We start from the raw sequence: 72089 nt of genomic DNA on the forward strand, positions 1-72089 counted from the left end.
TCTCATTTAATTAATCTCTTTTAGCCACAAAATTAATTCTTAACTAATTATTGACTAATATTAATTAAGCAATATGATTTCTCTTTTAATATATTATTCACATAATATATTAATAAATCATAATTAATCCTCTTTCTCCTTAATTCATCCTGTTATGGTGAAGGAAACCTAAAAGGACCATGCTCATAATCGGGTCAAGTACATACCAAAATAGTTATGGGCTTAGACACCTAATCCAACAGTCTCCCATTTGGATAAGTCTAATAACTATTTTCAAGTACGACTTCAGAACCGGATCAGCAATCGTAGCTTTCAAAAGCCACTATCAACTCTGATCTTATCAGAAGCGCGACCTTTAGATAAGGGATCATATATTCCTCCATTCTAGATATCGTATGAATTGAGACATGGATTTTAATCATACTCTCTGTTCATGTGTTGTTTCCCGATTTCCGATTTATGACATCTGACAACAGACTACAATTCAACGCATCAACTTAGTCAAGGCTTGGCCAAGCGCTTTGGGTGTCACCACTAAATCATCGAGGGGCTCACATATATCACTTTTATCTCACTTTGGGTAAAAGGAATGGATAAACTTCGACTCAAAAGCTCTCTTGTATCTACTCATCATATCAGACACAACAATATGGTTTATAACACCAAGTTACTGGTGCGTTTACATATTATCAATGTGCAACCGACTTGTAAATTACAACTCACATGTCTCAGTTTCAATAATATAAGATATTATCGTCTCACTAATCACTCATGATAAAATCCATGAAGTGATTCAAGTGAGCGTGGGTTTAATCAAATGCTCAAATCTTAAATCATAAGCACTTATGAACGTTGTAGCAAACTTTTCCTATGTCTAATACACTTTAGAAAGTCTACAAACCAATTCACGACAATCTAGCTTCAATACCTACATCAAAAGTATTTATCGACTGTGGATGGTTTGAATAATCTTATTATTCGGGAAGTCAAAACATGCAAAGTGAAACACAAGAATAATCAAATCCAATATGGCCTCAAAGTTGTGAGTATAAATAAAACACCTTTTATTTAGTCACCATATTAATTACACATTATTCATTGTATAATGTTTCGGATAATCAACTTATTACTTTAATTATAACAACATTTATCCCATGCTCCAAGCATGCACACTATGTTAACCTATGGTCCTTACTTTGTGAAATAGATCAATTGAACACATTTCCAATGATACTCATTTCACAACTCCTCTTCCTTGTCATAAGTGTAATAATACCCAATTCTTGCCACTATTAGAATATTTTAGATTCTAACATTTTATGCAACGATCCTTTCGTAATGTCACAACATCAAACTGTAACACCCGTCAAAATTAGGTCAATAACAATCACATGTGATTATGCCAATCATGTAATGTGATTTTGTTAAACTAGTAATGTGATAAACTTACTATGTAATTCATGTTAAAGTATGAACTTTCATGATACAACTCAAAGTATACGTTCATACGATTACAAAAATATAGAGAGCATCTAAATCTGACTTCGCGTGAAGAAGTTATGATAAATTCTAACACTATAATGCCTTATAACAAGAGTTCGTATGCAAAAGTTATAGCCTTCCGAATTACCTACGCGTGCATATAAAGAACGTTAAAAACGGAGTTCGTATGCAAAAGTTATAGCCTTCCGAAGATTTAGCTTTCAGAAACCCTAAGCTAACTAAACTCACGACGTGAGATTTATGACACTCACGACGTGAGGAGTCAAACCGCCATATTTCGGATCTAGAAGGTGTGATGAGGCTGCGCGGGGATAAGATCCAAACTCACGACGTGAACAAGGCATTTTTCACGTCGTGAGGAGTCATTTTGCCACCTTCGGAAGCTAGAAGACGGATGGCAAGTCTACGAAGAGATAACCTCGAAACTCATGACGTGAACCATGAGTTTGTCATGTTGTGAGGGTCCAAAATCCTTCCTATAAATAGCAAGTCCGGCCTCCTCTCTCCTTACACCATTTCTTTTCTCTCTCACTCGCTTGCTGAAGCCGTTTCGCTTCCCGAGCCCCGACGACCTCGTACCGCTGACCGTTTCTGATTAGATTACATAAAATCACGCTATTAAGGTAAGTTTCACGGCCCCACTTTCTAATATTTCGGGGGAAAACGCATGCTAAATATTGTATATATGTTATTATTATGTCTATATGATAGTATATTAGTATCAACATAGATAGTTATAATAACCGGGATATAGTTATTTCGTATCTGAAAACATACAACTATCGTAACGTTGTTAATATGACGTTAATGTAGATCTTGAGTTATACTCGGGATTCTATATATATTTTGTGTGCGATATAGTTCCGAAGTTATATTCGAAAGTTCTATATGTTAAGTTATAAAGTAGATATGTTATATGTTGTTATTGTTAGTTTTATGTCAAGATAAAACTAGATATGTTAGTTTTATGTCAAGACAAAACTAGATATGTTATATGTTGTTATTGTTAGTTTTATGTCAAGATAAAACTAGATATGTTATATGTTGTTATTGTTAGTTTTATGTCAAGATAAAACTAGAAGCGCTATATATTGTTATTACTGGTTTTACTTCAAGATATAGCGGTTATACTGCCTAAATATTATGAAGTTAGAAGTAATGTTTAAAAGCGTAGTCTAGTAACTTAAGGTTTTAGACATGAAGATGCTTTTGTTGTTAGAACTATAGGAAGCCGTCAAAGTCTACATGAGCTACCTCATTCATCAAACTAAGATTGGGGATCTTAGTGGAAGTCCTCTAACCTGTAACCATTAATCCCGTGTGAGCGAGGAAGTCATGTACGAATAAGATATGGGTTGACGACCCCACTCGTGGTTGTTAATTACAACCCAAGACAAGCGAGTGATGATTCGTTCCTTTTATTTTTATTCCGGCGTCGATGAAGCGCGCCGTGTTGTTCTCATGGTAAATCATGAGTGTATTCTTCTAATGGTAAATCATGAGTGTATTGTTTTGTCAGAGGTTTTGTTGTCAAGCAGCGGTTACAGACTCATGGTAGCAAATTGTTAGAAGCATTATACTTTGTTGTTATACAAGTATTAATGTTAAGTATAAGTTTCCCCCTACTTATACCCTAGGTACTACTTGTGTATTAAGTAGATAATTATACCTAACACACATACTCGTATAGAATTGAAATAGATTTATACGTAGCAACTTTCGTTTGTATGATATTACAAACACTTATATTCATAGTATATGAGACTTATAGGCAAACTACTTATTTGGTAAGTAAACTTTTATACCTAGGATATATATACTAAACGTTGGAGAGTCAAAATGATACTTTCAAAACTATACTTTTGAACATTGAAAATGTATTATTTTATATGGAGTCAAAACCTGTGAACTCACCAAATTTGTGTTGACGTATTTTTAAATTGCATGTGTTTTCAGGAAGTTGATAACTATAATACGATAAATGACGTTACACTGCCCGGTGTTTTCGCCGACGGTCGGGGTGTGACAGATTGGTATCAAAACTATTAACTATAGTGAATTAGTACTTTCTTAGGAAAGCACGCCTATAGTTTAGGGCTTACTCTGTTAGGTTTAGGTATATCCCTTAACCTACAAATAAAAAGTATTAGTAATTATACTATTGAAGGACTACTTACGGGAGTGGTGACAAGGATAGACATGTCGATTTGGGTTGCTGGATTTCAGAACGGCTATATGCTAAAATGATCCTGCCCACCGACTGTCCTGACTGGCCGGTGCCTTATCAGCTAGACCTGAAGTAACAAACAATAATTAATAATACCCATTAACATAACAAAGACAAAGATATAGAGTTATGTATGAACTCAGTCCCGCGATGAGAACACATGTATAACCCAAAAATGTAGAAAACCCAAACCCTCGATAACTATACAACACAATGTTTTAGGTCAAACTACTTAGTTGAGTTTTATTGTACATGGGACGAACCACGACTAAACGTAGACTGATCACCTATGTTTAATTATGGTCAGACTGATGCACAACTAAACTTGGATACGGTGGTTGATAGACTAAAACACTTTAAGATTTTAGAAGATTAAAGATAGATCTCAGATCAGGATACCATCAATTCGGAGTACCAGAAGATGATGTTCCGAAGACAACATTTAGGAGTCGGTATGGTCAATCTAAGTTCCTAGTTAAACTTTTGGATTGACCGCCGCTCATGGACCTCATGGATAGTGTTTTCAAACCGTACTTGGATAAATTTGTGATAGTATTTATCGATGATATATTGATATATTCACAAACCAAGGAAGAATACGGTCAACACTTGTAAATAATCTTGGAACTACTAATAAAAGAAAAGGTGTACGCCAAATTCTCCGAATGTGAATTTTGGATTAGAGAAGTACAAATTTTTAGAACATGTAGTTAGTAACAAAGGGATTCATGTCCAACCCTCAAAGATTGAAGCAATTAAGAATTAGGAAGCACCAAAGACGCCAACAGAAGTGCGCCAATTCTTAGGACTTGCTGGCTATTACCGTAGATTCATAGAGAATTTCTGCAAAATAGCCAAGCCGCTTACAACACTAACCCAGAAGGATACAAAGTTCAACTGGGAAGACAAACAAGAAGCTGCTTTTCAGAAACTGAAGCAAATGTTGTGTAGTGCACCAATCCTATCCCTTCCAGATGGGACAAAAGATTTCGTCGTATACTGCGACACATCAAATCAAGGATTGAGATGTGTGTTGATGCAAAGAGGAAGAGTTATCGCCTATGCATCACGACAACTTAAGGTTCATGAAAATAATTACACTACCCATGGTCTTGAATTGGGAGCTGTAGTTTTTGCACTAAAAATTTGGAGACATTACTTACATGGTACTAAGTGTACTATTTTTACCGACGACAAGAGTATCCAGCACATCTTCAACCAAAAAGATCTTAATATGACACAACGAAGATGGGTCGAATTGTTGAATGATTACAAATGTGAGATTCGTTATCATCCCAGAAAGGAAAACGTGGTAGCAGATGCCTTGAGCCAGAAAGAATATATTAAAATCAGACGGGTACGAGCATTAACTATAACTATCCATTCTAACTTTACCACACAAATTAGAAAAGCTCAACTTGAGGCTCTAAAAGAAGAAAATATCAAGAACGAAGCTTTGCGCGGAATGGAAAAGCAACTTATACAAAAAGATGACGGAACGCGATACCTTATGAACCGAATTTGGACGCCTAAGTTCGGTGGAGTTAGGGACTTGGTCTTAGAAGAAGCCCACAAGTCCAGATATTCCGTGCATCCAGGATCTGACAAAATGTACTTAGATTTAAAAGTACATTATTGGTGGCCAAACGTGAAGGCAGAAATTGCTACTTATGTGAGCAAATGTTTAAATTGTTCTAGAGTAAAGGCAGAACATCAAAGGCCTTCAGGTTTACTTCAACAACCGGAAATACCTGAATGGAAATGTGAGCAGATATCAATGGACTTCATCACTAAGTTACCTAAAATTCCTAGTGGGTTCGACACTATTTGGGTAATAGTCGATAGATTGACTAAGTCCGCCCATTTCTTACCAATTAAGGAGAACGACAAGATGGAAAAGCTAACTAGAAATTATCTTAAGGAAATTGGCAGATTGCATGGAGTTCCAAATTCTATTATTTCTGACCGAGATAGTAGATTCACTTCACGATTTTGGCAATCTCTACAAAAATCCTTAGGAACACATCTAGACATGAGTACAGATTATCATCCACAGACTGATGGTCAGAGTGAGAGAACCATTCAGACTTTAGAAGATATGCTCCGAGCCTGTGTGATAGACTTTGGAAATGTGTGGGATACTAATTTACCGTTAATTGAGTTTTCCTACAACAATAGTCATCACACAAGTATCAAGACTGCACCATTTGTGGCTCTTTATGGATGAAAATGTCGTTCCCTAGTGTGTTGGGCAGAAGTTGGAGACACACAATTGGCCAGAGAACATATAGGTGATACCTTATGTGCCGAGCCAGAAATAATCCACGAGACAAACTCAAAAGATCGTGCAAATTAAGGATCGATTCAAGGCAGCACGTGATCATCAGAAGAGCTATGCTGACGTAAGACGTAAGCCTTTAGAATTCCAAGTTTGAGATAAAGTAATGTTGAAGGTCTCTCCTTGGAAAGCCATAAATCGATTCAGGAAACGAAGCAAACTAAACCCAAGGTATATAGGGCCTTTTTCTGACAAGAACGGGTTCCGTCGCATACCAACTCAAGTTGCCTCAAGAACTAAGTAATGTGCACGATGTTTTTCCCGTATCAAATCTCAAAAGATGTCTTTCGGATGACACTCTTGTTGTACCTCTCAACGAGATACAAGTCAATACCAAACTCAACTTTATCGAAGAACCTGTTGAGATCATGGATCGAGAAGCCAAACGATTAAAACAAAGTCGTATTCCCATAGTGAAAGTTCGATGGAACTCTTTACGAGGACCTGAACATACTTGGGAATGTGAATATCATATGAAACAAAAATACCCCCAACTATTTAACAAAACCCCGTCCACAAGATAAATTTCGGGACGAAATTATTCTAACGGGGGGAGAATGTAACACCCGTCAAAATTAGGTAAATAACAATCACATGTGATTATGCCAATCATGTAATGTGATTTTGTTAAACTAGTAATGTGATAAACTTACTATGTAATTCATGTAAAAGTATGAACTTTCATGATACAACTCAAAGTATACGTTCATACGATTACAAAAATATAGAGAGCATCTAAATCTGACTTCGCGTGAAGAAGTTATGATAAATTCTAACACTATAATGCCTTATAACAAGAGGAATTTCAAATAGACTTAGAAATAGAGATTGGAGTCTAAACGAAAGTCGTAGTACTCGGAATTACCTACGCGTGCATATAAAGAACGTCAAAAACGGAGTTCGTATGCAAAAGTTATGGCCTTCCGAAGATTTAGCTTTTAGAAACCCAAAGCTAACTAAACTCACGACGTGAGATTTATGACACTCACGACGTGAGGAGTTAAACCACCATATTTCGGATCTAGAAGGTGTGACGAGGCTGCGAGGGGATAAGATCCAAACTCACAACGGGAACAAGGCATTTTTCACGTCGTGAGGAGTCATTTTGCCACCTTCGGAAGCTAGAAGACGGATGGCAAGTCTACGAAGAGATAACCTCGAAACTCACGACGTGAACCATGAGTTTCTCACGTCGTGAGGGTCCAAAATCCTTCCTATAAATAGCAAGTTCGGCCTCCTCTCTCCTTACACCATTTCTTTTCTCTCTCTCTCGCTTGCTGAAGCCGTTTCGCTTCCCGAGCCCCGACGACCTCGTACCGCTGACCGTTTCTGATTAGATTAAATCAAATCGCGCTATTAAGGTGAGTTGCACGGCCCCACTTTCTAATATTTCAGGGGAAAAAGCATGCTAAATATTGTATATACGTTATTATTATGTCTATATGATAGTATATTAGTATCAACATAGATAGTTATAATAACCGGGATATAGTTATTTCGTATCTGAAAACATACAACTATCGTAACATTGTTAATATGATCTTCATGTAGATCTTGAGTTATACTCGGGATTCTATATATATTTTGTGTGCGATATAGTTCCAAAGTTATATTCGGAAGTTCTATATGTTAAGTTATAAAGTATGTTGCTATTAATAGTTTTATGTCAAGATAAAACTAGATATGTTATATGTTGTTATTGTTAGTTTTATTTCAAGATAAAACTAGATATGTTAGTTTTATGTCAAGATAAAACTAGATATGTTATATGTTGTTATTGTTAGTTTTATGTCAAGATAAAACTAGATATGTTATATGTTGTTATTGTTAGTTTTATGTCAAGATAAAACTAGAAACGTTATATGTTGTTATTACTGGTTTTACTTCAAGATATAGCGGTTATACTGCCTAAATATTATGAAGTTAGAAGTAATGTTTAAAAGCGTAGTCTAGTAACTTAAGGTTTTAGACATGAAGATGCTTTTGTTGTTAGAACTATAGGAAGCCGTCAAAGTCTACATGAGCTACCTCATTCATCAAACTAAGATTGGGGATCTTAGTGGAAGTCCTCTAACCTGTAACCGTTAATCCCGTGTGAGCGAGGAAGTCATGTATGAATAAGATATGGGTTGACGACCCCACTCGTGGTTGTTAATTACAACCCAAGACAAGCGAGTGATGATTCGTTCCTTTTATTTTTATTCCGGCGTCGATGAAGCGCGCCGTGTTGTTCTCATGGTAAATCATGAGTGTATTGTTCTCATGGTAAATCATGAGTGTATTGTTTTGTCAGAGGTTTTGTTGTCAAGCAGCGGTTACAGACTCATGGTAGCAAATTGTTAGAAGCATTATACTTTGTCGTTATACAAGTATTAATGTTAAGTATAAGTTTCCCCCTACTTATACCCTAGGTACTACTTGTGTACTAAGTAGATAATTATACCTAACACACATACTCGTATATAATTGAAATAGATTTATATGTAGCAACTTTCGTTTGTATGATATTACAAACACTTATATTCATATTATATGAGACTTATAGGCAAACTACTTATTTGGTAAGTAAACTTTTATACCTAGGATATATATAGTAAACGTTGGAGAGTCAAAATGATACTTTCAAAACTATACTTTTGAACATGGAAAATGTATTATTTTATATGGAGTCAAAACATGTCAACTCACCAACTTTATGTTGACGTATTTTAAAATTGCATGTATTTTCAGGAAGTTGATACCTATGATACGAGAAATGATGTTACACTGCCTGGTGTTTCCGCCGACGGCCGGGATGTAACAGATTGGTATCAGAGCTATTAACTATAGTGAATTAGTACTTTCCTAGGAAAGCACGCCTATAGTTTAGGGCTTACTCTGTTAGGTTTAGGTATATCCCTTAACCTATAAATAAAAAGTATTAGTAATTATACTATTGAAGGACTACTTACGGGAGCGGTGACAAGGATAAACATGTCGATTTGGGTTGCTGGATTTCAGAACGGCTATATGCTAAAATGATCCTGCCCACCGACTGTCCTGACTGGCAGGTGCGTTATCAGCTAGACCTGAAGTAACAAACAATAATTAATAATACCCATGAACATAACAAACACAAAGATATAGAGTTATGTTTGAACTCAGTCTCGCGATGAGAACACATGTATAACCCAAAAATGTAGAAAACCCAAACCCTCGATAACTATACAACACAATGTTTTAGGTCAAACTACTTAGTCGAGTTTTATTGTACATGGGACGAACCACGACTAAACGTAGACTGATCACCTATGTTTAATTATGGTCAGACTGATGCACAACTAAACTTGGATACGGTGGTTGATAGACTAAAACAATTGAAGATTTTAGAAGACTAAAGATAGATCTCAGATCAGGATACCATCAATTCGGAGTACCAGAAGATGATGTTCCGAAGACAACATTTAGGACTCGGTATGGTCAATCTAAGTTCCTAGTTAAACTTTTGGGTTGACCGCCGCTCATGGACCTCATGAATAGTGTTTTCAAACCGTACTTGGATAAATTTGTGATAGTAGTTATCAATGATATATTGATATATTCACAAACCAAGGAAGAATACGGTCAACACTTGTAAATAATCTTGGAACCACTAATAAAAGAAAAGTTGTACGCCAAATTCTCCGAATGTGAATTTTGGATTAGAGAAGTACAAATTTTTAGAACATGTAGTTAGTAACAAAGGGATTCATGTCCAACCCTCAAAGATTGAAGCAATTAAGAATTGGGAAGCACCAAAGACGCCAACAGAAGTGCACCAATTCTTAGGACTTGCTGGCTATTACCGTATATTCATAGAGAATTTCTCCAAAATAGCCAAGCCGCTTACAACACTAACCCAGAAGGATACAAAGTTCAACTGGAAAGACAAACAAGAAGCTTCTTTTCAGAAACTGAAGCAAATGTTGTGTAGTGCACCAATCCTATCCCTTCCAGATGGGACAAAAGATTTCGTCGTATACTGCGACACATCAAATCAAGGATTGAGATGTGTGTTGATGCAAAGAGGATGATTTTGGAACAAAGTATGATTCACTTTTTGATTTAACCATTTCAATAATTTCCGATTCCTCTTCTTAGCCATACTAGTGTACTAAATTGTCCTTAGAGGATCAATTGTGAACCAAAAGGAGTTGAACATGAGACAACGGAGATGGGTCGAACTGCTGAACGACTATGAGTGCGAAATCAAGTATCATCTGGGCAAAGCGAATGCGGTAGTTGATGCCTTAATTCGAAAGGAATAATCGGGTCATCGAGTAAAGACATTAACAATGACCGTCCATTCCCATCTACCCTCACAAATGAAAGAGGCCCAGCTGGAAGCCATGAAGGCAGAAAACGTCGCCAATGAGGCATTACACGTAATGGAGAAGAATCTGACGGTCAAAGAAGACGGAGCCTATTATCAAATGGACCGAATCTGGACACCGAGGTTCGGTGGATTTCGGGATGTGATAATGAATGAGGCTCACAAAACATGGTACTCTATCCATCCGGGTTCCGACAAGATGTACCTGGATATCAAACAACATTATTGGTGGCCGAATATGAAAGCCGAGATTGCCACTTATGTTGGCAAGTGTCTCACTTGTACCAAAGTTAAAGTGGAGTATCAGAAGCCCTCAGGTCTACTTCAACAACCTGAAATACCCGAGTGGAAATGGGAGAGGATAACAATGGATTTTATAACCAAATTCCCCAAGACGGAAGACGGTCTAGATGCTATCTGGGTAATCATTGATCGATTAACAAAATCCACCCATTTCCTGCCAATAAAGGAGACGTACAAAATGGAAAGGCTAATGCAGATATACCTGAAGGAGGTAGTGAGACTTCATGGAATCCCAATATCTATTATTTCGGATCGAGATAGTAGATTCACCTCTCGTTTTTGGCAGTCACTCCAGAACGCATTGGGAACCCGACTGGATATGAGCACTGCCTACCAACCTTAAACCGACGGCCAAAGTGAATGAACTATTCAAACCCTAGAAGACATGCTCCGAGCATGTGTAATAGATTTTGGCAAATCCTGGGATACCCACCTGCCCCTTGTTGAATTTTCATATAACAACAGCTATCACACGAGCATAGGAGTCGCCCCCTTTGAGGCCTTATATGGTCGGAAGTGCAGAGCGCCCCTCTGTTGGGCTGAAGTGGGAGACACGCAGCTGGTAAAAGGGCAATCGCAGGACAGCACCCTTACGGGACCATAAATCATCCGAGAAACTATAGAGAAGATAATCCAAATCAAAGCTCGACTCTAAGCATCGCGTGATCGACAAAAGAGTTACGCTCACAAACGTCGAAAACCTCTGGAGTTCCAAGTCGGAGATCGAGTGCTATTAAAGGTTTCTCCCTGGAAGGGGTGATCCGTTTTGGGAAACGAGGAAAATTAAACCCACAATACATTGGACCATTCGAGATTCTTGCCCGAATTGGTCCAGTGGCCTATAAGCTGCAGCTACCTTCGGAGCTCAGCAACGTACACCCCGTGTTCCATGTACCAAATTTGAGGATGTGCTTATCAGATTAAACCCATGTTATTCCTCTAGAAGAGATTGAGATAAACGAGAATCTCCTATTCGTTGAAGAACCAGTCGAGATCATGGATAGTGAAGTGAAGCGCTCGAAACACAGTCGCATTCCTATTGTGAAGGCTCGATGGAACGCGAAACGCGGACCGGAATTCACTTGGGAACCCGAAGACCAGATGAAGCAGAAGTACCCCCACCTATTTGCTAACACTTGAGGGCTACTTCAGAACATATTTCTAGACGAAATCCCCTTTAACGGGGGGATGATGTGACAACCTCCAAGCTTCTGGTCAAGTCAAAGTCAAACAAAGTCAACGGGTCAATCTGGTCAACTCAACTAGTGTTTATATGTTAGGGATTACCTTATGTTTACTAATGTATGACTCTAAATCTAAATGCGAAGTATCACTTGAAAGTTCAAATGTTCAAAAATTCTAGATCCTAATCAGGATAAGGGAAGTAACAACTCTATAAAACACTATTACGTGCCCTTCGGGGGTGTATAAAACTCAGAATGGGATGTAACTAAGTCTAAGGTCCTTGCTCTACGAAGAAAAACAATAATAAAGGTCCCCGACAAAGTCTCTCTAAATCTCTCCCACTCCATCCCTCTTTCTCCGAAATCTCTCAAAGTATATGAAATCTCTCCCAAACCTCTCCAAGTATATGAAATCTCTCCCAAATCTCTCCAAGTATATGAAATCTCTCCCAAATCTCTCCAAGTATATGAAATCTCTCCCAAATCTCTTCAAGTATATTAAATCTCTCCCAAATCTCTCCAAGTATATGAAATCTCTTCCAAATCTCTCCAAGTATATGAAATCTCTCCAAATATTTCAAATCTCTCTCAAAATCTCTCTATGTACCTTCCTCAGTCGAAAACAACTCAAAATCGAAAGAGAAAACCCAAAAGGACCCTCTTGGTCCAGAACTCTCTTGGATCGGAACCCTCTTGGTCCGGAACCCTCTTGGGCCGAAACCCCTCCCTACTTCGGACCCTCTGATGGACTAGGGAGAAGCCTCTCATCCGGACAACCCCATTTCGAAGACGCCAAGCTTCTTCGAACATTCTCGCAATTCCGGAAGATCACGCATGTGCCTCGTCTCGGAATCGCTAGCGTACTTCGCACCTCCGACCGAATCAGCTGACTCCGCATCCTGACTCCGGAACCGAGGGAATGCTCCGGATGTGACAACCCGAAATTTGTTTTGTACGAACCGTTTAAAAATAAATCAATTCAGATTTATTTCTGTTCTCGTTAGTATTATTTTGGGTCTAACTGAATATTCTAAGCTCAGTACAATCAAAGTTTGGGTCCAAGAACGAGTTTTTCCAAGTCATATCGTAGCATTCGGGCCGAACACCCCTTCGAGAGGAGTGTACGGCCGCAAAATTGAGTTTACGGCCGTACACCCCCCACCCACCACCTTGGCCGAAAACTCACCCTATATAAGGGATGCTTAGCCTTCATTTCACACTTTACCCACTTCAAATACTTTCTCTCTCTACTCTCTCTCTACATCCATCGAATTTTGCTCAAGGATCCTCAAGAATGTAAGTAATTCTTCAGCTTGATTATGTTTCAATCTCTTATCTAGTGATGAATCCATGTTTCATCACATAAATTTCATCATTTGCTAGATTTTCATCTTTCACCAAGAACACACACTAGTTCTTGGTGGCTAAAAATCTCATTCCAAGCTTCCTAATAGTAAGTACCTACCTCCTATGCTTGATATCTACTACAAACCTTTGATTTTCACCTAGAAATCGACCCAAAAAGCATGAACACGAAGGGTTTACGACCGTAAACCCATGTGTACGGCCGTACACCCCTCGTTGGCCGTAAACCCTAGTATTTGGTCAAATATTGACCTTAAACACCCCTTTTAGCTATGCATGGGACTTAGAACACTTCCAATAGGCTAGAAAGGACGTAGAAACACCACGAATCACACTTTTCATCGAGTGTTTACGGCCGCAAACTCTTTGGCCGTAAACCCATAGGCCGTAAACTCCTGGGCTGTAAACCCATGGACCGCAAACACTTGGGCCACAAACTCTTAGGCCGAAAACCCTATTGGGCGTCAAACCCCTGACCGTACACCCCTTTTACGGCCGCAAACTCCCCATCTTCAAATCACATGTGATTCTATGTGACAACCCGAAAGATATTCCGTTAACATAACCCATGCCGTTAATAAAATTTATTTTATTTTGGGTTTTCCGTTAACTTTCAAATTAAATAATTCATATAGAATTATTATAATTTCATATGTATCAAAACGAAATATTTATTTGAGTGAAAACACTCTAAATAATCTTTTGAAAATTTCTAGACTACGACTAATACGGGTAATGGTCATTTACCCGGGTAAAATATTAAGCTCCGTTTAATGTCCGTATTGGGTGTATTCCCACCGGGTCACTAACTCTAGACACATAAAAGGGTGGAGTGACCACCATTTGAGCTTTTCCCACACTTGAACTTTCTCTCTCTACTCTCTCTCTAGAAATCGAATCCTCTCAAGAAATCTTCACTTTCAAGCTCCAATTTGGTAAGTGATCCTTCCTAACTAGTTGTTTATCCTAACACGCATGCAAATCCATGTCTTAAACCCTCAAATGCATCAAAAACTCGTGTTTACGGTTTGGGGGAGCCTCCCAAAACCGTAAACTCCTTCAATGGGGGGTTTTGAAGCCCCAAAACCCTTCCAAACCTCTTCTAATGCTTAGATCCTTACATGCATGGAGTTAGAACCACAAGATCATGAATTTTTGGCCATGAACATGAGTTTACGGTTCTTAAATGTTCAAAAACCGTAAACACCCTTTCATGGGGTTTTGATGCTCCTTAACACTTCCAATGCATGTCTAATGGCCTTGAAACTTGGTTGGATGATCTTAGAACCCTAAAACATGTCCAAATGAGCATAAACTTGAGTTTACGGTTTGGGAACATCTCCCAAAACCGTAAACACCTTCCAAGGGTGTTTTAATGCTCCAAACACTTTGCATGGCTTGTAATTGAGTCTAGAACTTGCATGAATGGCCTACAAACCACCAAAACACTTGGAAAATGGACAAACATGGACAAGAGTGGGTTTACGGCCATAAACCCATGAGTTTACGACCGTAAACTCCCCAAGGGTGGTCCAAGGACCGTAAACCCTAATTCCTAGGCCATTTCATGTCCCGATCACTTCCTAAGCCATGGAATCAACCTTAGAACCTCCCTATGTGCAAGATGAGACCTTGGATCACTCAAACTACCACACCCATGAGTTTACGACCGTAAACTCATGGGGGATGTGGTCTTTGGACCGTAAACTCCCCTAAGGGTTTACACTTGAAGAGTAAACACCTTATCTAGGCCCTACACTCCTTAGATACAACCCGTGCCATCCCTAACGCTTGAATTGAAGTGTTTTCGTGCATCGGAGTGTATTATCCTGCTATCTTAGTAAATCAAAGTCTAATTAGATACAATTATGTATCTCTTCATGTTACATAGGAACCTCACGCGTGTTCATGCCCTAAACTGATACTTAGCATCTAAATCGGCACATTCTCGTCAGGTGAGTTCATACCCCTACACCATTTTCTGTGTTTTTCATGTTTTCAGGGGGGGGGGATACAAGCAAAAGTACAAGGAAACTTGTACTCAAATCTATTATTTCGTACAACATAACTGCATGTTCAATATGTTTTAAACATTGAAGTCCGCGTAAACCAACCGTGTAACTCTTGGAGTTAGTTTTCAAAACAAATTGTGAAACTCATTATAAAATGTTACATTTTTTACATTTCACAAGGATTTCATGTCATTTCATAAACCGGGATTTTCTATATTATTACTTGTAAATTTCATTATTCTTATGATTGGAGACACGTCCTCGGTAACACTCCACATGGATACGAGAGTGGAGGACTACTCCCGTAACCAGAATCTCTTGGAGGGAGAGCGTGACTTGAGTGTATAGATCTATACGGGGCTGACTACCCCGCACCCTGCTGCTAGCTACAGTTGGATCGTCAGGTCCATGGGTGACAAAAGTCATAAAATGATGATGTACTACTTATTGCCATATCTAGTCTATCGTATGGTTATGGAACTCGCAACTTTGATAATGGAGATTTACTGATAAAGTAATAACGAACCTAGTGAACTAACCTCCTAGTAATAACTGTCTTTGATTACTACTAGTTCACTACTTACTTATTAGTTTTGTGTACGTGTCAAAACTAATATGCTTACCGCGGGATAACTAGTCATTCAGTATGTTTCACTTAATCGATACATGTATGGTAGATACTTGTACACATCATTTCAGAATCGATAACCAGCGAATATTTTTCATAAGAAAACATAGGGTTTTCTTGGGATAACGTAACTTTTCATAAACAAGGTTGTATGGTACATCTAACGAGAAATCAAATCATATTTTCATAAGGAAATTTGCAGGATTTTCTTAATTCAAATTGTGTAACAAAGGGATAACCAAACTACTTTTATAAGAAAATACGGGATTTTCTTGGATATCAACTGTTCATGAAACTAAAGGAAACTGAATCTTTTTCCAGAAAACAAACCGCTTATGAACTCACCAGCTTTATGCTGATATTTTAAAACTGCTTGTATTCTCAGGGCATCCATAGACAGGTACTCCTACTAACTTTTTGAAGAAGACGGAGCATATAGAAGACTCGTCTTTACTTTTTATTCTAACTAATGTATCTAAGAAAACTTGTAGTACTTTATTTTCAAACCAATGTAAAACTTTCTCATGTAATGTAATGGTTGTGTTTACTATGATTGCTATGTACATTGGTTGTGATACTCTACATGACGTCACTCCGCCCCGGAACGTTTCCGCCATCGGTTTCGGGGTGTGACAGATTGGTATCAGAGCCCTTGTTTACAGTGAACTAAGTATACTGAACCTTACATGGTATACAACTATAAACACTAAGGGGCCTAAGAGCTCTAAACTAAAAGTATGCTTTTAAAATATAAGTATTTTTATAAAAGTATACAAGTATACCCGAGTACCGAAATCCATGTCGTGAAGAGAACAAAGCATAAGTAATTTGGGTGTTGTGCACTGTGGTTAAACCTGGGCAGTTATGTAGTCATGTCTAGGGTCAATATAGCCTGATCAACTATATTCATTCGAGACACGGCCAACATGTGCTTGGGAGTGATTGTGGTGTACAGCAGGCCTATAACTTACCTAATATCCATTCAACATAAAATACTATGGGAGTATTTTAGTCCGAACCAAATACTTCATGGAAATCCATTCCGAGTGTTACTACTCATTCCTCCCTTAGCGATAGTTTACTTACTTTAAGTAATTTTCCTGTCCTATCGCTTAGTAGAACACTCTAAAATTATTATGAGATATATCCTTGCTTCATATCTCTAAATTCCATCCTCCTCTTTCTTGGTCATTTCAGATCAAGATGCCTCCCGAAGGAGATCTACCAGGAGAAACAACGACACTCCTCCACCACCGCCTCCTCCCCAATTTGATCCTGTCATGTTTCAGGCAGCTGTTACTGCTGCTGTGGCTGCTGCCATGTCGCAAATAAATTCCGGTGGATCTGGTGGTCAGGGAAGTGGTGTGCATCCTCAATCACAGGAAAGTGGTCAGGGACACCAAAAGGAGTGCTCCTATAAAGACTTCATGAACGCAAAACCCACATCTTTCGACGGCAAAGGAGGTGTTATTGCTCTGACTCAATGGTTTGAAAAGATTGAGTCCATATTCGAGATTTGCGCAGTCTCCGAATCCAACAAAGTGAAGTATGCCGCTTGCACCTTCCTCAACAAAGCATTAACCTGGTGGAACGGCCGGGTCAAGTCCTTAACCCTGCCAGTGGCAAATGCCATGGGTTGGGACAAACTGAAGGAACTCATGATAGCCCAGTATTGCCCATGGGGCGAGATGCAGAAACTCGAACACGAACTCTGGACCCTAAAGATGAAGGGTTCTGACATTACCTCCTACACTTCTAGGTTCGAGGACCTAGCACTCCTTTGTCCGGGAATGGTATCCCCGGAAAACAAAAAGATCGAACGATTCATTTGGGGGATGACCCAGTCAACCAAGGGAAATGTTTTGTCTGGGGAGCCGGAAACCTTCGATAGCGCCAAGTGTTTAGCACAAATTCTGATTGATCACAGCGACGATCCCGAGGAAATAGCCACCGCCTCTGATCCGGCTAAAGGGAGCAGTGAAAACAAGAAGAAATCCTGGACCAAACGAAAGGGTCAGGGTTCGCAAGGATCCTCAAAGAAACAGCAAACTGTGGCAGTCCACGCTGCTACTACCCCTGTTGCTACTCCTGCCACCCAGGCTCCTACCAGCAGGTACACTGGCACCCTTCCTCGGTGTGACAAGTGTAACTACCACCATAATCCCGGCCCGTGCCGGGAGATGTCATGCACAAGCTGTGGCAAAAAGGGGCACACGATGCGATTCTGTAGAACCCCAGCCCAACCAACAAATCAAGCCTCTGGAGAGGGTGTTGGACGAGCCTGCTACAACTGTGGAGAGATCGGGCATTTCAAGAGGGACTGCCCCAAAGCAGCAACAACCAACAACACCGGGAGAGTTCTAACCATGGGACAAGAAGAGGCAGTCGCTGACCCCACTGTTGTCACGGGTACGTTTCTCCTCGACAACTCTTATGCATGCATTCTTTTCGATTCTGGTGCTGAAAGGAGCTTTGTTAGTCATGCATTCAAACAATTTCTTAAACAAAAATCCCAACCATTAACCCAAAAGTTTACCGTCGAAATGGCTAACGGTGAGAAAGAGAGCACTAACGAGATATACGTAGGGTGTAACCAATCCTTAAACGACCGTTCATTTCTCATTGACCTCATGCCAGTCTCCATAAAAAGCTTTGATGTCATCGTTGGCATGGATTGGTTGAGCCCCAATCGTGCAGACATCCTCTGTTTCGAAAAAGCTATCCGTCTCAATCTTCCTTCGGATGAAACTCTTGTAATCTACGGGGATAAACTCAGTTCAAACCTTCGCATCATTTCGTGCATCAAAGCCCAGAAACTTCTGCGGAAGGAGTGTTATGCATTCTTAGCCCATGTCGTTAACGAAAAGCAGGAAGTTAAAGACCTCGAGAGCATCCCCGAAGTCTGTAATTTTCCTGATGTCTTTCCAAAGGATCTCCCAGGAATCCCTCCTGAACGCCAAGTGGAGTTTCGTATCGACTTAATCCCCGGAGCTACCCCCGTAGCCAAATCTCCTTATCGATTAGCTCCGGCAGAAATGCAGGAGTTATCTAGTCAGCTCAATGAGCTACTCAGTAAAGGATTCATCAGACCGAGTTCGTCGCCATGGGGAGCCCCGATCTTATTCGTGAAAAAGAAAGATGGATCTTTTCGAATGTGTATCGATTACCGAGAGCTGAACAAGCTCACGATCAAAAACCGATATCCTCTTCCTCGAATAGACGACCTCTTCGATCAACTTCAGGGAGTTAGCTACTTTTCCAAAATTGATTTAAGATCAGGGTACCATCAGCTGCGAGTCCATGAGGGTGACGTTCCCAAAACAGCCTTTCAGACTCGATATGGTCACTACGAATTCGTAGTTATGCCCTTCGGTCTAACCAACGCGCCGGCGGTGTTCATGGATTTGATGAACCGGGTGTGTCGTCCATTTCTGGACAAGTTCGTTATCGTGTTCATCGACGACATACTTGTCTATTCCAAAAGCGAAGAGGATCACAAACAACACTTGTGGCTAGTGTTGGAAACTCTTAGATCGGAGCATCTGTACGCGAAATTCTCTAAATGTGAATTCTGGATCCGGAAGGTTACTTTCCTTGGTCACGTGGTAAGCAAGGAGGGCATACACGTGGATCCTTCCAAGATCAAAGCGATAGAAAACTGGTCATCACCGAAGACACCCACCGAAATCCGTCAATTCTTGGGTCTCGCGGGCTACTATCGCAGATTTATCCAAAATTTCTCCAAAATTGCCAAACCCTTAACCACTCTAACTCAGAAAGGTGTACCCTTTTGTTGGAGCGAAAAGCAAGACGCTGCGTTCCAAACACTGAAGCGAGCCTTGTGCAGCGCACCTATCCTGTCCCTTCCCGATGGGACGGAAGACTTCGTTGTCTACTGCGATGCATCCAATCAAGGTCTCGGTTGTGTTCTAATGCAACGAGGCAAGGTCATCGCCTATGCCTCCAGACAACTGAAAGTACACGAAGTCAATTACACGACTCACGACCTAGAATTGGGAGCAGTGGTCTTCGCATTAAAAATCTGGAGACATTATCTCTACGGAACTAAGTGCACCATCTTTACTGACCATAAAAGTCTACAGCACATCCTCGACCAAAAGGAGCTGAACATGAGACAACGGCGATGGGTTGAACTACTCAGCGACTACGAGTGTGAAATCCGCTACCATCCCGGCAAGGCCAATATGGTGGCAGATGCCCTCAGCCGGAAAGAATACTCAGGTCGTAAGGTGAAGGCACTGACTATGACTATCCATTCCCACTTATCCGCGCAAATCAAAGAGGCTCAGCTGGAAGCCTTAAGACCAGAAAACGTGACAGGCGAAGCCCTGAGAGGAATGGATAAGAATCTTGAGATCAGAAGCGACGGAGTCTATTGTTTCATGGACCGAATCTGGACCCCAAGGTTCGGAGGCTTCAGAGAGGTTGTCATGAACGAAGCTCATAATACTAAATACTCCGTACACCCAGGTTCGGATAAGATGTACCTGGATCTCAAGAAACTGTACTGTTGGCCAAATATGAAGGCCGAAATCGCTACCTTCGTGGACAAGTGCCTGACTTGCGCCAAAGTGAAGGTCGAATATCAAAAACCCTCCGGCCTACTCCAACAACCCGAAATACCTGAATGGAAATGGTAAATGATTACTATGGATTTCATTACCAAGTTACCCAAATCTCCGAGTGGGTACGACACCATTTGGGTAATTGTCGACCGACTGACCAAATCTGCTCACTTCCTTCCTATCAAAGAAAGCTTCAAAATGGAAAGACTCACGCGAATCTACATCCAAGAGGTGGTCCGACTGCACGGTGTACCTGTGTCCATCATTTCCGATCGGGATAGCAGGTTCACTTCTAGGTTCTGGCAGTCACTACAGAAGGCTCTTGGAACTAAGCTGGATATGAGCACAGCTTACCATCCTCAAACAGATGGACAGAGTGAGAGAACCATCCAAACCTTGGAAGACATGTTGAGAGCCTGCGTCATCGACTTCGGCGCGTCATGGGATACTCATCTTCCTTTGGTTGAATTTTCTTATAACAACAGCTACCATACCAGCATCAAGGCTGCACCGTTCGAAGCCCTCTATGGCCGCAAGTGCAGATCCCCTCTGTGCTGGGCTGAGGTGGGTGACACGCAGCTGGTCAAGGCACAAGTCCCTGACAGCACTCTCACTGGTCCAGAAATCATTCGCAAAACCACTGAAAGGATCGTACAAATCCGAGAACGACTTAAGGCCTCCCGAGATAGACAAAAGAGCTACGCCGATAAACGACGAAAGCCCTTGGAATTCCAGGTTGGAGACCGTGTGTTGTTGAAAGTCTCACCCTGGAAGGGCATGATACGCTTTGGAAAGCGTGGAAAACTTAACCCATGGTACATAGGACCTTTCGAAATCCTAGACAGGATTGGTCCCGTGGCTTACAGACTCCGATTACCTCATGAACTTAGCAATATTCACCCTGTCTTCCACGTCTCAAACCTTAAAAAGTGTCTTTCTGATGAGACCCTCGTGATTCCTTTGGATGAGATCGAAATCAACGAAAACATGAACTTTGTGGAAGAGCCCATCGAAATCATGGATAGAGAGATCAAACGAACGAAACAAAGCCGCATCCCGATAGTGAAGGTTCACTGGAATGCCAAGCGGGGTCCCGAATTCACGTGGGAACGCGAAGACTCGATGAAAACGAAATACCCGCATCTCTTTCCAATTCCATGATTTGTATCTAAATTCTAAATTTCGGGACGAAATTTCCTCTAACAGGGGGATAATGTGACAACCCGAAAGATATTCCGTTAACATAACCCATGCCGTTAATAAAATTTATTTTATTTTGGGTTTTCCGTTAACTTTCAAATTAAATAATTCATATAGAATTATTATAATTTCGTATGTATCAGAACGAAATATTTATTTGAGTGCAAAACAATCTAAATAATCTTTTGAAAATTTCTAGACTACGACTAATACGGGTAATGGTCATTTACCCGGGTAAAATATTAAGCTCCGTTTAATGTCCGTATTGGGTGTATTCCCACCGGGTCACTAACTCTAGACACATAAAAGGGTGGAGTGACCACCATTTGAGCTTTTCCCACACTTGAACTTTCTCTCTCTACTCTCTCTCTAGAAATCGAATCCTCTCAAGAAATCTTCACTTTCAAGCTCCAATTTGGTAAGTGATCCTTCCTAACTAGTTGTTTATCCTAACACGCATGCAAATCCATGTCTTAAACTCTCAAATGCATCAAAAACTCATGTTTACGGTTTGGGAGAGCCTCCCAAAACCGTAAACTCCTTCAATGGGGGTTTTGAAGCCCCAAAACCCTTCCAAACCTCTTTTAATGCTTAGATCCTTACATGCATGGAGTTAGAACCACAATATCGTGAATTTTTGGCCATGAACATGATTTTACGGTTCTTAAATGTTCAAAAACCGTAAACACCCTTTCATGGGGTTTTGATGCTCCTTAACCCTTCCAATGCACGTCTAATGGCCTTGAAACTTGCTTGGATGATCTTAGAACCCTAAAACATGTCCAAATGAGCATAAACTTGAGTTTACGGTTTGGGAACATCTCCCAAAACCGTAAACACCTTCCAAGGGTGTTTTAATGCTCCAAACACTTTGCATGGCTTGTAATTGAGTCTAGAACTTGCATGAATGGCCTACAAACCACCAAAACACTTGGAAAATGGACAAACATGGACAAGAGTGGGTTTACGGCCGTAAACCCATGAGTTTACGACCGTAAACTCCCCAAGGGTGGTCCAAGGACCGTAAACCCTAATTCCTAGGCCATTTCATGTCCCGATCACTTCCTAAGCCATGGAATCAACCTTAGAACCTCCCTATGTGCAAGATGAGACCTTGGATCACTCAAACTACCACACCCATGAGTTTACGGCCGTAAACTCATCGGGGATGTGGTCTTTGGACCGTAAACTCCCCTAAGGGTTTACACTTGAAGAGTAAACACCTTATCTAGGCCCTACACTCCTTAGATACAACCCGTACCATCCCTAACGCTTGAATTGAAGTGTTTTCGTGCCTCGGAGTGTATTATCCTGCTATCTTAGTAAATCAAAGTGTAATTAGATACAGTTATGTATCTCTTCATGTTACATAGGAACCTCACGCGTGTTCAAGCCCTAAACTGATACTTAGCATCTAAATCGGCACATTCTCGTCAGGTGAGTTCATACCCCTACACCATTTTCTGTGTTTTTCATGTTTTCAGGGGGGGATACAAGCAAAAGTACAAGGAAACTTGTACTCAAATCTATTATTTCGTACAACATAACTGCATGTTCAATATGTTTTAAACATTGAAATCCGCGTTAACCAACCGTCTAACTCGTGGAGTTAGTTTTCAAAACAAATTGTGAAACTCATTATAAAATGTTACATTTTTTACATTTCACAAGGATTTCATGTCATTTCATAAACCGGGATTTTCTATACTATTACTTTTAAATTTCATTATTCTTATGATTGGAGACACGTCCTCGGTAACACTCCACATGGATACGAGAGTGGAGGACTACTCCCGTAACCAGAATCTCTTGGAGGGAGAGTGTGACTTGAGTGTATAGATCTATACGGGGCTAACTACCCCGCACCCTGCTGCTAGCTACGGTTGGATCGTCAGGTCCATGGGTGACAAAAGTCATAAAATGATGATGGACTACTTATTGCCATATCTAGTCTATCGTATGGTTATGGAACTCGCAACTTAGATAATGGAGATTTACTGATAAAGTATTAACGAACCTAGTGAACTAGCCTCCTAGTAATAACTGTCTTTGATTACTACTAGTTCACTACTTACTTATTAGTTTTGTGTACGTGTCAAAACTAATATGCTTACCGCGGGATAACTAGTCATTCAGTATGTTTCACTTAATCGATACATGTATGGTAGATACTTGTACACATCATTTCAGAATCGATAACCAGCGAATATTTTTCATAAGAAAACATAGGGTTTTCTTGGGATAACGTAACTTTTCATAAACAAGGTTGTATGGTACATCTAACGAGAAATCAAATCATATTTTCATAAGGAAATTTGCAGGATTTTCTTAATTCAAATTGTGTAACAAAGGGATAACCAAACTACTTTTATAAGAAAATACGGGATTTTCTTGGATATCAACTGTTCATGAAACTAAAGGAAACTGAATCTTTTTCCAGAAAACAAACCGCTTATGAACTCACCAGCTTTATGCTGATATTTTAAAACTGCTTGTATTCTCAGGGCATCCATAGACAGGTACTCCTACTAACTTTTTGAAGAAGACGGAGCATATAGAAGACTCGTCTTTACTTTTGTTCTAACTAATGTATCTAAGAAAACTTGTAGTACTTTATTTTCAAACCAATGTAAATCTTTTTCATGTAATGTTATGGTTGTGTTTACTATGATTGCTATGTACATTGGTTGTGATACTCTACATGACGTCACTCCGGCCCGGAACGTTTCCGCCATCGGTTTCGGGGTGTGACATTCTAACACTTAGTTTCAAGTGTTTCCTAGTCCTTAAGGTGATTTCCTTCCATAACTAATAGTGTTATACGCTCATCTAATACATGTATGTGCTACTATATGTTAAATAGGATCCGTTTGTGTCCGAGGTTTCTTTTGGCACTCAACATTCCTACCGACTTCCCTTCGAATCCCACGTCAAACTGTGAGTTCATACCCCTACATTTTTCCAAGTTTATAAATGTTTTCACGGGGGAATACAAGTAAAAGCACAAGTAATCTTGTGTTCAAATATATATTAATTCGTTTAATATATTACTGTTATCAATATACATCGAATCTAGAAATCAATTTTACAGAACGCGTTAGGATATGAACCATGCAAAAGCCGTTTTCAAAACTAAGGAAATGAACTTACGAATCATGAAACCAAAGAAACTATCTTATAAAGATTCATGTTAATAACAAAAAGGGTTTTCCTGTATTATTATTATTCGTAAAGTCGTTAACTTAATTTGGAGACACGTCCTTGGGCGCTTACACCATTAACTAAGTGGAGGATTACCCTTATGAACCAGAATTTCCTGGAGGGAAAGTGTGGGTTTTGTGTATAGATCTATACGGGACTGACTATCCAGCACCTGCCTGCTAGCTACATTCGGACCGGCAGGTCTACGGGTGACAAATGTCATAAAGGATATCGGCGCCCATTTCACATCGTATCATGTTTAACTATGGTCATAAAACTCGCCAATCGTATGATTCTTTTACGTAATAATAATATACCTCTCCTAAATAATTGCTTCAATAACATAAGTGTGATACTTATGCCTTACGATTTCGAAACCATTAAAGCAAGAAAATCACACGTATACCAGGGAAAATAAGGGATTTTCCCAGCCTAAACCTCATACTGGTTGTAGCCAGGGTTTTCGAAAGGGGACTATGCTTAACCGATATAAGTATGGTGGATACTTATACTTTCTGATTTAAAACGAGTAATTCAATAGTTTTCACTTAAGGGAAATGTAGGATTTCCAAGGTAATCATCAGTATTTTATGAACAGATGGTCTATCATTCAACTAACGAACTTTCATTATTAATTTCATGATTCATGAGTTTATACATAACTAGTATGAACTAAGAAGTCATAGAAGAAACGGGTTTAATCATGCTTTTCATAAGAAAATATGGGATTTTCTTGAGGAACACTTTCAACTGATATCAAAGGGTCATTTTCTTGAGGTTTATATATTTATTTCACCGGACAGTATGAGATTTTCCGGGAAAGATATTGCATTTCTTTTCAAATGAATCGAGAACTGGTTTTCCTAAATCAAAATGCTTATGAACTCACCAGTTTTATGCTGATACTCTTTCAAAACTTGTATTCTCAGGGCTGTAGTAGACAGGTACACCGCCGAAGTTTTGAGAAGACTACTTAGCACCAGACTGAGACTCCTGTTGTCTTTTGTTTTTCCCTTGATGTTTTAGAATATGAACCGTTTAAAACACTTATGTAAAACTTATACTTATTAATCCAATGGTTGGCTGGACTTTGATTACTATAATGCATGTGTTCTGATACTTACATGACACCATCCGCCCCCGAACGTTTCCGCCGTTCTGATTTGGGGGTGTGACACCGGATTCCACAGTTGAGTTCGGAATTCACTCATCTACACCGGATTTTTACTCCGGAACCTCCTAATGTGTTGCAACCCGAAACTTTTTTCCGTTATCTTGAATCAAACTCCGTTAATAAAATTTGAATTTTATTTGATTTACGTCAAAATTTCCTTGGTTTGGAAAAGTTATTACGTTCTATAAGTTTATATATTTAGATTACGTACGAGTCAGAACCAGATATCACGCGAAAACTAAAAATTTTTCTCGAAAAACATCATGTTTACTGTCTGACTGGAGTTCACGGCCATAAACCAGTTTACGGCCGTAAACTCGTTTGCGTTCAATGCCAGGTGGACCCCACCACCGACCCTACTCCCAGCCTATACATACAGAATCCCCACCTTCATTTGAACCTTCTTGATCGAAAACTCTATCTTTCTCTCTCTAGAACCCTTGACCGTAAACACCAAAAACGCCTCTTTTCTTTCGAAAAACATCAGAAATCGTCTTTTGGAGTCGATTTGGAGCATCTGGAGCACGTTTTCTTCGAAATCAAACACCCTTGTTCTTGAGTTTACGGCTGTAAAAGCTTCAAATCTTCAAATCTTCAAAGGCCATAAACCCTAGTTCACGACCGTAAACCCCGTTCACGGCCGTAAACTGCCTGTTGGCCGTAAACCACTCTTCACGGCCGTACACACCTCTTTAGCTATGAAAACTTGTTTCCTCGATCCAACCAAGTCCCAGTAACATTCCTTAACCAAAAGATAGTTCGACTGCACGGTGTGCCTGTGTCCATTATCTCCGATCGAGATAGCAGGTTCACCTCGAGATTTTGGCAGTCCCTGTAGAAAGCTCTTGGAACTAAGTTGGATATGAGCACAACTTACCATCCTCAGACAGTCGGGCAGAGTGAGAGGACCATTTAGACATTGGAAGACATGTTGAGAGCATGTGTAATCGATTTTGGTAAGTCGTGGGACGTCCATTTGCCCTTGGTTGAGTTCTACTACAACAACAGTTATCACACCAGTATCAAGGCTGCTCCTTTTGAACCCCTCTATGGTCGTAAGTGCAGATCCCATCTGTGTTGGGCTGAGGTGGTCGACACGTAGCTAGCCAAGGGACAGGAAATCATCCATGAATCCACAGAAAAGATCGTACAAATCTTGGAACGACTAAAGGCCTCGAGAGATCGATAAAAGAGCTACGCTGATAAGAGACGAAAACCCTTGGAGTTCCAGGTTGGAGACCGTGTTTTATTGAAGGTCTCACCTTGGAAAGGCATGATACGCTTTGGAAACCGTGGAAAGCTGAATCCGAGATACATATGGCCATTCGAGATCCTTGCTAGGATCGGTCCCGTAGCGTAGAAACTTCGTTTACCACAAGACCTTAGCAACGTCCATCTTGTCTTCCACGTGTCGAATCTAAAGAAGTGTCTGTCCGATGAAACTCTTGTAATCCCTCTCGACGAGATCGAGATCAACGAGAACCTTATCTTCGTGGAAGAACCAGTCGAAATCATGGATCTAGAGATCAAACAAACAAAACACAGTCGCATACCAATAGTGAAGGTTCACTGGGATGCCAAGCAGGGACCTGAATTCACGTGGGAGCGCGAAGATCAAATGAAACAGAAATATCCGGATCTCTTTCCGACTCCATGATTTGTATTCTATGGTTGAATTCCGGGACGAAATTCGCTCTAACGGGGGGATGATGTGGCAACCCGAAACTTTTTTTTGTTATCTTGAATCAAACTCCGTTAATAAAATTTGAATTTTATTTGATTTCCATCAAAATTTCATTGGTTTGGAAAAGTTATTACGTTCTATAAATTTATATATTTAGATTACGTACGAGTCGGAACCAGATATCATGCGAAAACTCAAAATTTTTCTCGAAAAACATCATGTTTGTGGCCTGACTGGAGTTCTCGGCCGTAAACCAGTTTACGGCCGTAAACTCGTTTGCGGTCAATGCCAGGTGGACCCCACCACCGACCCTACCCCCAGCCTATAAATATAGGACCCCCACCTTCATTTGAACCTTCTTGACCGAAAACTCTCTCTTTCTCTCTCTAGAACCCTTTACCGTAAACACCAAAAACGCCTCTTTTCTTCCGAAAAACATCAGAAATCGTCTTTTGGAGTCGATTTGGAGCATCTGGAGCACGTTTTCTTCGAAATCAAACACCCTTGTTCTTGAGTTTATAGCTGTAAACACTTCAAATCTTCAAATCTTAAAAGGCCGTAAACCCCAGTTCACGGCCGTAAACCCCGTTCACGGCCGTAAACCCCGGTCACGGCAGTAAACTGCCTGTTGGCCGTAAACCACTCTTCATGGCCGTACACACCTCTTTAGCTGTGAAAACTTGTTTCCTCGATTCAACCAAGTCTCGGTAACATTCCTTAACCAAAAGCAAGTGTTTTTCTAACACTTTATCTATCGAAATCGCTAATTTAGATACATATATGTATTTATTTGATATAAGGATTCCGATAAGTGCCGCATACTACAACTTGAGGATCTTCGTTTCCGGTTCGACGTTTTCACACAACAAACAGTGAGTTCATACCCCTACGCTTTTACGGTTTTTAAACGTTTCCAGGGAGGAATACAAGCCAAACAAAAAGATTTTCAGCGAGTCTAAAACTTATGAAATTAATACAAAACAACGGTTTTTCATAAAGCATTTAGATACCTTATTCTTTTTGTAATATGCGGAGCATAAGGGACATTTTCTAAAATTAATTGCAAAATCTTCAGGACAGTTCACGAACATAACATTTCAGCCAAACTATAATATGTATAGTTTAGGGAATTCATTACCAGTTTTACACATACAAATTACTTACACGGTTGAATATATAAATTATGACAGATTTAGTTTATCCATCGCTTCATACAGATAACAAGAGTATCATACTAAATAATTATTTTGTGTGTACTTATTTATACTCTATCAAATATACAAACGATTTCAAACACGAGAACAACGATACAGAACAACACGTAAACTAGTTAATACAAGATTGTGAGTCAACTCTTCAGTTGTATCCTTCGGGGTACTGGTAAATCCTCTACATTTAGTATAGTCAGAGTCTCCTCGAGGGAAAACGTGAGATTTGTGAATAGATCTATTCGGGACTGACAATACCACACCTGAACTATTAGCTACAGTTAGGCAGACATGCCTGGGGTGAAAAATATCATAACTTACGACGCCTGAAGAAACGTTGCGGAGGCCATCAGTTATATCAAGCATGGTTATACGAACTCACAATAGTATAAACTAACCTTTGTTAACTAGTTTTATTTTAATTAAAAGGACTACTACGCATTACACTGGAGGGTACTCCAGGGATACAACACTTGGTTTTATTTTAAGTAATAAAACTACTATACATACTGGTGGCAGCCAGGGTTTTCAAACAAGACATACACTACATACTGGTGATAGCCAGGGTTTTCAGACAAGACATACACTACATACTGGTGGTAGCCAGAGTTTTCTAACAGAACATACTATACATACAGTAATCAAACAAACATGTTAGAAAATATTGGATTTTCTTGGGAAGCATGCATATACTTTTCAGAACTTGATAACAATGGTTTTCACTACAAAACAATCTTATGAACTCACCAGCTTTATGCTAATACGTTTTCAAAATCGCTTGTATTCTCAAGACATAAGTAGACAGGTACCCTCCCCAGCTTTTGAGAAGACGGAGCATATGGAGTCTCGTGTTTATCTTTTTGTTACTTTTGATGTATATAGATTATGAAACCAACAGATGTAAATATTCATATTATATTGTAATGGATGTGTTTACTTTGATTACTATGATGCAATTGTTGTGATACTACACATCACGTCCTCCACCCCCGAACATTTCCGCCATTTCGGTTTGGGGGTGTGACATAATGCCCTTCGGACCCTTGCAAGAACAACGCTACACTCCGGATTTTTGTCCATTTCGGACTTTTTCTTCATTTTAGGATATTTTGACGTCGGGAATTTCTCCAAACTCGTATTTTTCATGTCTTAGACCCCTTAAACCCCTATCTTATGCCAAATTTGATTATTTTAAACATATTTATGTAAAATAATACCCATTATTTATAAAAGGAATCTAATCAGATAAGGGGGTATGACTTTATGATGTGATGTAAATCCCCCATTTTCCCATGCAAATCTCAGTAAAAACCATATTACCCATAGATAATATGGTTTATCCACCAGTCCTCCAAGCAAATGTCAAGTCACCCCTTATCCCTCCACATAGAATATGTGAACTCCTTCCCCCATATTCCACTTCTCATTTTCATACTCAGTAAACTCCTAAGAAGTGCTCTCAACTCATTCAAGCTTCAAGTCTCATTCCTTCAAAGAAAATTCCCAGATTTCTTTTTGTAAGGGTTTCATCTTTTTTGACTAGTGATTCTCCACATTATTCCTAAGATTTCATTATATTTACACATAAAATTATTCTTAGGATATTCTAAAGTTCAAAGAACCTTTCAAGTGTTGGAACTTGGAAGCTCCTTAACACTTCTTCAAATCACCCAACGAGCGAAACCAGGGTGAGCTTCATACCCCACCTTTTTTGAAGTTTTTATTGTTTTTGGGGGGAGAATACAAGTCAAATCTTGTCTAAATCCTTGGATAAATGCATGTATTTGTATGTTTAGTGTGTGTGTAGAAATGTTATTATTTAAAGATAAATTCTCATGAACTTGAGATTTTTACAAAGCTCCTGAGGTTGGGAGAATATTTTAATCTCAACATAAAGAGTACTCTGTTTCCTAAAGAGCCTCCCAAAGTTTTTGGAGTGTGTCTAGCATACTCCCTTATATCATGACTTCATGCCTAGAAATGAAAGTTGCTGAAATAGACCTTGATAAATTGACACTATTTCTAGAATTTTCGAAATTTGGAACTTTATGCCATATTAATAACTTTTTGCAAACTATTAGCGATTATTTATAAATACTTGATATAAATAATATCATCAAGAAAATATACAAATAGAGCCCTTATGACAGATTTATTTGCATGTCATAAAGCTCTTGTCATAACTTCACACAACTCATAGTTTTGTGTAAACTTTGAGAACATAAACATGATGTAAAACATTGTAAGTTTGTTATATTGATGTATGATGCTTGCATTTGCTATGTTTCATATATATCCAATTGTTATTGTCACACCCCGCTAAAGCATAAACACAGGGCGTGGCAGTACAAAGGGTTTCATCGCAAAAGTTAAAAGACAACACCAACCATAGTATTAAAAATCATTACAAATTCACAATGGGTTTGAACAACTTTTAAAAGAAATTACAATGTAAATTGAAATACAACACATGCGAATGCTCCTAAAGGTGAAGTGTCCCTAAGTGCCACTTACTCGATGATTCCTGAAAAAGCATGTAAAACGAGCGTCAACTATAAAAATAGTTGGTGAGTACTCGATGATTCCAATAATAAAAGTATATTGTTAAGATGAGTAAATAAGTTTGTAAAAACAAAGTTCTTTGTCATCATGAGAGATAAGGTATGTTGCCCAAGTAAGATGCAACATTCATATTCTCATGGAAGATAAAGTTCGTTACTCAAACGAGTAAACAAGTTTCACTGCTAAAATGAGCAATCAATTTCGTTGCTACAAGGAGCAAACAATTTCATTGCTAAAATATGTATATAAGTTTTCAGTAATAACAGTTCGTTGTTGTAATGAGAAACAAAGTTCATTGCTATAATTAATAAACAAGTTTATTGCTATAATAAGTAACGAGTTTATTGCCATAATAAATAACAAGTTTATTGCTATAACGAGAAACGAGTTTGTATGTGTATGAGCGAACAATGAGTCTCAACCAAACCTATGACTGAAGCCCTATCAAGATCTATGCTTATCGTTCCATAGATGAATATGGTATCATGCACTCCAGCAATAGGGCGAGTGAGGAGTTGTCAATTCCTAATAGCGCCATCCATAATGACCATTGGCTCAAAGAGTTAATGGTTAGAGATAAGGGAAGGGCCTTAGTACGATAAGTTCTCATGTTCCGTGTTGCATAGACATACATAGAGAGACATAGCAATAAAATAGCAATCATGTTTGATACAAATCAATTTAAATACAACATTCAAATAATAGTTTTTTGGGACATGCTTTTCCACCCCAAAACATAAAAACTGAAAATAGGGGAGTGCGTGAATACTCACAATGCATTGAGATGATGCAAACGGTGCCTTGAACTACGCTCCACTCGTACCACTATCGTTTTCCTACAAAGATGTTACACACTAATGAGTCTCTAATCGAAATCTAACACTAGTATACATACTACTACAATAGAATTATGCCAATATTGTGTCAAAATTTAATATAGATAAGTTACGAATATTTTTCTATGAAAATTTAATTTCAATGAATCAATTGTTATATAACAATTTAAGTGGAAAATTTTCCATTATTGAAATGTTAATTTTTAACATTTTAGAGGTGTTCCAATGATTAAATATTCAAAACTAAATCAATTTAGTTCTAAAAGTTCCCAAACTTTGCATTTCAGTTTTAATTGAAGTCAAAGACCTCAAGATAAATTTTCTTGAATTTTTGATTTGTCTAACTATTTTTCACCATTTTAGTTTCTTGAATAACCATAAAATCATGAAAAATACTAAACAATTAATAAAAATTATCAAACTTCAGACTTTGGTTCTAAATATCTTAAAAGACTTCTAGATACATTTTCATGGATTATGGATATGCATAACCAATTTTCATATATTTAATTCTCTAAATATATAAAAATTCATGAAAAATAGAAATTGGTTAAGAAAATGCCCCAAACTTTTTATAGTAATGTCATTACACGTACTTAACCTGGGAAAAATATAAAAATAGATTTCCAGACAATTTAACCCAATTTTATGATTTTTGAGCATTTATTCTAATAAAAATTGAAATAAATAGAAAATAGTTTCCAAAATTGCCCAAAAATTTTGTAACGCTGTTATTAGTCATTATTAAGCTACGAAAAAAATAAAAATGAATTTCTAAACTGTTTATCCCAATTTTATGATTTTTGTGTATGTATTCTAATAAAAATTGGGTTTAAGTGTATTTTATCTTGGGAAAATAGAAGAAAAATAGTATATTGAAGAGAAAAATCATCAAAATTTTTATGTAGCATCCTAATGTACTACAAGGTGTTCTGGTAAATTTTCATAATGTTTGGATGAGTAAAACTATTTTTCCTGTTTTTAGTCCATTATAAATACAAAAATCGGAGAAAAATAGGAATACATTATGAAAAATTCTGAAAATATTTTTCTAAGTGTTCCACAGAGAGTATAAGCTACGAAAATTATTAGATACCATTTTTATATTCCCTAATGTGGTTTTATGATTTATTAGAGCTAAACAAAAAGAAAATTCAAAACCATATTAAACAGTAACAAAAATGGATGAAACTTAATGGGAGATGTTTATTAACTTAAAGGATCATCCAAGAATTTTTCCACAATTTATTTACTAGCTTAAGTATTTTATATGATTTAACACTTTATTTTCTTATTATTTTCATATAAAAATAAAGAAAATATATATTGAGCTAAAAATTTCCAGAATGCATCTTCATACAATTTGATAACAATGACAATTTGTGTTCTTATTTTTTATGTTGAACACCATGCCTAAAGGCTCAATAAATTATAGAGAAAACTCGGTTCTTGTGATTTATGTAAAGATTATTGATGTTACTTTGACAATGTTTGCAACATGTTACAAAGACTTTTGAATCAAGATCTTTTTGTACCTATTGATACATGATATTAAGAGTTTAAAATAAATTTTGAATGATTTTTAGTGATGAATAAGTCCTTTGAACATGCAACACAAAACAAATGTTCATAAGGAAAGTGCTGTTTGAGCAACAGTTTTGTAAAAATTGGTAAAAATCGAAAATTTGGGATTTTTCAGTGAGGTTGGATGGGTTTGAAAGCTAACGCAAAATATTATATTTCAGAAAAAGAATCACGAATTTTGGCTAAGCAATGAGTGAGATATGACAGTTTAAAGTCAGGTAAATAAATCTGGCAGATTACATGCATGATGATTGGTTAGAAAAGTGGGTTTTCATCATTTCCTTAAGTAAATCTTTTGAAGTATTTTAAATATATCATGATAACCTCACATTTTGGTCATGTTTCCATGGATGAAAAGATTAAAACTTATCAAAATGTATACATGCATTTATGAAGAAAATTTTGTTTCTCAAAAACTCTTAACTTGAGTTTGATGTTTTAATCCTTAAAATCGATTTTTGCCCTAAGATCATGAACATGCAACCTTGTTTATCATACATGCATGGTGTTAAAACACATCGATCATGTTCTAAAAACCATTTTAACAAAAAGAAAACAAGTTTGAAGAAGATGAAGAAGGAGAAAGTGTAAGAAAAAGAGCAAAACTTGAAGGAAAAGTGAAGTAGAAATCGATTTTACCTTCAAGAATACCACAAGATGATGAAGATTTCGAGTTTGAGGAGTGTTCTTGGGTTTGTTTTCTGGAATATTTCTTGGTTCTTAGAGGGAGGAAGAGAGAATGGAGTGGTGTTTGGAGAGAAAAAGTAGAGAGAAGGTAGAGAGAGTTTTCTAGAGAGAGAAAGAAGAGAGATGTGTGTGTGTTCGAGAATGAGAGTGTGAGAGAGAGATATGGGGAGAGAGGGATCCGATTTTAGGGGAGGAGAGGCTCTCTCTCTCTCTCTCTCTTGTTTCTTTTATAAAAATTCAAATCTTTTATAAAAATATCCAACTTTTTATAAAATGTGCACCTTAACCTAGTTTTTATGCATAAAACTCTTGATTTTTGACTTATAAATCAAGGGTAAATGTAATAACTAAATCTTTATTTTTCATTGAATTTTATTTCATAATAATTATTATGATAAGATAATATTATAAGCTTCATAATTGTTTTTATAGGATTTTTAAGGTTAAAGTTTATAAATATGAGTTTTTAGGGCTTTTAGGGTTTTGGAGTTTAATAAACTTTGAATATCAAAATAAATAGAATATTTGAGACTTTAAATTATCTTATGGTATTATAACTCTTTTATAGTTATAAATAATGTTTGTAATTTATCTTTATCGGTTTATTGGCATTCTATGTAGTGATTCTGAGATTCAAGCGAAATTGAGGAATCAAGTATACTAGTCCTAGTCTTCAAATTTGACTTAAGTTTCTATGAGACTTTGAACTAACTTCTACTTCTAGGTCAAGTGCATGATGTGTGTACATGATTCATGAAATGTTGTTCGAGTCAAAGAGTGATCCAAATATGGATAGTCACTATAGCTTAGTAGATGTAGAATTCACATATCAAGGTGAAATCTAAGTACACCATCCATTGTTTCTATCTGTTTCCAAGTTTCTAGTAGGTTATAACTTAGCTTCTAATTACTAAGTCTAATATGTGTTGTGCCTATATGTGCAACTAAGTTTATCAAATCTAGAACTAACTCGAATTTTGACGGTTGTCACAGTCTCCCCCGGTTGAAAGAATTTCGTCCCGAAATTCAATTCGTGACACATTCTATTAGAACTCAGCCGAATACAATTGTATAATTGGATAGATGATGACTTGAAGAGCTCTTTGATTATTTTGGGTTAATTCCTCAAGGGAACAGCCCAACTCTTTAGCTATAATCAAATTAATGTTTCCCTAATTCGAGTTCTACAGTCTTGATTGCAAGAAATTAGGATCATGGAAATCATGATCCAACCATGGCGACCTAGTTGAAAAAGATTATATAGTTAGATATTATCTAACTTAAAAGAAAGTTATAAGTTTTGCTGAAGCACCAACTGCACTGAGCGTTAAATCCGCATTGATGCTTAAGTCGCATTCTAAATTAACACTAAGTGTAACTTCGCCGCTTAAAAAAAAAGAGATTAGGAACAATTTGTTCACTTTCGGGTTGGCTACTAAATCTGGAAAATATATATTCCAAAATAAGAAGGGGTACCACGAATGAAAGAGAAGCGGTCGAGGGTAAGTTCCTAAAAATACGTAGTAAGGGTAGGCAACGAAGTTTTGGTACATCTCAAATGTAAAGGCTAATTAAGTGTCGTCGACAAAATAAATTACGAAATGATTGAGCATCTCTGAGGCTATAATTACTACTACGATTACTCTTACAATAATAAAACCTTATTCGTAGAATAAATATATTTAGAGAGTCATTGGTGCAAATGGAGGCGATGAAAATTTATGATAAATTAAATCACATTGTGTATATAGCATTTTAAGTGTTTAGAAGTGATTAAAAATCTCACTGTTATCAAAATGTGTGTTTAGAAATGATAATTAATCTCACTATTATCAAAACGTATAATAATTCCAAGATAATGAAGATACATGTGTGGCGATCAAACGAAGTAGTAAAATAATATAAAGATTAATTAAGGTTACAAGTTTAAGTCATAAATAAGGGAATCTATACAAAAATATTTTGATTACTCTTTTGAAAAAAAAAATTGTCTAATTGTCTAAGTCAGGACAAGTTCAAGCTTATGAGTCAGAATATTTATGAAAACAAAGTTGAGAGTTTAGGAACTCACTGAAAATTACAAAGTAGAATGCTATTTTAAGAAACGTGTAAAAATATCGATAATTGAAAATAGTGGATTCTTAATTTAGTGTTTCTACAAAAACAATCATTTAGAGAATATGTAATAGTAAAATTCAAGAGTTTTGATGTATTTAAAGAAAAGAAGAAGCATAAGAATTCATATCCTCCACATATATTTTTTCGGATATAGAAAAAATGATAAGCATAACAATATTCATCTTGTGTATTAATTATAAGGAAAAATACAATGAAAATTGCATTTTATATCAAGTTTTTGAATTTAGAACGAAAGAGCAAATGTAAATAAGGATCACTTGTTTATAGTAGATTTCAAAATAAAAACAAGATGTATATGATAAAAGGCGTAATTGAATATATCAAAGTTGACTAAAATTAAAGTATGCCTCATGACTATACACGTATTAATTGCTCAAAACGAAAGGGTAGACATCTAGTCTATATGTGTACGAACATGGTACCAAGAGAAGCAAAATAGAAAGAAACAAAGTTAGTCAATGTATTATGTTATTATCGTGGGTGTGCAATATCTAAAATTAAAAGGAGAGTAAGAAATCAAGTTCGGGCGACAGAAAAAGGTAGGTAGCGGAGACAATGATTGTTATTGTTAAAATTATAAGAACAATACCTATAGGTAGATTTAAAACCAGGTTGAGATATATTTCAAACATCAATATTTGATGTATATTGATGATTAAATAGACATGTGGGAGTTCTAAAGTGTTTGCTAAGGATTGCTAAAAATTCATAAGTTACCTATTAAGTTAAACTCCATTTGTGAAAAAGAAGAAGCCCTACAAATGGCAATTGAAAATCTGACAATTTTGACTTTTTAAACGAAAGTCCAACAATGATTAAAATGGATAAGGTAAAGACTCAATATATTTATAAGAATAATTATTCATTGTTGAAAGTTTATCACTGGAAATTTAAAAATGAACACTAAGTTTTCAAATGCTATAAATTTTAAAAACTTTATAGATTATAAAACTATATTGAAGCAAAGAACACAAATAAGGTATGTTTTGAAATACAAGCATTAGAGATGTCTTATAAACATGTTTGAAGTAGAAATTTGCATAAATATCATGTTGGGTTTCGAGAAAACACATTAAAGTAAATTACAATTTCTAAATGAGAAAGCTGTTAAAAGTGTCAAAACAAAAGTGTTTTGAAGATTCGATGAAGCTTTTACACATAAAATGAACTTCAATGTTATAGCTCTACGTTTTGTAGCAAAGAGTTTAAACACGATTATAAAAGAAAATGTTTCTAGTTTTTCGAAAACATGTCAAAATGGTAAGCAATGTTTAAAATGGTTTATGTGCCCTCAAAAGCACATCTATCCATTGAAATGGATTTGAAATGAGATTGTAATAGCAAGGTTAAAACCAATAATGGTTAAATTGAGTTTTGAAGAAAAGTGTTAAGTTAAAGCAAGTTGTCAAAAGATTTTTAGCGAGAATATTGCTTACATTGTTAAGAAATGTCTACTAAGTTGATTGAAGTGGTTATAAAATATTTTATTGATGATAAATAAAACCGATGAAGCGAAATAATTTTTCGATTGAAGATTAAGAAGTAAGGAATAAGTATGTTAGTGTAGCTGATCGTACCTAAATACTAAGGCGAGTATCGGTGTCTTTTCCCCAAAATAAAGGACAAGAAAAATTGTTTGTAAAACGTTTTATGGTGTCAATGCAGTTTACAACCTTTTTTAGAGGTCAAAGGGACATCCTATGTTAAGTTTTAAGCTCAAGGTGGAAACAATGTAGACCTAAATCGTAGCATATTAAGAAGGTCTCACGTATGGGTTAAACCTCCGTGTCTCCTCGTGAGTCAAATCCGAAATGCCCACCAATGGTATCCAAGTGATTACTTAGTGGCGACTCATCTACCTCCTTACGCGATGCTCCAATTATCATTTGTGTTGATATCGAAACGCTTTTTCCTAGTTGTAACTCTAGTACGAAGACGATGAAGAGGTATTGAGGAATAATTTGTATAGGTTTCGACTTATGATTATTACTAGTGTATATCTAGCTACTAACCTTATATCTAAAGTCAATAGCTACCAAGGAATACTCATTCTCAGTACTAAGTGCATTGCTCCTAGAGTAGCTAGTGATATAACCTAAGTGGTTAACCTAGCACTTGATACGGGACAAGAATATTTCTAAATAAAGGCATTGTTATAAAAGTGCACTTAGTTTCTAAGTGTATCTAGATGAATTCCTATAATATGCAATGCCCGTACGCACACTGAAAAATTTTGTTTTTCAAAAGTTTAAGTTGAAAATCTTTTTGAACATAATTCTACTATAACCGTTTCAAGCCTCCATTAAGTTTCCTTAATTAAGCATAGTTGGCCAGGCTATACTTAATTAAAGTCTGATAATGCGTACTCGAATTAGTTATACCAGTAGTATGTTTAGTATTTTAAAAACGCTTAGAAATTTTTTGGCTATAGTTGTGGTTCTCCAAAGGAAAACCAGTATTCTCTATAACCTTCGGCTCTGATACCATTTCCTGTCACACCCCGCTAAAGCGGAAACACAGGGCGTGGCAGTACAAAGGGTTTCATCGCAAAAGTCAAAAGACAACACCAACCATAGTATTAAAAATCATTACAAATTCACAATGGGTTTGAACAACTTTTAAAAGAAATTACAATGTAAATTGAAATACAACACATGCGAATGCTCCTAAAGGTGAAGTGTCCCTAAGTGCCACTTACTCGATGATTCCTGAAAAAGCATGTAAAACGAGCGTCAACTATAAAAATAGTTGGTGAGTACTCACAGATAAACAAAATGATACTGGTTCCATGAATTGAAATCAAAGTTTTGATAAAAGTTTCCAATAATAAAAGTATATTGTTAAGATGAGTAAATAAGTTTGTAAAAACAAAGTTCTTTGTCATCATGAGAGATAAGGTATGTTGCCCAAATAAGATGCAACATTCATATTCTCATGGAAGATAAAGTTCGTTACTCAAACGAGTAAACAAGTTTCACTACTAAAATGAGCAATCAATTTCGTTGTTACAAGGAGCATACAATTTCATTGCTAAAACATGTATATAAGTTTTCAGTAATAACAGTTCGTTGTTGTAATGAGAAACAAAGTTCATTGCTATAATTAATAAACAAGTTTATTGCTATAATAAGTAACGAGTTTATTCCCATAATAAATAACAAGTTTATTGCTATAACGAGAAACGAGTTTGTATGTGTATGAGCAAACAATGAGTCTCAACCAAACCTATGACTGAAGCCCTATCAAGATCTATGCTTATCGTTCCATAGATGAATATGGTATCATGCACTCCAGCAATAGGGCGAGTGAGGAGTTGTCAATTCCTAATAGCGCCATCCATAATGACCATTGGCTCAAAGAGTTAATGGTTGGAGATAAGGGAAGGGAATTAGTACGATAAGTTCTCATGTTCCGTGTTGCATAGACATACATAGAGAGACATAGCAATAAAATAGCAATCATGTTTGATACAAATCAATTTAAATACAACATTCAATAATAGTTTTTCGGGACATGCTTTTCCACCCCAAAACATAAAAACTGAAAATAGGGGAGTGCGTGAATACTCACAATGCATTGAGATGATGCAAATGGTGCCTTGAACTACGCTCCACTCGTACCACTATCGTTTTCCTACAACGATGTTACACACTAATGAGTCTCTAATCGAAATCTAACACTAGTATACATACTACTACAATAGAATTATGCCAATATTGTGTCAAAATTTAATATAGATAAGTTACGAACATTTTTCTATGAAAATTTAATTTCAATGAATCAATTGTTATATAACAATTTAAGTGGAAAAATTTCCATTATTGAAATGTTAATATTTAACATTTTAGAGGTGTTCCAATGATTAAATATTCAAAACTAAATCAATTTAGTTCTAAAAGTTCCCAAACTTTGCGTTTCAGTTTTAATTGAAGTCAAAGACCTCAAGATAAATTTTCTTGAATTTTTGATTTGTCTAACTATTTTTCACCATTTTAGTTTCTTGAATAACCATAAAATCATGAAAAATACTAAACAATTAATAAAAATTATCAAACTTCAGACTTTGGTTCTAAATATCTTAAAAGACTTCTAGATACATTTTCATGGATTATGGATATGCATAACCAATTTTCATATATTTAATTCTCTAAATATATAAAAATTCATGAAAAATAGAAATTGGTTAAGAAAATGCCCCAAACTTTTTATAGTAATGTCATTACACGTACTTAACCTGGGAAAAATATAAAAATAGATTTCCAGACAATTTAACCCAATTTTATGATTTTTGAGCATTTATTCTAATAAAAATTGAAATAAATAGAAAATAGTTTCCAAAATTGCCCAAAAATTTTGTAACGCTGTTATTAGTCATTATTAAGCTACGAAAAAAATAAAAATGAATTTCTAAACTGTTTATCCCAATTTTATGATTTTTGTGTATGTATTCTAATAAAAATTGGGTTTAAGTGTATTTTATCTTGGGAAAATAGAAGAAAAATAGTATATAGAAGAGAAAAATCATCAAAATTTTTATGTAGCATCCTAATGTACTACAAGGTGTTCTGGTAAATTTTCATAATGTTTGGATGAGTAAAACTATTTTTCCTGTTTTTAGTCCATTATAAATACAAAAATCGGAGAAAAATAGGAATACATTATGAAAAATTCTGAAAATATTTTTCTAAGTGTTCCACAGAGAGTATAAGCTACGAAAATTATTAGATACCATTTTTATATTCCCTAATGTGGTTTTATGATTTATTAGAGCTAAACAAAAAGAAAATTCAAAACCATATTAAACAGTAACAAAAATGGATGAAACTTAATGGGAGATGTGTATTAACTTAAAGGATCATTCAAGAATTTTTCCATAATTTATTTACTAGCTTAAGTGTTTTATATGATTTAACAGTTTATTTTCTTATTATTTTCATATAAAAATAAAGAAAATATATATTGAGCTGAAAATTTCCAGAATGCATCTTCATACAATTTGATAACAATGACAATTTGTGTTCTTATTTTTTATGTTGAACACCATGCCTAAAGGCTCAATAAATTATAGAGAAAACTTGGTTCTTGTGATTTATGTAAAGATTATTGATGTTACTTTGACAATTTTTGCAACATGTTACAAAGACTTTTGAATCAAGATCTTTTTGTACCTATTAATACATGATATTAAGAGTTCAAAATAATTTTTGAATGATTTTTAGTGATGAATAAGTCCTTTGAACATGCAACACAAAACAAATGTTCATAAGGAAAGTGCTGTTTGAGCAACAGTTTTGTAAAAATTGGTAAAAATCGAAATTTTGGAATTTTTCAGTGAGGTTAGATGGCTTTGAAAGCTAACTCAAAATATAATATTTCGGAAAAAGAATCACGAATTGTGGCTAAGAAATGAGAGAGATATGACAGTTTAAAATCAGGTAAAGAAATCTGGCAGATTGCATGCATGATGATTGGTTAGAAAAGTGGGTTTTCATCATTTCCTTAAGTAAATCTTTTGAAGTATTTTAAATATATCATGATAACCTCATATTTTGGTCATGTTTCCAGAGATCAAAAGATTAAAACTTATCAAAATGTATACATGCATTTATGAAGAAAATTTTGTTTCTCAAAAACTCTTAACTTGAGTTTGATGTTTTAATCCTTAAAATCGATTTTTGCCCTAAGATCATGAACATGCAACCTTGTTTATCATACATGCATGGTGTTAAAACACATCCATCATGTTCTAAAAACCATTTTAACAAAAATAAAACAAGTTTGAAGAAGATGAAGAAGGAGAAAGTGTAAGAAAAAGAGCAAAACTTGAAGGAAAAGTGAAGTAGAAATCGATTTTACCTTCAAGAATACCACAAGATGTTGAAGTTTTCGACTTTGAGGAGTGTTCTTGGGTTTGTTTTCTGGAATATTTCTTGGTTCTTAGAGGGAGGAAGAGAGAAAGGAGTGGTGTTTGGAGAGAAAAAGTAGAGAGAAGGTAGAGAGAGTTTTCTAGAGAGAGAAAGAAGAGAGATGTGTGTGTGTTGGAGAATGAGAGTGTGAGAGAGAGATATGGGGAGAGAGGGATCCGATTTTAGGGGAGGATAGGCTCTCTCTCTATTGTTTCTTTTATATAAATTCAAATCTTTTATAAAAATATCCAACTTTTTATAAAATGTGCACCTTAACCTAGTTTTTATGCATAAAACTCTTGATTTTTGACTTATAAATCAAGGGTAAATGTTAATAACTAAATCTTTATTTTTTATTGAAGTTTATTTCATAATAATTATTATGATAAGATAATATTATAAGGTTTATAATTGTTTTTATAGGATTTTTAAGGTTAAAGTTTATAAATATGAGTTTTTAGGGCTTTTCGGGTTTTGGAGTTTAATAAACTTTGAATATCAAAATAAATAGAATATTTGAGACTTTAAATTATCTTATGGTATTATAACTCTTTTATAGTTATAAATAATGTTTGTAATTTATCTTTATCGGTTTATTGGCATTCTATGTAGTGATTCCGAGATTCAAGCGAAATTGAGGAATCAAGTATACTAGTCCTAGTCTTCAAATTTGACTTAAGTTTCTATGAGACTTTGAACTAAGTTCTACTTCTAGGTCAAGTGCATGATGTGTGTACATGATTCATGAAATGTTGTTCGAGTCAAAGAGTGATCCAAATATGGATAGTCACTACAGCTTAGTAGATGTAGAATTCACATATCAAGGTGAAATCTAAGTACACCATCCATTGTTTCTATCTGTTTCCAAGTTTCTAGTAGGTTATAACTTAGCTTCTAATTACTAAGTCTAATATGTGTTGTGCCTATATGTGCAACTAAGTTTATCAAATCTAGAACTAACTCGAATTTGGACGGTTGTCACAGTTATGATACTACACAATGAAGTCACCCGCCTACGGACGTTTCCGTCGTTCTGGTCCGGGGGTATGACAGATTGGTATCAGAGCATTATTTATAGTGAACTAGTATATCTAGCCATACAAGATATACAACTATAAATACAATGGGACTAAAGCACACTGACTGAAAGTATACATACTTTCTAGGATTATATCATAACAAGAACAGACAAAATAAATTAAAGGGTGAACACTAAAGTCAAACCTGGGCAGTTATGTAATCATATATGGGATAAATATAGCCTGATCAACTATATTTATTTGGGATATGACCAAATGTGTTTGGGAGTGGTAGTGGTGTTGCAACAAGCCTAAAGCCTCCCAACTCGTTATCCAAAAGTTTTAAGAACCAAACCTAAATTAATTAGAATACTATAGGAGTATTTTGGCATTCTATCTATTTTCTCGTACTCATATATTCTCGCACAGACGACATGGCAGGTTTTCACCTCCCCGGAGACCCATACTTTCCCAATTAGGGGAATGGGGGTTGGATCGAGGAAGACCCAGAAGAAGACCCCGAGGAACCCATGGAGGATCCCGAAGAACCGGTAGAGTTTGAAGAAGAGGACATCGATGAAGAGATAGAGGAAGATGACGAGGAGGAGGTTGAGGAGGACGAGGAATCAGACGTTCAGTCTGAAGTTATCAACCCTCCCTACATGACAAGGGTACCGCCGCATAGGATGGGCTACAATGGCCCTACACCTCCTTCGGTTGACGATATTGAGAGGTGGGCCGACGCCAGGGTCAGCAACCACCATTTGGGATGAATCGAGGTTACTACAACCTCTAGCATGCAGGACCAACGGATCGCGCACTCCCTGTCGTGTTCAGACGTATTAGGGACATCGGCAACCAGACTCCAGTGACCGCCGACCGGGTAATGCAGATGCGGGTGGCTACGCAGATCAAGGATGCTCGCATGCGAGACCTCGAGCGAGACTTCTATCCAATGGAACGACTCATAGAAGATCTTGCCACTGCACGAGCGAAGGTCAGAGAATACCAGGAGCAATACACCGCTCTGGACGAGCATGTACGGATCGCCGAACGCAGGTTAGCCGAGCTCCAAGGCGCATCTACCTCATCGTCAACACCACCAGACCCTACCCGTCGCGATTAGTACATGTTTATCCGCTACCGTATCAATTTTTCCTTTGTGCACTTCCCTATGTATTATCGATGACATGACTAAGTGATCTCATAACTCATGGAGTCCTGACTTTGCTAGATTCTATTTCACTACAAGCATTGTATGCCTTATGAAGGCAATTTTCCATGTACTCAGAAGATTTTTATCAATGAAAAATGAATATATTTTACCTATTGTTTGCTCTATCACTATTTGTACATGTTGATTTTATGCACACACTTATTCGTATACAACCAAACCACCAATACTATTCTATGATCAAGAAATCATGAAACAAAATACATTGGATACTCATTGTCCTTCTGATCCATGACATAAAGATGCCGAGGAGACCGATCCGAAAGAACAACAACACAGCACCACCACCGTCGCTCCCACCGGAGATCAACTCTGCGGCCCTTCAAGCGGCAGTTTCGGCAGCAGTAACAGCAGCGTTAGCCCACTTTCAAAACGGAAATAATGGTGGTAATGGTCAAGGGACGGGAAGCTCCCATCAAGGGATGACTCAAGCGCCTATAAGGGCCTGTACCTACAAGGAATTTTCCAATGCAAGACCCCGCACTTTCAATGGGACTGGAGGAGTTATAGCTTTGAAACGATGGATCGAGAAGGCAGAGTTGGTGTTCAAGATATGCGAATGTCCGGAAGGGTGTAAAGTCAAGCTCACGTCCTGCACCTTCATCGATCAGGCATTGTCATGGTGCAACGGTCACATTGAGGCCATCACACTCCCCGTTGCAAACGCCATGTCCTGGGAAGAACGCAAAGAGATATTAATCGCCGAGTACTGTCCCCGAGGGGAAGTACAAAAACTCGAACAAGAACTGTGGAACCTTACGGTGCAGAACTAGGACATTGAAGCGTATATCTCAAGGTTTAACGAACTTGCGCTGTTGTGTCCTAGTATGATTAAGTATGAGGGAAAGAAAATCGAACGATTCATCTGGGGATTGACGCCTCCCATTCAAGGCAATGTGATTGCCTCAAAACCCGAGACCTACGACAGTGCAAAACGTCTGGCCAAGAATCTTTATGATCACAGTTATAAGAAAAGTACAAAAACAACCGAGGGAGAGAGCAAACAAGAAGGAGGGAGCAAGAAGAATTGGGGAACAAGTGAAAAGGACGACATAATTCAGGTCCATCCAAGAAACCACAGACACTAGCGGTCCATTCTGCTACCGCTACAGCCGCACCGGCCCCGACCGCTCCAGTCTCAACCACAACCGCGCCAACAAAGCCATACATAGGATCCAATCCCAAGTGTGACAAGTGTAACTATCACCACTACGGGGCATGCAAGGATTTCCAATGCACTAACTGCAATCAAAATGGACACATTGTCCAGTATTCCAAGATGCCCCCACAACAAAACAGGCAACCCAATGTCAACAACACCGGAGCCAGCCGTGCCTGTTACGGGTGCGGGGAAGCCGGTCATTTTAAACCTAACTGTCCCAAGAAAAACAATCAGAAAGCAGGAAGGGTTTTAACCTTGGGGCAAGGAGAGGCGGTGCAAGATCCAACAGTGGTGACTGGTACGTTTCCCCTCAACAACTCTTATTGGTGAATTTTATTTGATAGTGGTACTGAGCGAAGCTTCGTAAGTCACGAATTCAAACACCTACTCAATCAAAATCCTCACAAATTGAACGAAACTTATACGGTTGAAATGGCCAACAGTAAAACGGAATCAACCAACGATGTCTACGTAGGGTGCACACTAACATTAAATAATCACTCCATCCCAATCAGTTTGATGTCCGTTAATATTGGGACCTTTGATGTGATTGTTGGCATGGATTGGTTAAGCCCCCACCATGCTGAAATTATGTGTCACAAGAAGACCGTTCGTCTTCACCTACCCAACAATGAAACTCTAATAGTTTATGGCGATAAACTTGGCTCAAACCTCCGACTCATATCTTGCATCCAGGCACAAAAGTGCTTGCATAAAAAGAATCACGCCTTTCTCGCTCATGTCGTGGATAAAACAAAGGAGCAGAGAAACATTAACGATATTCCCGAAGTACGTGACTTCCCTGACGTATTTCCCAAAGATTTGCCAGGAGTCCCTCCCGAGTGCCAAGTCGAGTTCCGAATCGACCTTGTACCAGGAGCCACCCCAATCGCCAAATCACCCTACAGGTTAGTTCCTGCCGAAATGCAAGAGTTATCTAGTCAACTAAGTGAGCTTCTCGATAAAGGATTCATCAGGCTGAGCTTTTCACCTTGGGGAGATCTGGTTCTGTTTGTGAAGAAGAAAGACGGGTCTTTCAGAATGTACATAGATTATCGAGAATTAAATAACCTCACCATCAAGAATCAATACCCACTTCCCCGAATCCATGATATATTCGATCAAGTCCAAGGAGCCAGTTACTTTTCCAAGATAGATCTAAGGTCCGGGTACCATCAACTAAGTGTCCGAGAGTAGGATATTCCAAAGACTGCTTTCCAAACCTGTTATTGGCATTTTGAATTCGTAGTCATGCCTTTTGGCCTCACAAATACACCTGCAACTTTTATGGACATGATGAAGCGAGTCTGTCGGCCGTTTCTCGACACCTTCGTAATTGTTTTCATCGATGATATACTCGTTTACTCTAAGAGTAAGGAGGAGCACAGCCTACACTTACGACATATTTTGGGGACACTGACAGTAGAGAAGCTTTACGCAAAGTTCTCCAAATGCGAATTCTGGATTCGTAGAGTAGAATTTTTGGGTCATGTAGTCAGCGAAGAGGGGATACATGTGGACCCTACCAAGATCAAGGCTATTGAGGGATGGATAACCCTAAGAACCCCAACAGAAATCCGACAATTTTTATGCCTCGCCGATTATTACCGAAGGTTCATCCAAAAGTTTTCCAAAATCACCAAGCCTCTCACCACCCTCAACCAATAAGGGTCTACCTTTCCATTTGATTGATAAACAAGAAGCTTCCTTCCAAACCCTGAAACAAGCCCTCTGCAGTGCTCCAGTACTGACCTTTCCTGAAGGAATGGAGGACTTCGTAGTGTACTGTGATGCTTCTAATCAAGGGTTAGGTTGTGTGCTTATGCAACGAGGAAAGGTTATAGTTTACGCATCAAGGCAACTAAAGACCCACGAAGTAAACTACACCAACCCACGACCTCGAGTTGGGAGTTGTGGTCTTCGATTTAAAGATTTGGAGGCACTACTTGTATTGTACAAAATGCACCGTTTTCACAAACCACAAGAGCCTCCAGCACATTCTGAACCAAAAGGAATTGAACATGAGACAATGGAGATGGGTCGAACTGCCGAACGACTATGAGTGCGAACTCAAGTATCATCCGGGCAAAGCGAATGTGGTAGTCGATGCCTTAAGTCGAAAGGAATACTTGGGTCGCCGAGTAAAGACATTAACAATGACCGTCTATTCCCATCTATCCTCACAAATAAAGGAGGCCCAGCTGGAAGCCATGAAGCCAGAAAACGTCACCAATGAGGCATTGCACGGAATGGAGAAGAATCTGACGGTCCAAGAAGACGGAGCCTATTATCTGATGGACCGAATCTGGACACCGAGGTTCGGTGGATTTCTGGACGTGGTAATGAATGAGGCTTAGAAAACAAGGTACTTTATCCATGCGGGTTCCGAAAAGATGTACCTGGATACCAAACAACATTATTGCTGGCCAAATATGAAAACCGAGATTGCCACTAACGTTGGCAAGTGTCTCACTTGTGCCAAAGTTAAAGTGGATTATCAGAAGCCCTCGGGTCTACTTCAACAACCCGAAATACCCGAGTGGAAATGGGAGAGGATAACAATGGATTTAATAACCAAATTACCCAAGCCAGAAGACGGTCTGGATGCTATCTGGGTGACCGTTGATCGATTAACAAAATCTGCCCTTTTCCTGCTAATAAAGGAGACGCACAAAATGGAAAGGCTAACGCGGATATACCTGAAGGAGGTAGTGAGACTTCATGGAGTCCCCATATCTATTATCTCGGATCGGGATAGTAGATTTATCTCTCGTTTTTGGCAGTCACTCCAGAACGCATTGGGAACCCGACAGGTTATGAGCACTGCCTACCACCCTCAAACCGATGGACAAAGTGAACGAACTATTAAAACCCTAGAAGACATGCTCCAAGCATGTGTAATAGATTTTGGCAAAGCCTGGGATACCCACATGCCCATGGTTGAATTTTTATATAACAACAGCCGTCACACGAGCATAGGAGTCGCCCCCTTTGAGGCCTTGTATGGCCGGAAGTGCAGATCGCCCCTCTGTTGGCCTGAAGTGGGAGACACGCAGCTGGTAAAAGGCCAATCGTCAGACAACACCCTTATGGGACCAGAAATCATCCGAGAAACTACACAGAAGATAATCCAAATCAAATCCCGATTCCAAGCATCGCGTGATCGACAAAAGAGTTACGCTGACAAACGACGAAAACCTCTTGAGTTCCAAGTCGGAGATCGAGTGCTATTAAAGGTTTCTACCTGGAAAGGGATGATCCATTTTGGGAAACGAGGAAAATTAAACCCGCAATTCATTGGACCATTCGAGATTCTTGCCCGAATTGGTCCAGTGGTGTGACACCAGTCAAGTTTTGGTCAAAAATAAATTGATCAATAATCGTAATTGGGATGAACCGAGTGGTAGACTTTGTAACAAGGTTTCCAAAAACATAAAGAACACTGAAATCCGAGTTATAACGAAGAAGTTATGACCAATCGAAAATCCGCGGTAAAACCGGCAAAACACTGTTCAGTGTAAAAAGTGAATTTTCGATAAAAGGCTTTCTAGCCTTAACAATCTAAATGAAAGTTGTAGATTATGTTAAACCGAGAACGTTCATAAAAAGAACGTAAAAATCTGACTTCGTATGAGGAAGTTATGATATTTCGAAGTTTCGGTTTAGTAGTAGACAACTAAAAATTCGAAATATAAATTAATCAATATTTAGCCAACGCAACTTAAATGAGAATCGAAGGTCTCGTCAAAAGTAGCACAACGGTAAAAAGACAGACGAAAACGGACGTCGGATGAAGAAGTTATGAATTTTTAACGGATTCCCGTCCCGGTCTGTTTAAAATAATAATATTAAAAATAATTCAATACCAGTCTACGAAGTCTAAACAAAAGTCGTAGAGTATGATTTTACCTACGCATACATATAAAGAACGTGAAAAATGGAGCTCGTATGAGAAAGTTATGATTTTCGCAATTTTTTTGCACGAAAATCAAGAAAATCTTGAAAACCGGGCAATTTCGCATGCAAGGCTTCGGACAGGTCATCATCACGTGCGAACCTCCACGTGTCATCTTCTGGTTGGACCGAAGTTCACATGTCACCTCCTGAGTGGACCGCAGCCGAGGTCCAATAATCCTTGGACACCTTCGCAACGGACACCCCTTCGCATGCGTGGCCTTCTCCCAATTGACCGAAGGTTGGTCAAATCCGAAGCCTCCATCTGTCCGAGGCATGTGCCTCGCACCGGGTCAGAAGCTCCACCGCCTTAACCTTCGCACGTGGCCTTCGCAGGAGCTGCCACGTAGCTGCTGACTCACCTCCTCGCCTAGCCAGGTGTCCGAGCCCTCACCAGCTGTCCCCCTTCGGCCGAACCCTCGCACCCCTCTATAAAGGGTGCGAGCCTTCTCGGATATGAATGATTTTTCACCCTAAATTTCTCCCTTTTGCACCATTTCACCCCCCTCGACTTCCTCACGACCCCCGAAGGCCCCAGTATCGTTTCTAAAGCACGAAGCAAGGCCCGGAGCCCCAGAATTCTCGAGAAGTCATCCTCTCTCCTGTCGAAACGCTGCCTGGTTTTAGCCGGTTTTTCGTCAAACAAGCTCTTTTTCGGGAAACGAAACGCTGCCCGAATCACCACTTATCAAAGTGAGTTCATACCCCTTTAATATACCTTTTTAAATAGTTTTATATGCTTTTTAGGGGGGGGGGGGGGGGCGGGGGAATACAAATTTAACACAATATTAAATTGTGTTAATGTTGGATTAGTGTCTAAGCCCGTAACTATATTTGGTAAGTACTTGACCTGGTTGTGCATGGTCCTTTTGGGTTGCCTTCACCACAGCAACTTGACAGGTTGATTTATATAGAGAAGATATATTATTATATTAATATGTTATAAGAATAATATATTAAAGGAATAATAATATTATTTAATTAATATTAGTCATAAGTTAATTAGGAATTAATTTGGTGACTAAAAGAGGTTAATTGAATAAAGGGGCTTAAACTGTCAAATGTGTGATAGTTGTGTTTTTGGGCTATGAATCCTTATGGATATTAGGGTGGCCGAATTTTAGGGTTAGGAGATCTTAAATTCGTCCAAGCCTCATATCTAGAAGGATCCTTGGATTGCTTAGGGCCTAAGTTATTCAATTAGGGTTAATGATGTAACCCTAGTAGCTCATAGTATAAATAGACCCTATATGTGAGGGAAATTGGCCACTCTTGTTAGATTGAAACCCTAGAGCCGATTTTCTCATCTCTCCTCTCTCTCCAAATCATCCTCTTGCTAGTTGGTGTTTGTAAGCCATTAGAGGAGTGAAAATTGTGACTCTAATCTCCAAGAACAAGAAGATTCAAGCAAGCAACTTAAGTTATTCTTCTAGATCTGATTTCATGTGTTATGATTCAGTTGTTTTCTCTAGATCGCATTGTAAGCCTTGGAAACATTGCATGTTCAATTAGATAAACCTAGATCCAAGCATTAGGGTTTGCATGTGTGACAATCGTCAAATTTCGGTCAATTCAAAGTCAACAAGTCAAACCGGTCAACTCCAATAACCCTTGTATGTTAGGGTTTACGTTATGTAATCACTATACAATTCGCTATTTTAATGAGAAATCATCATTTGGAAAGTTCATGTGTTTGATTTTCCTTAGCCTTAACAGTGCTAAACAACGAACCAAATCGATAAATCACTATTGCACAATCATCGGGATTGTGTACGACACTAAAACACTGTTTAATAGGGTTTACGAACCTTGCGTTGTGAAGCCGGACACTCAAATTAATCACAAACGAAACCTCTCTAAATCGTTTTCACTCTATCTCTTTCTATTTGAAATCTCTCCCAAATCTCTCCCAAATCTCTCCTAAATCTCTCTCAAAAGTTACTTTAACTTTTTGTAATCCTTTGGGTCATCTCGACCCTTAACCGGGTAAAAAATTGCTTGAAACGGGGTAAAAACGAGTAAAATAGCTTTAAGGATCCAAAACTGAAGCTTCAGGACCGAAGCCTCGCATCCGAGGCCTCTGATCCGAAGCCAACAGACCGAGGCTCCGAAGCCAGCAGACCGACGGTCCGAAGCCTCGCATGCGAGGGTCTCGCAGACAGCCCCTTTTTACCGGTTTTTCGACTACGACTTCGTTTTAACTCCGTTTTTCATTATTTTAACGTGGGATTTTCACCCAAAACTTTATTTTATAAACTAAGGCCCCAAAATATATAAATCTCCAGGGTTTTTATAAAATATATTAAAAGAATTAGTGATTGAACTAATTATTGAGGGAATATTTGCTTTTCCTTAATTTATGGCAAAAGCATGCCACCACCACCTCACTCTATGATTAGCCACTCTTTCCCACTACCCCTTGTCTCATTAGTGGACCTTTACAGCCAATCTCCAGCTCTTCCCACGTTCTAAGAGCTGGAGGATTGATCCTCTCTCCTCATTCTCCATAAAACTCTTTCATTCTACACTTAGCAACCAAGAACACTCTCCAAAATTCTCCCATCTTTTCTCTCAACTTCAAGAACTTCAAGGATTTCTCCAGGGATTTCTTTCTTCAATTAGTAAGTATCTTCATCATTCACATAATTATTAAACTCCATTGTACTCAAATCATTGATATCTTATACAAGTTCCATCTTATTCGGTGTTAGATTCTCGAATCATCAAGACGTCTTCTTAGTGTTCTTGGGTTGAACACTTCCTCTCTCTCACTTTCATCTGCTGAAACCACATAAGGTGAGTTCATACCCATACATTTACATGTTTTTCTTAAGTTTTAAGGGGGGAATACAAGTAAAATCATCAAGAACACAATTAAACTTTTTCTAACAGATTACATCAGAAAAGATGGACGTTAATCACGGACTGTTTTGGTCAACTTAAATATTTTAGTTTTCAAAACTGTTTCAGGTGCAAGTAGTTCAAACTCTTAGCTTTACAATGGCTACTTGCACATCTCCATATGATTTTTCTACAATTTATGGTGATTTTTACAAAACTGCCTGTCATTTCAGAGGCAAACCCGGACCAGTCTGTGATTATGAACATTTTCACCTCTGTTAGAGATCACTAAAAATCATGATAAAATTTACGAACAAACTAGACTCGTACTCCAAACTCTCAAAATTTGCGGATTTGGATTTAGAGCTTTGATGATTTTTCTATAAATTTTCTAAGAACGGTAACAGAAACTGTTTTTAACGAAAAGTTGCTGTTAATTTCATTTCACCTTGTAACATGTTGAGCAAGGTGTATATCTTTATGTGATTATATGTTACTGCAATATATGACATTTTATCTTAATATTTAGACACACATCAGTTTACAAATGGATTTGGTCATATAAAATATAAAGAATAACAAGTGATTATAATCAAAGTACAATCGATACATTCAAACATTAAATAAACTATTTTGAATATTGTTTGCATACATTACCACATACTACCCTTGGTTGATAAACTATAATAGGTATAGTTTATGATACATTACATAACACATACATTTAAAAAGGGTACATTTATACAAAGGATATTTTCATTAAGCAAGGTACGGCCATACGGTACCAAGTTTTCATAACACGTAATTCCGTTAATGACTTTGTGAGACATTTACTTCAAATTACCATTAAGTCCTGTATTGTAACCAGAGTCTCCTTGAGGGAGAGCGTGATACTTGTGTATAGATCTATATTGGGTTTGACAAACCCACACCTAAACTGCATGCAACAGTTAGACCGATAGGTCTGGGGTGACAAATGTCATAACATTTTCGACGCCTGAAGAACGTCGTTTTAGGCAACCTTGGTCATAGTATGGTTATAATAAACTCACATAAAGTACTAACAAACATTGGAATTTACGGGAACTTCATTAAAATTTAACGAGTTTATGTCGATTTAAACTTGCATTGTTTTACTATAAATATGACAAATTACTTGTACATTTCGGTCTTTGGGTTTTAAGACTACATTCACACATTAAGGAAAATATTGTATTTTTCTAACACAAATACTACTTTTACAAACGAAAGGCTTTTAATAATACCAAACAAAAGCTTATGAACTCACCAACCTTTGTGTTGACACTTTTTCAAACAACTTGTATTCTCAGGAAATCATTAAACAGGTAATCAAGTGCTTTTGAGGATGGGACGCTAAGGCGTCTACTATTTCATATTTTATCAACATATTGTAATTGATTCGTAAACATGTAATTCATACAATGATGTAATTTTTTTCAATTATATATATGTTGGTTGTGTTTGCTTGAATTACTATTACAATTGCTGTTATGATACTATACATGAAGTCCTCCACCCCCGGACGTTTCCGCCATCCTTGGTTTGGGGGTGTGACAGATTGGTATCAGAGCACAGTTTATAGTGAATTAAGTATATCAAACCACATAAGATATACAAACTATAAACACAATTGGGACTAATAGTCTCTGATTTGTGCATTTTTCAAATAAATAAACTTTTAGAAAATAAATGATTTTTTTTTTAAAAGTATAAATACATGCATACATGCTCATATAGTGTCATAACTAGAAGAACATAAAATAAAAGAAGAGGAGTTGTACATTATGGGTATGCCTTGGTATATGTAAATCAAGTCTGGGAAGGATATAGCCTGATCAACTATATATGTCCGGGAATTGACTTGCATATACCGGGGGATGGTCAGGATGGACAACAAATCTAACAAACCTAATAACAGACTACAAAGGATACTTTAAGAACTCAAAACTAAACATTTACAAATACTATAGGAGTATTTTGTGTTACTATAATAAAAATATTTTATACTTTCATTTTACCTCATAACCCAATGTATTGGGTCAATAAAAAGTATAAAATCGTATGTATCGTAAACATACCGAAAAACAACGTAATAATATACTTTATGTATAAAAGATTTCTCTTCCTATAAATACACTTTTACTAAAAGTACATTGGTTTACGACTTATGACAGAACCATGCCGCCAAGGAGAAGACCAAGACCTTCCAGCAACACAGCAACACCTCCTCCGCCGCCGCCTCCACAGTTTGATCCCGCGATGTTCCAGGCTGCAGTAACAGCAGCCGTAGCGGCCGCAATGTCGCAGATAGGGACAAACAGAGCTGGTGGTTCGGGATCGGGAGCTACACACTCTAACCACGGAGACAGTACGTGGCGTGCAAGAGAGTGTTCATACAAAGACTTCACCAATGGCAAACCTGACAACTTCAATGGAAGCGGGGGAGTCATCACTTTGATGCAATGGTTTGAAAAGACCGAAGTAGTCTTTCAGGTGTGCTCTTGCCCCGAAGCGAGCAAAGTTAAGTTCGCAGCCTTCACCTTCACCGGCCAGGCCCTTACTTGGTGGAATTGCCGGATTAAGTCACTTACTCTCGAAGTGGCTAGCTCCATAACCTGGGCAGAACTAAAAACGTTGATGATGAAGGAGTACTGCCCGAGAGGTGAAATTCAAAAGCTGGAACAAGAACTTTGGAACCTCAGGATGACGGGCTCTGACCTTGAAACCTACACCACCCGATTCAATGAATTGGCTCTCCTCTGCCCAACAATGGTTACTCCGGAGGAGAAAAAGGTGGAGCGATACCTTTGGGGACTGTCTCTCCACGTGAAAAGTAGTGTCCTGGCTTCAAGGCCAACTACTTTTGACAGTGCCAGGGAGCTGGCACAACAACTTGTTGACCACCGAGCCGGTCATAATACTACAACCACCACCACTGATAAATCAAAAGGAGGAAACAACAAAAGGAAGTTCTGGAACGAAAAGAAGAGCCAACCAGCACAGGACCCCGCTAAGAAGCAACAAATTGTTGCTGTCCATGCTGCCACTAATGCTGCCACTACTGCTACCACTCCAGCACCACCGAAGCCATATGCGGGAACCCTACCTAAGTGCAACAAGTGCAACTTTCACCACAATGGTGCTTGTAGGGAGATGCACTGTAACAACTGCGACAGGAAGGGGCACACTGCTCGTTTCTGTAAAGCGCCGGCTCGACCAATCAACCAAGTCGCCAGTACGGGGGCAACCCGAACCTGCTACAACTGTGGAGACGCAGGTCACTTCAAAAGAGACTGCCCCAAAGCACAAGCCCCTAATGCTGGTGGAGTAGGAAGAGTCCTGGCAATAGGACATGGGGAAGCAGTCGAGGATCCCACGGTGGTTACCGGTACGTTTCTCCTCAATAACTCTTATGCATGCGTACTATTCGATAGTGGAGCGGAGAGGAGTTTCGTGAGCCACCAATATAAACATTTACTTGAACAAAATCCCCAATCACTAAAGGATACTTATGTAGTAGAAATGGCAAATGGGAAAGTAGAACGCACTAGCGATATATACTCAGAATGTACTCTCACTCTAGACAACCATACATTTAAAATTGATCTGATGCCGGTCACCATAAAAAGCTTCGACGTAATCATCGGGATGGATTGGTTAGTTCCTCACCGTGCCGATATTCTATGTTACGAAAGGGCCGTTCGCCTCAATCTACCAAGTGACGAAACCCTTCTCATCTATGGTGACAAACCTAGTGCGAATTTACAAATCATCTCATGCATCAAAGCCCAAAAGTATCTCCGGAAGGAGTACCACGCCTTCTTAGCCCATGTAGTAGACAAGAAACAAGACGTGAAAGACATCAAAGACATCCCCGAAGTGTGTAACTTCACGGATGTGTTCCCAGAGGATCTTCCTGGTGTACCACTCGCATGACAAGTCGATTTCAGAATTGACTTAATACCCGGAGCTACCCCCGTAGCCAGAGCTCCATACCGCCTCGCACCATCAGAAATGCAAGAGTTGTCCAGTCAGTTGAACGAGCTTTTGAGCAAAGGGTTCATCAGACCAAGCTTCTCACCTTGGGGAGCACCAGTCCTTTTTGTAAAGAAGAAGGACGGATCCTTTCGCATGTGCATCGACTATCGGGAACTAAACAAACTCACCATCAAAAACCGATATCCTCTACCCCGAATCGACGACCTTTTCGACCAACTCCAATGAGCAAATTTCTTCTCAAAGATCGACCTAAGGTCAGGTTACCATCAGCTACGAGTTCAAGAAGAAGATATTCCCAAAACTGCATTCAGAACTCGCTATGGGCACTACGAGTTTGTGGTCATGTCCTTCGGTTTAACAAACGCACATGCGGTATTCATGGACCTAATGAATAGAGTGTGTCGACCCTACCTAGACAAGTTTGTAATCGTATTCATCGACGATATCTTGATCTACTCGCGAAGCGAAGAAGAGCATCGCCTACATCTACGCCAAGTGCTAGAGACACTAAGAGCGGAGAAGCTTTATGCTAAGTTCTCTAAGTGTGAATTCTGGATTAGAGAAGTGGATTTCCTTGGACATGTGGTAAGTGAGAAAGGCATACACGTGGATCCCTCCAAGATCAAGGCAATCGAGAATTGGTCAGCACCCAAGACGCCAACCGAAATTCGACAATTCCTTGGGCTTGCTGGCTACTACCGAAGATTTATACAAAACTTCTCCAAGATTGCGAAACCACTCACTACCTTGACGCAGAAAGGTGTGATATTCAAGTGGGAAAATAAACAAGAAACTGCTTTCCAAACGTTAAAACAAGCCCTATGCAGCGCACCGATCTTGTCTCTCCCAGAGGGAACCGAGGACTTCGTAGTGTACTGTGATGCTTCGAATCAAGGCCTCGGATGTGTGCTCATGCAGAGAGGGAAGGTTATCGCGTATGCATCAAGACAGCTTAAGACGCATGAGGTTAATTATACTACGCACGACCTGGAATTAGGAGCAGTGGTATTCGCTTTGAAGATCTGGAGACACTACCTCTACGGCACGAAATGCACTATCTTCACTGATCACAAAAGTCTTCAGCATATCCTCAATCAGAAAGAGCTCAACATGCGACAGAGGAGATGGGTAGAGTTGCTGAATGACTACGAGTGCGAAATTCGTTATCATCCGGGCAAGGCCAATGTAGTGGCCGATGCTCTAAGCAGGAAGGAGTACTCGGGCCGCCGAGTAAAATCCTTAACAATGACAATCCATTCCCACCTGACCATACAAATCAAGGAAGCTCAACTGGAAGCTTTGAAACCAGAAAAGGTGGCAGGAGAGACATTAAGGGGAATGGATAAAAACTTAGAAGTCAAGGATGATGGAGCACGTTATATCATGAACCGGATTTGGACACCGAAGTTCGGTGGACTCCGAGATGTCGTCATGAATGAAGCACACAAGACTCGATACTCCATCCATCCCGGGTCGGATAAGATGTATCTGGACCTCAAGAAATTATACTGGTGGCCGAACATGAAAGCTGAGATTGCTACCTATGTGAGCAAGTGCCTGACTTGCGCTAAGGTCAAAATCGAATACCAGAAACCATCCGGGCTATTACAACAGCTGGATATTCCTGAGTGGAAGTGGGAACGAATAACCATGGACTTCATAACCAAGCTGCCTAAGACATCGGGCGGGCTTGACACAATATGGGTAATCGTAGACAGATTGACCAAATCAGCACACTTCCTACCAATGAAAGAAACCGACAAGATGGAGAAACTGACTAGAACGTACATCAGAGAGATTGTACGACTCCATGGTGTGCCGATATCCATTATTTCCGATAGAGATAGTAGATTTACCTCACGGTTTTGGCAGTCTCTACAAATATCATTGGGAACTAGGCTTGACATGAGTACGGCCTACCACCCACAAACCGACGGACAGAGCGAACGGACCATTCAAACGTTGGAAGACATGTTAAGAGCTTGTGTGATAGACTTCGGTAAAGCATGGGATACCCATCTACCGCTTATCGAATTCTCCTACAATAACAGCTATCATACTAGCATCAAAGTCGCTCCATTCGAAGCTCTTTACGGTCGCAAATGCAGATCACCCCTGTGTTGGGCTGAGGTGGGGGATTCACAGCTAGCTAGAGGGCAAGTCTCTAATAGCACCCTCACTGGCCCTGAAATCATAATGGAAACCACAGAAAAGATCGTTCAAATTCGAGAGAGACTGAAAGCGTCTCGCGATCGACAAAAGAGTTACGCAGACAAACGACGCAAACCCTTGGAATTCCAGGTGGGTGATAGAGTACTACTAAAAGTTTCCCCTTGGAAAGGAATGATACGATTCGGCAAACGCGGGAAACTAAATCCAAGGTACATCGGGCCATTCGAAATCCTTGCTAGGATTGGGCCAGTAGCATACAAACTTCGATTACCTCAGGAACTCGACAAAGTACATCCCACATTTCACGTGTCGAACCTAAAGAAGTGTTTGTCTGATGAGACACTCGTAATACCACTCGACGAATTCAAAGTTAACGAAAATCTCCACTTCGTGGAGGAACCAGTCGAAATCATGGATCGGGAAATCAAACGAACAAAACAAAGTCGTATTCCCATCGTGAAGGTCCGTTGGAACGCTAAATGAGGACCCGAATTCACCTGGGAACGCGAGGATCAGATGAAACAAAAGTATCCACATCTCTTCCCAAACTCTTGAAATCCCAGTCAAAATGAAAATTTCGGGACGAAATTCCTTCTAACGGGGGATGATGTGACAACCGTCAAATTTCGGTCAATTCAAATTCAACAAGTCAAACCGGTCAACTCCAATAACCCTTGTATGTTAGGGTTTACGTTATGTAATGACTATACAATTCGCTATTTTAATGAGAAATCATCATTTGGAAAGTTCATGTGTTTGATTTTCCTTAGCCTTAACAGTGCTAAACAACGAACCAAAGCGATAAATCACTATTGCACAATCATTGGGATTGTGTACGACACTAAAACACGGTTTAATGGGGTTTACGAACCTTGCGTTGTGAAGCCGGACACTCAAATTAATCACAAACGAAACCTCTCTAAATCGTTTTCACTCTATCTCTTTCTATTTGAAATCTCTCCCAAATCTCTCCTAAATCTCTCTCAAAAGTTACTTTAACTTTTTGTAATCATTTGGGTCATCTCGACCCTTAACCGAGTCAAAAATCGCTTGAAACGGGGTAAAAACGAGTAAAATAGCTTTAAGGATCCGAAACCGAAGCTTCAGGACCGAAGCCTCGCATCCGAGGCCTCTGATCCGAAGCCTCGCATCCGAGGCCTCTGATCTGAAGCCAGCAGACCGAGGGTCCGAAGCCAGCAGACCGAGGGTCCGAAGCCTCGCATGCGAGGGTCTCGCAGATAGCCCGTTTTTACCGGTTTTTCGACTACGACTTCGTTTTAACTCCGTTTTTCATTATTTTAACGTGGGATTTTCACCCAAAACTTTATTTTATAAACTAAGGCCCCAAAATATATAAATCTCCAGGGTTTTTATAAAATATATTAAAAGAATTAGTGATTGAACTAATTATTGAGGGAATATTTGCTTTTCCTTAATTTATGGCAAAAGCAAGCCACCACCACCTCACTCTATGATTAGCCACTCTTTCCCACTACCCCTTGTCTCCTTAGTGGACCTTTACAGCCAATCTCCAGCTCTTCCCACGTTCTAAGAGCTGGAGGATTGATCCCCTCTCCTCATTCTCCATAAAACTCTTTCATTCTACACTTAGCAACCAAGAACACTCTCCAAAATTCTCCCATCTTTTCTCTCAACTTCAAGAACTTCAAGGCTTTCTCCAGGGATTTCTTTCTTCAATTAGTAAGTATCTTCATCATTCACATAATTATTAAACTCCATTCTACTCAAATCATTGATATCTTACACAAGTTCCATCTTATTCGGTGTTAGATTCTTGAATCATGAAGACGTCTTCTTAGTGTTCTTGGGTTGAACACTTCCTCTCTCTCACTTTCATCTGCTGAAACCACATAAGGTGAGTTCATACCCATACATTTACATGTTTTTCTTAAATTTTAAGGGGGGAATACAAGTAAAATCATCAAGAACACAATTAAACTTTTTCTAACAGATTACATCAGAAAAGATGGACGTTAATCACGGACTCTTTTGGTCAACTTAAATATTTTAGTTTTCAAAACTGTTTCAGGTGCAAGTAGTTCAAACTCTTTGCTTTACAATGGCTACTTGCACATCTCCATATGATTTTTCTACAATTTATGGTGATTTTTACAAAACTGCCTGTCATTTCAGAGGCAAACCCGGACCAGTCTGTGATTATGAACATTTTCACCTCTGTTAGAGATCACTAAAAATCATGATAAAATTTACGAACAAACTAGACTCATATTCCAAACTCTCAAAATTTGCGGATTTGGATTTAGAGCTTTGATGATTTTTCTATAAATTTTCTAAGAACGGTAACAGAAACTGTTTTTAACGAAAAGTTGCTGTTAATTTCATTTCACCTTGTAACATGTTGAGCAAGGTGTATATCTTTATGTGATTATATGTTACTGCAATATATGACATTTTATCTTAATATTTAGACACACATCAGTTTACAAATGGATTTGGTCATATAAAATATAAAGAATAACAAGTGATTATAATCAAAGTACAATCGATACATTCAAACATTAAATAAACTATTTTGAATATAGTTTGCATACATTACCACATACTACCCTTGGTTGATAAACTATAATAGGTATAGTTTATGATACATTACATAACACATACATTTAAAAAGGGTACATTTATACAAAGGATATTTTCATTAAGCAAGGTACGGCCATACGGTACCAAGTTTTCATAACACGTAATTCCGTTAATGACTTTGTGAGACATTTACTTCAAATTACCATTAAGTCCTGTATTGTAACCAGAGTCTCCTTGAGGGAGAGCGTGATACTTGTGTATAGATCTATATTGGGTTTGACAAACCCACACCTAAACTGCATGCAACAGTTAGACCGATAGGTCTGGGGTGACAAATGTCATAACATTTTCGACGCCTGAAGAACGTCGTTTTAGGCAACCTTGGTCATAGTATGGTTATAATAAACTCACATAAAGTATTAACAAACATTGGAATTTACGGGAACTTCATTAAAATTTAACGAGTTTATGTCGATTTAAACTTGCATTGTTTTACTATAAATATGACAAATTACTTGTACATTTCGGTCTTTGGGTTTTAAGACTACATTTACACATTAAGGAAAATATTGTATTTTTCTAACACAAATACTACTTTTACAAACGAAAGGCTTTTAATAATACCAAACAAAAGCTTATGAACTCACCAACCTTTGTGTTGACACTTTTTCAAACAACTTGTATTCTCAGGAAATCATTAAACAGGTAATCAAGTGCTTTTGAGGATGGGACGCTAAGGCGTCTACTATTTCATATTTTATCAACATATTGTAATTGATTCGTAAACATGTAATTCATACAATGATGTAATTTTTTTCAATTATATATATGTTGGTTGTGTTTGCTTGAATTACTATTACAATTGCTGTTATGATACTATACATGTAGTCCTCCACCCCCGGACGTTTCCGCCATCCTTGGTTTGGGGGTGTGACACATGTGCACATAGGAAAGTTCTTATGGCTCAAAGACATCAGTGGTATGAGAGCCTTGATTGATTTCTATTGAATTCATGCTTTGGTTGACTGCTTTTTGCATAAAAAATCGTTTTTTGAGCCCCTGACTGATGAACTCGGCGAGTTCCATTGTGGACTCGGCGAGTAGCACCAACTCAGCGAGTTCATAAGGGAACTCGGCGAGTTCAAGCGTCAGTTAGAGTATATTTCGGGATTTATTGTTGTTTTGCTTGAGGATATTTGCCTTAATTGTTTTGGGTCATTAAAATCCGAATTTTATCATATATTTGAGTATATCCTTGACCAAACAAAAGATATTACCATTTGAATGAATAATAATTTCCTTATATGATAATAATTGATTATTTGAATTAAATTGGTAAATTGTCTTGCAAGTAATCTTGACTAGGTCAAATTTATATAATCATTAAATTAATTAGTTGATTTATATTATTTGCTATTTGATCCTTTATGTTCTGAAAAAGGTTCAAAACTTGCCCTCAAGCTTTGAAATTTAAGTTTTGTGATTAAAAGTTTAATTTGAATAATTTAAATTTCAAACCCTAGAATTTTACAAGTTTTAAAATTCAACCCTGTACTATTATAAGATTGATATATATATATATATATATATATATATATATATATATATATATATATATATATATATATATATATATATATATATATATATATAACTTAAATGCTAGTCTTACCGTTAGTAGGCCTCATTCACGAAGCCAATCTATAAGGGGGGTATAAGGTTATGGCCTATAAAATGGCCGTTTAATGGGTGTCCATTCTCACCCACCGCTTCCTTGATTGGTGGAGGGTCGTTAGCCGAACGGGTAGGATCGGGCAAACCTTTCCTCATTAAAAGTATAATGAATCTATATTAAGTAACTAAATGTTTTTACAAAATTCCCAATCTTAGTTACTTTAGGCAAAAGTGAATTGATGCAATTCCATGAAATTACACTTTGTACCCTTGCTAAGATGTTAATGAAGTGTGTGTGGTTAACCGACACATTAATTGGGTTCTAAGCAAAGGTGGCAAAGGGTGACTCATTGTTTGTTATAGTTCAATGGAGCGTGTGTGGTTAACCAGCACATTGAATAGGTAACTGTAACAATGAGGGCACCATGTACATTTGCATATCGAGTGGGGCATATCGAGATTTAAACATGCCATTGAAAAGTTCAATGTATCTCAAAAGATCTAGGAGTTTTCAATACATTTAAAACCTAAATTCCTTTCGTTTTTCATGGTGGAGAATTAGTGAATCGACATTCACTTGCCTTCAAGTTATTTACTTATTAGATTACGACATCCCTCTTCTAATTAGTGAATAATGTTGTTGGATCCTAGCCCTAATTTTTCATTTGGGTGATTAATTTGGGAAATTCATTTATAATAAACTTTGTTCTTTTTCCATTTCAGATGTCAAACAACAACGCTTCTGGGTCAAACTCCTCTGGTTCATTCTCACTCATGAACTTGTGTGGGAAAGTGATCTTCGATGGGACCAATTTTAGTAATTGGATCCGCAACATTCGCATGGTCACTCGCTACGGGGACAAAGAGTATGCCCTCGACGAGAAGCTTAAGGAGATTGACGTCGAAACTGCTACTGCCGATGAGATCGCGGCTTACGAGGCCCACAAGCGTGATGCCATGAAAGTCCATTGCATCATGCTCGCGACTATGACTGCTGAACTTCAAAAGTCCTATGAGGACAAGTACCCCTACGAGATGCATCAGGATCTGCTGGAACGCTACCACCAGAGCGCCAGGCAAGAAAGGTATGAGATCATCACTTCGATGATCACTACCAAAATGGGAAATGGAGAGTCTCTTACTGCCCATCTACAAAAGATGCAGAGATATGTTGATCGCCTGCTGAAGTTGAATGTGAACTTCGATGAAGAGCTAGCAATTGACATTATCCTTCACTCATTGCCTTCCTGCTATAGCCAGTTCCGCATGGCCTATCACATGAATAAGGAAGAAGTATCCTTGAGCAAGCTTCAGGGCTTGTTGAGGACTGCTGAGAGCAACCTTAAGGGTAAATCTGTTGCATCACCTCCCACTCCAGCTGCTGCCCATGTCTTGGCAATAGGGCAATGGAAGGGTAAGAAGAGGAAGGCCTCCTCAAGGGGCCACCACAAAGGAAAGTCTCAAGATGGCACCTCTTCTAGTGGAACCAAAGTTGGTTCAGCTAAACCCAACTCAAACCCCAATGAGGCAGAGTGCCACCACTGCCACAAGCTAGGGCATTGGAAGAGAAGTTGCCCAGAATATCTGCAGGCCATCAAGGATGGAAAGATCAAGCCATCTTTCGCAGGTATTTACACAATTAAATCTAATAGTTTATCACATGGTACTTCTTGGGTTCTTGATACAGGATGTGGTTTTCATACATGTTCTGATTTGCAGGGACTAAGAAGAAATAGGGATGTGGAGCGTGGAAGGATGAATCTGATCATCGGAAACAGAAGATTGTCGCCTGTGACCAAGATTGGAGTTTATTCCTTAGTGCTTAATAATGGTTTAGATTTAAATTTGAATAATTGTTGCTATTCGCCAGATATGGCTAGAAACATCATTTCATTTCATGGTTTATATAAACAAGGCTTTAGATATTCATTTGATAATGAAAATGGTTCTATTTATGCTTATTTTAATAATGTTTTATATTTTGAAGCATTGCCTTGTAATGGAATATATGAAACTGTGATGGTTGTAGACAACTTAGGAAATGATGTATTATGTGTGGATTCTTCCAATAGTATGGATAGAGCATGCTTGTGGCATTGTCGTCTTGGACATGTCAATTAGAAACGCATAGCCCAACTCCAAAAGGATGGAGTGTTGGAGTCATTCGACCTTAGGGATGATGACGTATGCGAGTCTTGTTTACTTGGAAAGATGACCAAGTCGCCCTTCACTGGCACTTGTGCGAGGGGAGAAGGTTTATTGGATCTCATACATACAGATGTGTGTGGACCCTTTAGATCCACCACAAGGGACGCGAATCGCTTCTATGTGACTTTCACAGATGATTATAGCAGATATGGGTATATCTACTTAATCAAGCAAAAGTCAGAAACCTTTGAAAAATTCAAAGAGTTTAAACAAGAAGTGGAGAATCAGTTGGGCAGGAAAATCAAGATGCTTCGATCTGATTGAGGTGGAGAATACCTAAGTCTTGAGTTCCACGACTACCTCAAGGAATGTGGAATAGTTTCACAATTGACGCCACCAAGGACACCACAATTGAATGGTGTAGCTGAAAGGTGTAATCGAACCTTGCTAGACATGGGTTGTTCCATGATGAGTCGTGCTTCACTACCTATCTCTTTCTGGGGGTATGCCTTAGAGACTGCCGGCCATACCCTTAACTTAGTACCTACGAAGAAGGTTGCCAAAACACCTCACGAGATGTGGACAGGGAAGGCTCCCTCGTTAGCCCATATCAAGGTTTGGGGTTGCGAGGTTTTCGTAAGACGAGATACTCATGACAAGCTCGAACCTCGTAGTGAGCGATGTATTTTCATTGGCTACCCACAGAAATCCTTTGGATATCTCTTCTATAGACCGAGTGACAATGTAGTCTTTGTTGCGAGGAGAGGAGTTTTCCTAGAGCGAGAGCTCATAAGCCAAGGAGACAGTATGATTCACGACTGTATACTTTCCAAAGGATAGAAAATATAAATTATAATAGGTATAATTTAAGAATTCATGCTAATCAGATAGAAAATATAAATTATAATAGGTATAATTTAAGATTCAAAACAAAATATACAAGTATGATTCACGACTGTATACTTTCCAAGGAAATTACCAAAATTCATTCAACTATAGCAAGATATGTATAACACCTTTAATATAGGAACAACATATTAAAGAAGTAAAGACACATCATACCTAGTTTGCATTAACAAAAGTACTATGCAGAGTACCAGGGTTAGCAAACAGGTGGTAATGCCGGTTTTGCATTAGCAAAGGTACTATACAGAGTGCCCGAGTTAGCAAACACGAGGTAATAATACATCCTGCCGAGTTTGCATTAGCAATGGTACTATACATAGTACTAGAGTTAGCAAACACGAGGTAATAATTCATGATTCAAGTATACAAGAATACACTGTTTTACAAGAAACTAGGGTTTTGATTCAAGAATATACTGTCAATCATTATTTCAGAATGATTGGGTTTTCAAAACTAATATACATGTAACGTTTAATATGCTTTTTATGAGACTCTATATTCAGGTTGTTTAATTCATTTTAGACAACATAGGAAAGTCCTGACATTATAACCAAAATCTGCAGCCAGGGATCGAAACAACCGTGTGTAGATCTATATCGGGATTGACAACCCCGCACTCAGGCTGCTAGCTACAGTTAGATGAGTGACAATTGTTATCACCAGTTTAAACGCCCACAAAGCGTTTCTTTCAGGCCATCAGTCATAGTATGGTTATAATAACTACTCATTAAGAAGATATTAACAATACGTTAGTGTATAAACAAATAAACGAAAGTACACCTTCAAAGTACCAGTTTATAGAATACAAAATACAATGGATTAATACAGTTTTCATTAACGCCTGGTGGAGCCAGGCACACTCACAGTTTCAAGTTTTCATAAAGGAATACAAATATAAAACAGTAATACAAAGAGAACGGTTTATGGGATTAAACCACATGTCCAATGGAACTTAGTCACTCAATCTCGGTAAACTAGTATAACATAAAAGACCTTTAGTGGTTAATTCTATAATTCCTTAGTTATTACATCATAGTTATACATAAGTAATGTTCGATTGACAGTGAAGTGTGTGACTTCCGCCTTACTTCCTGTTCCTTGTTTGGTTGTGGGCTTAGGGCAGATACACCCAATTGACTGTCCATTTGATATGGTGTTATGTATAATCAGTATAAACTAAGTAATGAAAGAGGGAAACTATTGAGGTTATCAATCTAGCACCTCGGGAAATATAGGATTTCCTGGAGAAACCAGTGAACTTATTCAAAGAACTTAGGGTATACTTAACAGAACTAAAATACTTATGAACTCAGCAGCTTAAATGTTGATCTACTCTTTCCAAATAACTTGTATTCTCAGGAATCCAGTAGACAGGTACACTCCAGAAGCTTTTGAGAAGACTACCTAGTACCGTACCGCAACTCTTGTCATCTGTTGTACCTACTTTAGTGTTTGAATATGTAATGTTTAAACACTTATGTAAAACTTATACTTATTAATGCAATGGTTGTTTGTACTTTGATTACTATGTTACATGTGTTGTGATACTTACCTAAAGTCCTTCGCCCCCGAACGTTTCCGCCGTTCTGGTTTGGGGGTGCGACAGATTGGTATCAGAGCAGTGTTTATAGTGAACTCAGTATATCAGTCATAAAAGATATACAACTATAAACCCATTGGGATAAAAACACTCTGACCAAGAGTTATACTTTAAAAATATATTAATATTTTATAAAAGTATAAGTACATGCAGAGTATATATACCAGAATGAGTATCACAAGAAGAACAAAACTAAACTATTTAGATGTTGGACATTGTAGTTAAACCTAGACAGTGACGTAATCATATCTGGGATCAATATAGCCTGATCAACTATATTCATCCGAAATATGACCAACACGTGTTTGGGAAGTGATTGTAGTGTTGCAACTGGTCTAAAACTTACCCAAACACCAGAAGAATTCTAGAACCAAAGACTAAAATACTATGGGAGTATTTTAGGATGCTATAACAAGAAAACTGAAAACTTGTTAAGTTCTTGTATCTAGAAGTCCAAGAATCAAACTCATAACTAAAATAACATGGAGGTATGTTACAAACCTCTGGGGAAATGTTAAAAAGATCTTTTCTGATAAGTCTATAATTACTAAGTGGATACGTTAAGGTTATATATAGCCGAGATTTTATAGACTTAGAATAGGTGATTTTCACTCTACTTCCTTTTCCTTGTTTGGATGTGGTTTTAGAGTAGGATTACTTATTCAAAGGTCTATTTGATCTGGATTATATATATAATCGGTACACACCATGTGATTATAGGAGGACCAGAAAGAATCACCTTCGTAAAAATTTAAATTTTCTCATAGATTCTTTAGACATTCCCATTCTCGTATAAACCCGTTAGATAAACATAGTTACTCCCGCAATCAATAGAGGAATCAAGGAGGATCCAACAGAATTTTATTAGGAGAATCCCAAGAAAGAAACATAGGAGAAGTAAACAAACTATAGAAATCATTTAGTGCCTTTACCCTATTAAGGACACGAATGAGATATTCGCATGAATTTCCGAGATTCAAAATCTTCATTACGAAGTAATGGGGACCAGTGTTAGAATCGGAAGTGAGACAACCCGGGAATTCAATATACCTACATAGGAGAAGGACACCCTATAGATACCAGGAGAGAACAAATCATTACCACCCAGAATAGAACGGAGAACAAAGGAAAACCATGCATGATTCATGTGAAGTGTTCGAGCACCTTTTCATCTAAGTAATAACTAGTAAATCGGTTCAACCTAGTGAGTTAGTGATTTCATTACTCACCTTAGGTTTTGAGCTTATCCACTTTTCCTGTCACGACTAATAACAATAAATCAAAACACGAAATCTTAATTGATAGTGATTACTTCTCAAATTCATAAGTCTATTTTATGTAGACACTGTTATGAATTGTTTTCGAATATTTTCGAAAATTGGGAAACGATATCCACTAAACGAAGGTAAGTTATTTCGAATGATACTCGGTTCCTAACCATTCTAGAAACTTAATTATGTTCCTTACCATGACAACATCATAGGGATGCACGTCGAATCATTGAAAACAATAGAACAAAAAAAAGATTAATACATAGATACAAATAGTTAGAATACATCTAGAGACACGATAGTCGCTCATGAACTCATTTTCTTATCATGTAACAGAATCATGCCTCCAAAGAAGTGTAACCAACCCACCAGCAAAACACCAATCCTTCAGATAGATGCAGCTATGTTTCAAGCTACGGTCACAACAGCTGTAACAGCTGTCATGGCACACCTTAATGCTAACAATGCAAATGTTAGTAGTAATGCTATCGGTAACCCCGATCGTGGTGATGGCCAAGTACAGCAACGAGCACCTACTTGTAAGGACATCTCGAACCTTAAGCCTAATATCCTTAAACGAAAGTTAGAGAACAAGGAAAGGAGTTGTTAAACTCAAGAACCTAGCAGAGGGCAACGAACTGGGGCAGTCAATACCCCCATCAGCCCTGTTATTCTAGCACCGACTAAGCCGTATTTAGGAAACCTGCCATACTGCAGCAAGTGCAAATACCATCATCATGGAGTTTGTCGGGAGCTGCATTGCAATAGATGCAACATGAAGAGGCATACCGCCCGCATCTGTAGAACTCTGGTTGAGTTCATCACTTCAACTACCGATGTTGGAACCATTCCCATATGTCACCTTTGTGGTGAAATAGGACATTACAAGAGGGACTGTCCAACAAAGATGAACGATGGGGGAGCAGGAGGATTTTGATCCCAATACATAGGAAAGCATCAAAGAACCCTGCTATATTTTGGTACGCTTCCAAACCCCGATAACTATCTATAATTATGATTACTCTTTCGTTCAAATTAAATCATAACATTTATATAAAAATTTGAAACCCTAACACGTAAGCTATGATGACTTAGTGTATATATATGGGTCATTTATAATTAAGATTTGTAGACTTAGAGTGAGTAATCCCGCCTCATTTCCTATTCCTTGTTTGGTTGTGGATTTAGGGCAGGGTTGCTCAGTCAAAGGTCTTACCAATCTTAATTATACATAACTTGTATACACCAAGCAATTTTAGAGAGACCAAGTAAGGATCGTTTCACGAAAGTTTATAATTTCAAATTATCAGAACCCTCGTATTAGAAGTATCCGCCAATTTCGAATCAAAAGGGGGTTCGTAGTGATAATAACAGAATGAAACCAGAAGCACTGAAAACTTAGGTACATAGGATATCATCCTAGTAATCATTTGTCCCAGAACGACTTAATATCTATTTCATCGAGAAAATTCCAACATCCTCATTCGACATGGTTTGGTCTGGCCCTTACCATGTGAAAATTCTTATGCTGTATAAGAGAACTTTTTCCTTAATCATCCATAAGATGAAATTCTTTCAATCCATAACACAAAACCCTTAGGTTGTCTCTCGTTTCAAAACTTCAGAAATACCCATGCGAAGAATACCACGCCATTCTAGCCTACTCAATAGACGGGAAACTTCAAACGAAAAGCACCGAAGTAGTCATAGAAGTCAGTAACTACTGAAGTACCTCAATAGATCTCATAGGAAAATCATTGTACCGCAGGTCAAGTTCAATAATAGAGACTACGAACTCATTAAGTTAATCTATCGCTGCTAAGTGTATAAACGAGAGTGGTATATAAGTTAGACTTAACAAGATTAAGGATGTGTGATTCCGCCCTATCTCCTGTTCCTACGTTCCTTTCCTTTTATCTCTTCACCAGTTTTGGTGTCGATTGTTGTGCCTGAGTTGACTAACATGGCCATGGTCCTGTGTCTACTTGAACTGTGTCTTATAACTCCTAATTGTAGTAGAGCATCAATGTGCCTTTTGAAGGCGTCATTTACCAGGAAAGTATTTTTATTCTAAGAACAAAGACTAAATCTTAGAATATTCAAACATAAAACTTACTTGAAAAAAAAGAGGTTTAAGAACTTCCAACTTATATTTCACACAATATGATTCTTACAAAGGAGATAGAGAGAGAAGTGTATATGCTTTTCGATGCCTCTCTATCGGAAAATAAACACACTTATTTATACAAGATTTTAAGTGGACAACTCAATTATAGAGAAAACCCACGATAAGGTAGCTGGTCCACCTATTATTCAAACTTATTCACAGCTGGCTTCAATAATTCTCAGGACTGCTGTGAGGTGGGGCAGGTTTCTAGAGAAAATTTGACAAACCAGGCAAAGTAGGATAATAATTTAAACAAACAGACAAACAGCTGTAAAGTGGTCCGAACACGTTGCGTTTTAGAGTCGACAGTATCTGGCTCCACGTATATTGGTTCTCTTCGAAAGAAGGCCTAGTGTACGGAGTATAGCGTCATCCCATCCGTCATCTTCAAGAATGTAACTGGTACAGTTACATTCTTCCTCTTTGTTATTGTCTCCTGTGGAATCGTCATCCCTTACGTATCCGAGGCCCGTACGATAATATTTGTGAGTTTCATATGGGCCTAGTTTTTTATTCGTGTCTTGTGATTCACCAATCCAGTCTCCTTTAGGCTTGTATGCATGGACCGGGTTGTTTCTGAAAATGGGCTTTTCCTCTTCCTCAGTTATGCAGTTGATTGACAGGGAATTGTTAGGCCTTTGGGTTCTTTTTGCCTGATCTATGATTTCTTTTCCTTGGGCT

Source organism: Lactuca virosa, chromosome 1, assembly GCF_052849685.1.
Source record: "Lactuca virosa cultivar CGN04683 chromosome 1, Lactuca_virosa_CGN04683_v6, whole genome shotgun sequence".
Classification (NCBI taxonomy): Eukaryota; Viridiplantae; Streptophyta; class Magnoliopsida; order Asterales; family Asteraceae; genus Lactuca; species Lactuca virosa.